The 72,089-nt window shown below is 38.1% G+C and overlaps 3 protein-coding genes across 4 annotated transcripts; 2 read left to right on the forward strand and 1 right to left on the reverse strand.

The window, feature by feature from the left end:
* Nucleotides 1-13,180: 13,180 nt before the first annotated feature.
* Nucleotides 13,181-16,368, forward strand: LOC107779395 (PRA1 family protein B1). Of its 2 annotated transcripts, none has more exons than XM_075252148.1 (2): nt 13,181-14,004; nt 16,015-16,368. In XM_075252148.1, the coding sequence occupies exon 1, from the start codon at nt 13,318-13,320 to the stop codon at nt 13,972-13,974; it is 657 nt and encodes a 218-aa protein (XP_075108249.1). In that variant the 5' UTR covers nt 13,181-13,317; the 3' UTR covers nt 13,975-14,004; nt 16,015-16,368. The 2 variants fall into 2 exon arrangements, with proteins under 2 accessions (XP_075108249.1, XP_016455316.1); XM_016599830.2 differs by lacking the exon at nt 16,015-16,368 and adding an exon at nt 15,121-15,593.
* An 18,170-nt stretch (nt 16,369-34,538) lies between these two features.
* On the forward strand, nt 34,539-37,388 carry LOC107779396 (putative leucine-rich repeat receptor-like protein kinase IMK3). Its single transcript, XM_016599831.2, is given in 3 exon segments — nt 34,539-36,503; nt 36,589-37,202; nt 37,204-37,388. Coding segments are annotated over 3 exon segments (2,460 nt in total). The 5' UTR covers nt 34,539-34,684; the 3' UTR covers nt 37,231-37,388.
* A 574-nt stretch (nt 37,389-37,962) lies between these two features.
* LOC107779398 (sorting nexin 2B) lies at nt 37,963-48,320 on the reverse strand. The gene is made up of 5 exons (XM_016599832.2): nt 46,995-48,320; nt 46,422-46,631; nt 45,941-46,201; nt 41,045-41,131; nt 37,963-38,266 (listed from the first exon to the last, which is right to left on the reverse strand). Exons 1-5 carry the CDS (start codon nt 47,985-47,987, stop codon nt 38,186-38,188), a joined length of 1,632 nt encoding a protein of 543 aa, XP_016455318.1. The 5' UTR covers nt 47,988-48,320; the 3' UTR covers nt 37,963-38,185.
* Nucleotides 48,321-72,089: the final 23,769 nt, after the last annotated feature.

Below are 72,089 nucleotides of genomic sequence, written 5' to 3' on the forward strand. Positions count from 1 at the left end.
CTAATTGAACGGCTTGAAATTTCTCTGTTTGAAAATGCAAGAAGGTTTGAAGCCTTGATTTGTAGGAAATTTTCGTCATCAACAAAGGACATGCATTTCCAGCATTTCTACTCTTACTCGGAAATAAAGAAGCGTAATTGCATCTTCAAACCCATAAGGACTTGGGATTGACCAATTATATATCATCAACAACGTACTTTATGTCTCAAAATGGTATTCTCTAAGGAAAATTGTCTCAATGGGATGAATCAAGGAGAAAGTGGCCAGCAAATCGGGTTCCACATTCTTTACTTTGAGAAAGTGGCCAGCAAATCGGTTTACATATTTTTAATTAATTTTGTCATTTATAAGATTCTATTTTCGATAAATTTTAATGCGTTTTATGTGATGAGATCAGAATATATTTTATTCGCATATTGTGATGGTTGGCAATATAGCTAAAGGTTAATTCTATTATATTACTTTTTCCGAATGATAAATCGTTTTGTTAGTATACAATTTGTTGCATGTATCAAATATGTGAAAAAGTTATCTTCAAGGTTGGAAGCTACGAATTATACTTATACTAATACTTGAATTTTTTTTGAAATATATATATATATATATAAGTTGAGTCAATAAAAATATACATATGTTTGTTTGATCCGAATAAACGATCAAATTTTGATATGTTTAAGGATTTCAAAATATTAGTTGAAAATTCATTAAAATTAAGTCAAAATCCTACAAAACGATCAAGGAGTTTTATACTTTTAATGAAAGAAAGCATATAAAAAAATTAAAATTTTCTAATTGGAAATTAAAGCAACCCAAATAATCCTACAAGGACGGTTGATAACGTAGTAACTCAAGGTGGATACTATATATGGTAATTGTGGACAAGAATACAATAACTTTGGACAACATATTGTATGAAATTTGATTCTTTTTTTAATACAAGAAAGGACACATAATCTCTTATGAAAAAAAGAACATAAATTTGGATTAATTCTTCTCACACAATGGTAAATTTGGCTCCTTTAGTCAAATATGCTGATTGCTGTGTATGGGAAAGTTTTACACGGTAACAAGTTTTCTTTTAACTTAAGTTAATCGTTTGGTTGTATTTGGCGTTTGTCTGGAATAAACTTTCAAAGACTATCATTTGTTAAATTTCATTTGAAAATTGGTTATTCTTTTCATAGTAGATTTATTATAGCATTCAATGTAAATATATTTTATGCTTTTATTTAATTTCTTCATGGCTTAATAAGATGAAGACATCACGTAGAATTGAGTGCATGCTTCTCTATATTTTTTCGGTAAAATTTATTTGTGTCCCTCTTTGATTTTTTGTTGGTCTAAACTAGAAACAATGTATAAATTTAAAGTTGTCTGTATTTCAATACAATCAATTTTTCAGTATGAAACCCCTTTTTATATTTTGACTTTTATTTTTGCAATACACTTAAGCTAAAATTTTAGTATATATGTAAAGGAAGGAAAGGAAGATTAATCCTGCTACATTTGCAATTAATAATCATTTATGCTCACAGTGGGTGTCAATGTTCTTTTCTCGGTAGAAATACAATGGACAAAAACCTTCTTTTTATGCAAATCTTCCTATTACACAAGCGATTTTGGGATAAAATTTGTGTACAATTATCTCGACCTCCCAACCCATGTCAATGCAATGGATCAGAAGAAAGTAATAAAATCAGGTTCTACCTTTTTTACTACTTATTTTAATTATACTTATGAACTCAAATATATATATATATGAATTTTCATAATCATCAAGTTTATTGAAAGAATAATGGCTGTTGAACTCTACATGAGTAATTTGTTACTGTTTTTCTTATGTTTGTTTCCTTTCTGGTTGAGTTGTGTACTTAAATATTAAATATGCTTAAGGGAAGTCTGTTCTGTTATCATTGTCATGCTTGGAGAAAACTCGTGAAACTTAGAAATATTATATGCATGTTTATTTTGTGGTAGTCCAATAAATCCAAAACAGTCATTAATTCAGAGGTATTGACACATATTTTGATTCATTTAGCTAACTTTATATAACACACATATTTTGCTGGAACATATTTTCTCAAAGTGCCCAAGTTGAAACTGTGGCCAATCCTTACTCTTAAACTTTAAAATTAATGGCAAATACGAACTATTTGGAAGATATGGTAACCTACTTAACTAACATGATGAGTTAGAATTTAAAATTTTATGATATTCGTTGATTGCCTTTGACAATATTTATGTTTGAAAAGAATACTCTTAGCGGATGATCTATTTATTAATGGACAATAATATAAAAACAAGAGTATATATTACCTTATTTGTTAGGAGTATTAATTTGTTAGGAGTATTAAGCTAGATTCATTCTTCGCCATAGGTTAGAAGAATGATCTAACTTTCTTGATACTTCTTATGTTTCAATTTATGTGTCTTATTTTGCTTTTAATTATTTAGAAAAGATTGCATCTATATTTAGTAACTCTTTAGCTCTAAGTCGACATTCTACACAACATATTTAATATCACAAGATTTAGGGAAATTTTGGTTCATAATACACATCTTTAATTTATGACCATAAGTTTTAAAATGTCTTCTTCACTTTTTTTTAAGCTCCGTGTCCGGTCAAACTAGGACTATAATTAAGTAGAATATTTATTGTTTAGTGTGATGAGATAGATGATGGATCATTTAGTGTGATGAGATAAAATATTTATTATTATTTTAAATAATTGTCTCCTTTAGTTAACAGCTAGCTTGTATATGAAGAGGTTTTACTCGGTAATTGTTATAAAATAAAGATTATAAAGTAAAGACAAGTATATAGAGAAACTTATATATTATTCAAACTTCAAACGTATGTACATAATGAACTGAATTCTCCTCTATTTATAGAAGAAAGGAAGTTGTTGTGTAAACTGCTACTGGAAGCTGGTGTGTAAGCTGCTTGTAAGCTGGTGTGTAAGCTGCTACTCTAAGTTGCTGTGTAAGCTGCTTGTAAGTTGCTAATGTACCAGATATAGATAATCTTCTACCATGGGTAATATTTATCCATAACGGAGTACCGAAAGGATAAGCTTCTTCAGGAGGCTTATTTCCAATGGAGTACTAAATAGATAAACATATTTACGGCGGAGTCTCATATGGATAAGCTTCTTCATGAAGCTTTTTTATAATGGAGTACTAAATGAACATCCATAATATAATATATTTATAACACCCTCCCCCCGGATATTTATTAAAAGATAATGTGCCTCATTAAAACCTTACTAGGAAAAAATCCCGTGGGAAAAAATTTTAGTGAAGGAAAAAGAGTATACATATTTAGTAATACGCACTGCTAGCTGTCTCATTAAAAACCTTATAAGAAAAACTCTGGGGGAAAAAACCTTAGTAAGAAAAAAAGAGTACATCACGTATTTTACTCCCCCTGATGAAAATCTTGTTTCAAATATTTGAGTCTCCGCATTCCAATCTTGTATACCATCTTCTCAAAAGTTGAAATTGGTAAAGATTTAGTGAATAAATCTGCCAGATTGTCACTTGAACGGATTTGTTGCACATCAATGTCACCATTTTTCTGAAGATCGTGTGTGTAGAATAATTTTGGTGAAATGTGCTTCGTTCTATCTCCTTTTATAAATCCTCCCTTCAATTGGGCTATGCATACAGCATTGTCTTCGTATAAAATTGTGGGTCTTTTCTCACATTCCAAACCACATTTTTCTCGAATAAAATGAATTATTGATCTCAACCATACGCATTCCCTACTTGTTTCATGAATAGCTATTATTTCAATATGATTTGAAGAAGTAGCAATAATAGATTGCTTTGTGGAGCGTCATGATATGATAGTACCTCCACATGTAAACACGTACCTGGTTTGAGATCTAGCTTTATGGGAATCAGATAAATAACCTGCATCTGTATAACCAACAAGATCTGCACTATCTTTGTTAGCATAAAACAAACCCATATCAAGAGTTCCCTTTAAATATTGCAATATATGCTTAATCCCGTTCCAATATCTCTGTGTAGGAGAAGAACTATATCTTGCTAGTAAATTAACAGAAAATGCTATGTCAGGCCTTGTAGCATTAGCAGGATACATTAGTGCACCAATTGCACTGAGATAGGGTACTTCGGGACCAAGGAGTTCCTCACCCTTTTCTGGAGGTCGGAACAAATCCTTATTCACTTCAAGTGATCGAACAACCATTGGTGTACTCAATGGGTGCGCTTTGTCCATGTAAAAGCGTTTTAAGACCCTTTCTGTATAGGTAGATTGATGGATAAAGATCTCATCTGCTAACTGTTCAATTTGCAGACCAAGACAAAGTTTTGTCTTTCCAAAATCTTTCATCTCAAATTCTTTCTTAAGATATTCAATTGCCTTTTGGAGCTCTTCTAAAATTCCAACAAGATTTATGTCATCAACATAAACAGCAAGTATAACAAATTCTGAAGTCATTTTCTTTATAAAAATACATGGACAAATAACATCATTTATGTAACCCTCTTTCAGCAAATATTCACTGAGGCGATTATATCACATGTGCCCAGATTGCTTTAAACGCTCAGATTACTTTAAACCGTACAAAGATCTTTGTAATCTGATTGAGTACATTTCCCGAGATTTTGAATATGCTTCAGGCATTTTAAATCCTTCGGGGATTTTCATGTAAATTTTATTATCAAGTGACCCGTACAGATAAGCTGTAACCACATCCATTAAGTGTATTTCAAGCCTTTCACGTAAGGCTAAACTGATGAGATATCGAAATATTATGCCATCCATCACCGGTGAATATGTTTCTTCATAATCGACTCCAGGTCGTTGTGAGAATCCTTGTGCAACAAGGCGAGCCTTGTATCTTTCAACTTCATTTTTATCATTACTTTTTCGCACAAAAAATCATTTATGACCAACTGGCTTTATACCAGTAGGTATTTGGACTACTGGTCCAAAGACCTCTCTTTTAGCAAGTGACTTCAATTCCGATTGAATTGACTCTTGCCATTTTGGCCAATCAGATCTTTGTCGACATTCTTCGACAGATCGGGGTTCAAGATTCTCACTATCTTGCATAATGTTAAGTGCAACATTATATGCAAAAATATTATCCACCACTATTTCAGATCGATTTAAATTAATCCCATCACCAGTAGAACTTATTAAAAGTTCCTCACTCACTTGAGTCTCGGTTCATTGATTTCTTCAGGAATCTCAGAACTAATCAGATCTTGGGTCTCTTCAGGAGATCTCTTCATAATATCATTTTGATCATTTTTCGATTTTCTTTTTCTAGGATTTCGATCCTTAGAACCCAAAGGTCTACCACGCTTCAAGCGTGCTTTAGGTTCACTAGCTCTCATGCTAATAGATGGTCCTGTTGGGACATCAATTCGGATAGGCACATTCTCTGTAGGGATATGCGACTTAGTTATCCTTTTCAAATCAGTAAATACGTCTGGCATTTGATTTGCTATATTCTGTAAATGGATTATCTTTCGGACCTCCTGATTACATATAGGGGTACGTGGATCAAAGTGAGATAATGATGAAACTTTTCATACAATTTCTCTTTTGATTTCCCTTTTCTCTCCCCCTAATTGTGGGAAATTTATTTCATCAAATTGACAATCTGCAAATCGAACAGTAAATAAATCTCCCGTCAATGATTCAAGATAGCGAATAATAGAGGGTGATTCAAATCCAATATATATTCCTAACCTTCTTTGGGAGCCCATCTTACTGCACTGTGGTGGTGCTACTGTCACATATACAACACATCCAAATATTCGTAGATGGACAATATTTGATTCATGACCAAAAACTAATTGTGACGGAGAATATTTATTATAATATGTTGGTCTGAGACGGATAAGTGATGATGCATTCAAGATAGCATCCCAAACAGTAGTGGGCAATTTTGTTTTCATATGTAGTGGTCTTGCTATCAATTGCAGACGTTTAATAAATGACTCTGCAAGGCCATTTTGAGTATGAACATAAGCTACAGGATGTTCAACTTTTATCCCAACTGATAGACAGTAATTATCAAAATCTTGAGATGAGAATTCTCCATCACTATCAAGGCGAATAGCCTTTATAGGATAATCTGGGAATTGTTCCCTTAATCGAATTATTTGGGCTAATAACTTTCCAAACACAAGGTTGCGAGATGATAGTAGGCACATATGAGGCCATCTTGAAGATGCATCAATTAGGACCATAAAATATCTAAACAACCCACTTGGTGGGTGAATAGGTCCACATATATCCCCGTGTATACGTTCTAAAAAGGCAGGGGACTCAATGCCAACCTTCATTGGTGATGGTCTAGTGATCATTTTGCCTTGATAACAAGCATCACAAGAAAATTCATCATTTGTAAAAATCTTCAGGTTCTTTAATGGATGCCCACTCGAATTTTCAGTAATTCGTCTCATCATTATTGATCCAGGATGGCCCAAACGGCCATGCCCTAGCACAAAAGTATTTGAATCAGTAAACTTTCGGTTTACGATAAAGTGTGCTTCAACTGTACTAATCTTTGAATAGTATAAGCCAGAAGATAAAGTTGGTAACTTTTCTACAATGCATTTCTGGCCAGAAATATTCTTTGTAATACAAAGATATTCCACGTTCATTTTATCTTTTGTCTCAACATGATACACATTTCGGCGAATATCTATAAAACTCAACAAGTTTCTTTGGGACTTGGAGGAGAACAATGCATTGTTGATAATAAGTTTTGTTCCCTTAGACAGAAATACAGTAGCTCTTCCGGAGCCTTCAATCAAACTTATATTACCAGAAATTGTAAAAATATTTGCTTTTTTTTTATGCAAATAAGAAAAGTATTTCTGATCTTTGAATATGGCATGAGTTGTTCCACTATCAATTACACAAATATTTTCATGATTGGTCTTTGATTCAATCATAATTTGAGGATTATCCATATTCTTCAAAATGACATAAAAAAATAAATATGATAGTAAACATCATTTTCAAAGCATAACTTTTATTTATGTACAACAATTACATAACCATACTATCTACTACAAACAATAAAAATTAAAATATTTACATTTCTACAAATTCACTACCGATCACATGACTTGTTTCTCCTTCTGGGAGTGCAAAATAATCAGCTACATCCAAATGCATGAAGTCTAAATTATCTTCAAAAATAAAATTTGCTTAAGCATTTTTCTCTGTCTTATTCGGGGAGGCTTGATACAACTCAACTAGGTGCTTTGGCATACGACATGTACGTGACCAGTGCCCTTTTCCTCCACATCTATAGCATGCATTTTCTGGCTTTGTTGTTTGCACCGCTTCATGATTTTGTTCCTTCCTTTTCCACTGTTGGTGGTAAGGAGGGCTCTTTGGTGCATTATTATTATCACGATTAGAGTTTCCTCCCCAACCACAGCCATGACCACGACTGGGGCCACGTCCTCTTTCACGCTTAGCTTGGTGGAAGTTCCTCTCATTTACTTCAGGGAATGGACAAGAACCAGTAGGTCGGCTTTCATGATTTTTCATTAATATCCCATTATGTTGCTCGACTACAAGAAGATGTGAGATAAGTTCAGAATAGTTTTTGAATCCTATCTCTCGATATTGTTGCTGCAGGAGCATATTCGAGGCATGAAAAGTGGTGAAAGTTTTCTCCAACATATCATGATCAGTAATATTATCACTACATAGTGTCAATTGGGAAATAATTCTGAACATAGCAGAATTATACTCACTGATAGATTTAAAATCTTGTAGCCTTAGATGAGTCCAATCATAACGTGCATGTGAAAGAACGACCTTCTTCAGGTGGTCATATATGTCTTTCAAATTATTCCACAGTATGACTGGATCTTTAATAGTAAGATATTCCATTTTCAGGCCTTCATCAAGGTGATGGCGTAGGAATATCATTGCTTTGGCACGGTCTTGATTTGATGCCTGATTTTTATCTTTGATGGTGTCTGCCAGACCCATCGTATCAAGATGGATTTCGGCATCAAACACCCAAGACATGTAGCTTTTGCCCGATATATCCAGGGCTACAAATTCAAGTTTAGAAAGATTTAAAATTATTTAGAAAAAGAAAGTTCGTACCTCTGATACTTTCAAAGTATTTTCTCGAGATGGTAGAGTCTCGTGCTGATAACGTGTTATAAAATAAAGACTGTAAAGTAAAGACAAGTATAGAGAGAAACTGATATATTATTCAAACTTCAAACTTATGTACATAATGAACTGAATTCTCCTTTATTTATAGAGGAAAGGAAGCTGCTATGTAAGCTGCTACTACAAGCTGGTGTGTAAGCTGCTTGTAAGCTGCTTGTAATCTGGTGTGTAAGCTGCTTGTAAGCTGGTGTCACGCCCCCAAAACCGAGGAGCGCGACCAGCGCTCAACCGAGTGAACCCGACTGAGCAAGCCTGTTAGATTCCTTCTACCCAAACTCATCCACGAATAGAGATAATACATATTTTTATTAATTAAACGAAAATGTGTTCATGTCTACAATACCAATTCATTTCCAATAGTTTTATCATTTTTAAAGTCTCAAATGGACAAGTAATACAACCACAACATAACATGGTTTGTCTTTCCCCAGCACCAATACACAACTCACACTATGTCTACGGAGCCTCTATAGATAAAGAAGAGTACAATGATAATGCCGGTAACAAGGCTCCGGCTATACCTCAAACAGAATACACAAAATACAAAAGATTCATGACCCCAGAATGAAATGGAGCTCACCAAGTCAGCTGGGAAGAAGGTGTACTGCTATCACTGATCAATATCTCCTGCTGTGGAACCACCTGTATCCATAGAAAGATGCAGCGCCCCCGGCAAAAGGGACGTTAGTACTGTCGAATAGCACTAGTATGTATAACTAAACACCCTCTCAATAGAATGACAAATAATATAAATAAGATTATCATAATATCAATGAAAGCCTTAATTAACATCAAACCTCAAATTAAGATCAAGACAGTATTCAAATTAATTTTCATATCTCACATTGGGAGATTTTTAGTATCGATATACCATTGTCCACAATACCGGTACCATTATTCACCATACCAATACCACTATTAACAATACCATTATTCACAAAACCAGTACCACCGCACTCTTAGCACGGAGTCCGATCACGACCCGGTCGGCTAGGCTATCTCAGTAGAGACATCAACCACAATTTCTCTCAATATCAATACCACCGTCTTTAACACGGAGTCCGATCACGACCCGATCGGCTAGGCTATCCATTAGGGACATCGATCACAATCACAATTTCAATTACAATTTTCAGCACAATCACCACCATGTGTGCGGCATAGTATCCGATCACGACCCAATCGGCTAGGCCGTCTTATTTGAGACATCAACCATTTTATATCAATCATCGCATTTCGTATTACTTTCACATCTTTTCATTCCATTGGCACTAATGGCCATAATTATAAGATCATTCTTGGTACATTGGCCATATTCAGTATTTCATGCTCACCTTATCAATTTTATCATCATCAACAATAAATACAATTCAAATCAAGGTGTGTAAAACACGTGTGAGCAATTTAGAGTCTAAGGCACATAGAGATATTTCACAAAATTTGGTATAATAGCCTTCATTTGAACTTGACTTAAAGTCGAAACATTATTAATGCCCAGCCCATATTTTAACACATTCTCAATTGGTAACATAACATGAATAGAGCATTTGTGATGCTTGTTGAACATATATTATTCGACCCAATCTTACTCGGAATAGCCAATTTCATAATGAATCACTCGGGACTTACATAATTTACATGAATATCGTGGGATTCAATTCTAAGAGAAGAGTTTAGCCAACATACCTCAATCGAGCTTCCTTAAACTCTAAAACATTCCGAAATTCTTAACAACTTCAATCTATTGTAGAAATATAACAAATTGAATCAAAATTTGGAAGATGATCATGGTTCTAGCTCACTTGAGCATTTTATCAAATACTAGGTATGCATAAGGTTTCAATGTCCTTTTTATGAAGGATTCCATCATCCCACAACCAAATCTTTACTATTTTTAGCTCAACAATCTTCCTACACCCTTTGATAACACATGCATGTAAAATAAACAACTCTCATGCCCAAAAATTATCTTGCTAGTTACCCATTTTTAGAAGATTTCGAAATTAGGGTTTAGGGTGTAGAATCTTACCTCTAGGATGAAGACCTAGTGAGCTTCCCTTCTTAATCTTCCAAAACTTGAGCAAGAATTGAAGAAAATTTATTGAAGAATCACCTTCTCACTCTAGGGCATCCTCTCTTACTCTAAAATATCAGATTATGTCTCAAAAATGACCCAAAGAGTGTATTTAACGAAATAGGGCCGGGTTTTAAAACCTCAAAAATGGAGCTCCGGAACAAGGTATGCGATCGCATAACCGATATGCGGACCGCATATCGGTCGCATATTTGGTTACAAAATAGCCAAAAGAACTGCATGTGTATACGGTCACTATGCGGTCGCATAGTCGACCGCATAGTTGCTTCCAACTAACCCAATCAACTGCCTCACTCTGCGGCCATTATGTGGTCCGCAGAGTGGTTCTGCGGTCGTATAATAGACCGCAGAAATGCACTTTTTCGCCAAAAATTTCTTTTACTTTCCGGTGCATTGTTCAACCCTCAAACACATAAGCCTATTCCGACACCATGAAACATTATTTCCTTTGCAAACTTTACCGGGATTTACACTTAAGTACTTCGAAATTTTTCGGGGTGTTACAGCTGGTGTGTAAGCTGTTACTCTAAGCTGCTGTGTAAGCTGCTACTATACCAGATATAGATAATCTTCTACCATGTGTAATATTTATCCATAATGGAGTACCGAAAGGATAAACTTCTTCACGAGGCTTATTTCCAATAAAGTACTAAATAGATAAATATATTTACGGCTGAGTCTCATATGGATAAGCTTCTTCAGGAAGCTTATTTACAACAGAGTACTAAATGAACATCCATAATAAAATATATTTATAACAGTAATGGAATTATGGTGTGGCTTTAAGTTAATGGTCAATGGGCAAAGTTTGGTGTTTGTTTGTAACAAACTTTCGGTCTCTTATGTTTAATTAAAATTTGATTGTTTATCTTTATAGGTAATTTTATACTTTATTTTAATATGTATAATTATTTTACTTAAAAAACCTTATTTTACGAATATTAACATTTTATTTTATGAACCGTAATACCACTTGACCCAGCATACACGTGCAACACACGTGCCAAGTAACTAGTCAATTAAAAAGAGGGTTGAATAATGAACTTTATAAAAACGGGTCAAATATGGATAAAAACCATATTATCCACTTAGAAAATAGATAATTAATGAGTTTAACTTTTATATTTGTGAAGACTCAAATTGGGGGTTCCTCAAGTTTAGAAAATTAGGAATTCTCCCAAAAGTGATCGTATTCAAGAAGCCATGGATATCCATATTTTTCGTCGGTTCATCATTTTTTTATCCGTATTAAATAAGAGTCGGGTCAGATAATTTATCCATTTTTACATTACCCGTTTTCGATCCGCTCATATCCGATCTAACCCGACCGTTACTACCAACAATAACAAACCTAGTGTGATCCCAGGATCACACTTGAGATCTGGGAGGGTAGTATGTACGTAGTCTTGCCCCTACCTTATGAAGACAGAAAGACTGTTTCCGATAGACCATCGGCTAAAGAAAAATATAATTACAACAAATTAAATTAAATCATAATCTCTTTTAGAATCTTTAGATTTTTACTGTTTTTTCAATGTGAGGAGGCACAACAGCACAAGGTTTTCTTTTTATTATCTTCTTTCCAAACACAACAGCACTATTGCAGGTTAGACATGTATTTATACAAAATTTTCTCACATAATCAATGATTAAATGACATTATTCTCATTTTAATTTGTGATTTTTTAACTTATATCGCTTGGTTTAATACAAATGCCTATTTTGAGTGATTAAGCTTTTTTAGCCAACCATTGTTGGAAGGGTGAGATTAACTTTTAGATTAAGGTTGAGATTGCATACTGTAGTTAGAATTTTACCTTTATCCTTTATAGTCTCTCCGACCGGAAAAAAGTTCTTTAAAGATGGGCTTCAATAATCCAGTCTTATGCTGGTGTCGTCTTAAAGCAAAACATTGCTATATTTTAACTTTATGAGTTCGAAATACCACTAAATTCATTAATTATTTGAGTTATTGGTTCGATTAATAATTATATTTTAATAATTTTTTAATATATATACAATGTTGAGCCCAAAAGATACTGGGTCAGGCTGTAGCTTATAGAGGAAAACTTTAGCTTCGACATTGAAAAGCTTCATAGAATCACAGGAAAAAGAATTATCAGTTGATTGGTCAACTTACGCCAAACAATTAACAAGCTATGGATTATAAAATAGAACACTAGAGGTTTTCTTTACAGCAAAAAGTAATTTTCGTACATTTTCTTTTCCGAAGAAAATGGGATTGATCTAGTTGTGAGCACCATCCACTTCTAACCAAAAGTTTGTGAGTTCGAATCATCCCAAGAGCAAGGTGGGGAGTCTCTTGTAGGGAGGGAGCCGAGGGTCTATCGGAAACAGCCTCTCTACCCTAGGGTAAGGGTAAGGTTTGCGTACATACTACCCTTTCCAGATTCTATTAGTGGTATTATACTGTTGTTGTTGTGTTGTTGTTTCTTTTCTGAAGAATAACAATAAGGTCAGTTCTATAGATTTCCCTATATATATATATGCTTGGAAACTCTGGGAAAAAAAGCAAAATGGAATTTTTCCCCCCTCTTCCTTGCGTGGTTTTGTAATAGAAAGAAGGAAGTGAATATCTTCTCACTTTTTTACTTTTCCTTTCCCTTCCCTAATTTCCTAGCAATGGGAAATAAGAACATTTATTACTCCTGGACACCATACACCATTAATTCTACATAACTTTCAAAATTTCAAAAAGTTGAATTTATGAACTTAAATTTAATTTAAATGTAACATTTTCTTGATAAAACTAATTTTTCAATAATTAAAATTTTAATCATTAATTTAATGTTTCTAAAAATGGTATCCAGATAAAATGATAAATTCAGCTATACAAAACGAGAATAAATAGGTGAATATATAAAAAAAAAGAAAGCCGAAGCCCTTGGAAGCGTTACCTATTATTATTCTTGTCCAAAATTTCCCCATTGCACTCTCCCTCTCTCTGCACCCTTCCCAATCAAATCAAATCAAACCAAACAAACGAGAGAAGGGAGAAGAATAACCAATGGCTTCTCCGGCGACACTTCCGATCTCAAGTCCTCAATCAACGGCGGCTTCCGGTGCCCAATCTCAGCCCCCTATTGCCACTCCCGCATTTCGCTCCTTCATCTCCCGCCTCTCATCTTCGATCCGTCAGGGTTTCGCTCAACGCCGCCCTTGGTATGAACTTCTCGATCGCACATCCTTCGCCCGCCCTGACTCCGTCGCTGAGGCTGCCTCGCGTGTCCGCAAGAACTTCTCCTACTTCCGCGTGAATTATATTTCCTTACTCGCAGGCGTACTCGCTCTTTCCCTTCTCTCTCATCCTTTCTCTCTCCTCGTCCTCCTCGCTCTCCTCGGTGGCTGGTTTTTCCTGTACCTGTTTAGACCCTCAGATCAGCCTGTTGTTATCCTTGGCCGCACTTTCTCTGACCGAGAAACGCTGGGGATCTTAGTAGTGTCCACTATTGTTGTGGTGTTCCTCACCAGTGTTGGATCGCTGCTCATATCTGCACTCCTTGTTGGACTGGCTATTGTTTGTGCTCATGGAGCTTTTAGGGTTCCGGAGGATTTGTTCCTTGATGATCAAGAGCCGGGCAACGTTGGATTCCTTTCGTTCCTCGGCGGTGCTGCCTCCTCTGCCGCGGCTGCCGCTGCTCCGGCTGTTGCTGCTCGTGTCTAGTCGGATCACGTTTGGTGACACGATTATGAGGTTGGTTTGTGGAGCTTCTAAATTTGATGTGAATCAGTTATTCAATTTAATTGAACTGTAATATTTCTTTGGTAGAAAAACTAGTTCGTGCGTTGGATTTTGCAGGGAATACTTAGAAATTTTGTATCTAGATTATAGATCTAGATTGGATCTGTAATTTCCAATTTTTAGATCTGTATTCAATTCCTTTACTTGTTTGTTACTACATTTTTATTCATGTTATCTGTAAGTTGGCGGATTAAAGGTTAAAATTTATGTAATAGATTTGCCTATTTGTTGATTTTCACGCTTGAAAATTGGTGTTGACCTTAATTTTGCCCGTGGGCCATCTATTTGTTGGACTTTGCTTCACATGCTCTTCTATTCTGTTGAAATACTGGCATCTATGATATACATGCCACCGGAGGAGGAGGTAAAATGTGAGATGTTTAACCTGATCCTTAGGTAAGGGAGAAACGTTATGTGAACACTGACCTTTCATGGAAGATTATGTTCATGGTAGCTCTAGCTTTCTGCATATGTGTTTGCAAATAGATAAGTTTTGTCTTTATGACCATTTGCATGATCCATTTTCATAATAGTTTTAAGTTTGTCTTTAGTTGTGGATAAATTGGCTGGAAAGGAGGGGTATGTATGTGTGTATCATAGAGAGAAATAGAGAGCGCTAGCTTTAGCGTTCTTTCTATTTTAGCTCTGTAGGGGGTAGATGGACAGGGTGCTTAGCCAGGGGGAGAGGAGGCACTATGTTGTCTTTGCCTCTGTTTAGCATGAATTTATTTCATGGTGAACCTCAGATTGATTTTGGTTCGATGACCAGCTTGCTACTATTTATGAGGAAACTGGATTTTATTGTTCTTGGGGCATGGTTGAGGAGCGCTTGTTTGATATTACTTTTTTAGTCTAGTGACATTGAGACTTGGGATAGCATGCAGTCTCTAGAGGGCAGCATATGTTGAGACGTTTGTTGGTGATGTTATTGGTATTTTACCTTTGGATTTTCCGTTCTATTTTATATGAACCACGTAATGTTTTTAAGAGTAGCCAAGAGATGATAGAATAAAGTACATTATTAGCATAAAATGCAATGTTTAGTTGATGATAACTGCTGAATCTCAGACGAAGGAGATGAGCGAGGAAATACTTGGACTTCGGGGTGCAGCATGATGCCAAAGCTTAATGGTTGAGAACCAAGAGCTGGATAGGGACTCCCTCCCTGTGGTTCAGTATAGGGGGCCAAAGCACCAAGGGTATTACCATGAACGCTCTGTAAGTGAGCTTCAATGTTCTAAATAACTACTAGTTTTTTCATACAAACACCTCCAAAACATGAGACATAGTCTGAACTTATATAAATGATGGATTCAACACTAGATAACATACTTTGTCTCTTGTAGTAACGTCTACTTTTAAATGGATCTGCTATGTGCTCCTTAGTAAAGCTATGCTATAGCTTGTCAGAATGGGGGAAAGAGAAAGAACAAGAGGTGCATTATGTGCCTATTGGGGCATCTAATTTGATAGGCTTGTACTTAGAATATGAATAACTTCATGTTGACATTCTTATATACATGGAAGACTTATTTTTGGTATACTTCTTGTATACGGGCATATTTTGCCCTTGTTTTAATGAAATTTATATTACTTTATCAAAAAAATATACATGGAAGACTTATGAACCATGAGTGGCCTTCTTGTTTGGAAATGCTTTCTATTTCTATTTCTATTATCTAAATGATGTTACGTTAAGTAATCACTTTACCGAGTGTCTCAAAATTATGACATTAAGTTTTCTTAGAATACTGATATTATGCTGATATTGCAGTTTCACCACTTCCTGTTCTCTTTCTCCTCTGAATATTGCCAGTGTTGACAACTTGTGAACTTTTAAGAACATCTAGGATTATGAAGCGACCTGGGTAGTATCAGTTATATTTTTCTTGAAAAATTGGAGTCGTCTGCCTCATGAATGTAAGGTCCATCAGTGAGGTTCTGACTGAACTTTTTTCTTAGAACCAGAAAAGAGAAGAAGCTGATTTAGATGACATATCACTGTAGCACGATTTATCTTGAATGTCCCATCTCCATGTAACGGCCATGCTAAAGAGTCTGGTTCCTCTGTTGGGTAAGGCAAGTTTTTCAACTGTTACAGTAACTGAGACATCGTCTCCAATTCCCAATAGGTGCAGTTCCTCTAGAAACCTACATCCCAACCTATTCGTTCTCTGCAAAGTGCAACATATATCTTGGTGTTCTAGCAAAATGTAACAGTACAGGGTACTGTAAGACTTCCCAAACCATGCATATATGTTCTAGAACAATTACTGATGTTCATATCGTATTAATGTGAATTCTTAGTAGCAACTTCAGATGTTCATATCTTGTGAGTTGTTGGTTTAGTAGCAACTTTAGAACATTACTGAAGCTGTGTTGATTTCTAATTGTAATTAGGTAGAATAAGACTCACTTGGATTGTAGCAAACACTTTGAAAGACATCAGGTGAAAGATAGCTGGATAAAAACTGAGAGCTTCTATAAATACAGCGCACTTAGAATTTGTTTGAGGTTTGATTGGACAAATTATCACATTAAATTCATATAAATGGGAAGGTTTTTACACAAGCAAAACAGTTTCCAAGTAGCTTTCCTCTCATTTAGAATTGATGAGGTTAATAATGCTGTAGATGCTATTCTTTTTAGTAGTCTGTTCTGGCATTTCAATTTAATGATGTTTCAAAATTCAGCCTCAAGAACTGAAGTTGTGAAGGGCCAAGCCTAACTTTAGACCCGAAGGTCTTGAAGTTCGAACTGTCATTCATAGGCTGTGACAGTTCAGTTCAGATTTAGGACGCGAAATTGAAAATTCGCTCTTGAACTCTGGGTTTGATTCTGAAGTGATTAAAATTTGAATATTTTGTAAATTTCGGGTATTCTTTAATTAGCGGTCCTAAAATGGCTATTTGTGCTATTTCCTCAATTCGGACACCCCTTGTTTTTTCTCTTCTTTTCTTTTATAATTACTATTATATCAGTGCAAAGTTAAAATAATTGGTATTTATTTTATTCATCAAATGTTTTCGTTGTGACATAACCTTTATAGGGATTTTGATAAACATGTTTTTTTATATAGTAATAAATGCTGTTAAATATTTGGGCGAAAAGAAGGCTTGTACGAATTTCATATCTATCATTCTAGAGCGCTAATCTTTTGTCTATATTTAAACAAGTGAAAGTATAAAGAGGAAAGATGCATAACTAGTATTCTAGGAATGTTCCTTCTGGTTAGCATTTTTCCATATCAGATCAAGTATGGTTCATATATCCAAGTCCGGCCTGGAGAGATTTTGCAGAAAGCAGAGTGGTGGCATAAAATTATTGAGCTAATACTCTAAAGCAGTTGTGTTTATTCATTTTGGTCTAACTTTTGATTGCAGTGGTATTTCATGTTTTCACGTGAACGATCGATGCTTGGTAATACAATAGTATCATGATATATGATCTTGACCTGTCTCATCGCTTGCGAGTTAGTGCAGATTCTGGTTTTTGTACAATTTGGAGTAGTTTGTTTTTAAGGGTGTGGAGCCACACACCTGAATCTTTTGTGGGACTCAATTAGTATTGTAAAGGCAGAATAGTGTAGCCACAAAGATGAGTAGGCTTAGAAGGATCAACAAATCGAGGAGGTTGCTGCATGTATACCTCTTAAAGGTGCTGGAACTCCTCATGAGAGAGAATCAATTCTTTCCACCTTCCTCAAGAAATGCATTTCATAATCCTTGTTAGGGCCGCATACCTCACCAGTATAGGCCTCATACGCCTTAATCACGTTTTGGATCCTTCCAGACCAATCTCTCAAACTTGAAAAAGTCTTTTACACCTTCGGGAAAGCGTACCGGAAGACCTAACTTTTGCTTAAAATCCCAGTTTGGATGAGCAGAAGTCATTCATTCTTTGGATAACTTGCAGTTGAAAGAGTTGGTAGGCAGTTCAAACCTCAGAGGGAGTTGAAGAGAGGCCTTTCAGTTCGTTGAAAGGCACTAGGTTCGAGCCGTCATTTACGACTTATCGGGACTGGTCGGATCGATTTCCAAAGATTCCAAATGAGTTTGTGCGAAACTAGTCAGTTAAGTGGTTAAGAAGAGTTCTGGGTGATCACGCGCTTCACGTGGTATTTATTAGGATTAGGACTGAGAAAAATTACCGCTTATTTCAGATAACCCGAACCATCGCTTTTATCGTCAACAGAGAGAGTCGCTCGATAAAGGAAGTCGGCTTTGGGAAAAAATTATTCATTTGCCGGGCGCTAGTCAAAGTAGTAAAAAAGGGCAAGGGATTTTAGGAAAGCGGATTATCTTCTCGGGGAAGCGACGCTCTCTTTCGCATAAGCCCTTTATTAAGTAAGGTGATAGTGCTCTTTATCTGCTGCTTTCCCTCCTGGCAAGTGACTTAAAGTAAATAGTCTCCGATTTCAAAGAAAAAGCTGAGGCGAGAGCTATACCTTCTAGAACCGGAGCAATAACTGCTATAAAGTAAGGAGATGCGCAGGAACGATCCCTAAAGCAAATACTCTGAATGCTCCACGACTAAGTATACCCATTCAGACTCTCTTTTGTTCAATTCACAGAATACCCTTATCAATCAAACTTTCTCTCTCTTACCGGAACTACCCTCTGCAGCTCCATCTTCAGCAGTTGCTCAATCTTTTATTTCTAAAATTAAACTTGGATGTCACGACTTTTGCAGGAGCTATGACGTCATTCCTTGCGGCAACCACTGGAATATTACAGAATAATCTAAAGAGGGTCATAGCTCATTCAACTTGCAGTCAATTAGGCTATATGATCTTTGCTTGCGACATCTCTAATTATTCTTTTCGATTGCCCGTTCGAGAACTACGATCTTAACTTTTGTTTAATTACCCCTTAAATTTTATGTGGTCTTTAACATCCCCCTAAACTTGGCAATTTCATAATCGTGACCCCCCTAGACGCTGATAATTCATGAGAGTGACACACGCGCTGCCACATGGATTTTTTTGTCTATGTGGCATCTATTTTATAATAAAATATATATTTTATCTTTTTAATTCCACCAACTATTTAAATTATTTTTTTCATGCTAAAATCTATTTTAAAAAAATAGTAAATTTCGACAAATATTTACGAATTTGACTTGTAAAAGAAAAATGTGTAGTTTAAATAAATAGTTGCATGAAAATAAATATATTCTTTTTGTAAAAAATATGCCATTTGAACTTCATTACTTTGGCTAAATCTTCTTTTTATTTGGTTAAAATAAATGGAGTTTCAACTAACTTTTATAGATTTGGACTGGAAAAAAAAGATAAAAAATACATAGTTGAAACATATATTCATTGTATCTAAAAATTAATCGAGATAAAATATACAATATATATTAAGGAGAAACAACGAGAAATACAATTGGAATAAATAAATTGTTATATTTGATTATGTGGCAATTAATATTTGAAAAATACCTCTCTTGAAAGCTGATTTTTCTATTTTTCTTCCCCACGCGCCTAAAAGAGAGTGTATTCACGTTCTTTGTCATATCAGCATCTAAGGGGGTCAAGACTATCGAATCTTCAAGTTCAGGGGTATTAAAGACCACGTGAAGTTTAAGGAAAAACTTAATAAAAGTTGCCACGTTTAAGGGAGTCATTAACATTTCTGCCTATTGTAAATTCACAGTCTCACAATGAATTGCCCTGATAAGACAATTGAATCAATCTTTTTCGAAAGAACTGTTTAAGGACCAAGTGCTCCCTTTCATTCATATATAACTGTTTAACTGAAAGCTTGATTAGTCATTTGTCATATATAGCTGAGAGAACATTGAGAAGCTGCAATGTTAGCTTACGTTGGGTGTATTCTACCTTTGGTAATTATGTGGAAGATTGTTTTTTAATTTCTTGCAATGGGTTAGTTCACTTCTGGTTTCTGATGATAGAGGAAAATGAAACAGATAAGTCAGCTTGACAACACTAAGCCCATCTCACCCACTTTTTTCTTTTCTTTTTTCCTCGAATTAGGCATTTGGAATTTACTAGCACGACTAATCATTTGTGTCAGAGTTTTTCTTGCCCATGAGGAGTTTTTCGCGTTAGCATCATTGTACGTACTGCTTTAAGGATTAGGTTGCCACGCAATAGGCCGGCCTATGAACGAAGTATTTCGTGTTCGCGCAGAGTATGGGCAAGGACTGCACCCCCAACGGGATGTGATGTAGGCAACCTACCCTAATACAAGTATCATTGGCTGATTTCACGACTCGAACCCATGACCTATAAGTTGTCACGCAATACACGTCTAAATTAAATCATGTAGTTTAAGGGGTTCGTGAAATCAAGATGAACTTTGATCCTAGCAGTCTTTCTCTTGCTAGCTTGTGCTATCAATATGCATTGAAGATATAATTAAGTACATAAAAGTTTGTTCTTCTAATAATTTAAGTTTTTAGATGAAATAATTATATACTTCACATGGTCTTAGAGTAGGCAGGAGTTTTGAGTTCGAGTCTCATCGCCTCTCATTACTTTTAAAAAAGAATTACTACGTACTTAGCCCATAAAAATAATCCGTGTTGAAAATATAATTAAGTAAATAAAAGTGTGTTCTCTCTAATGAATTAAGTTTTTACATGTCACACAAAAAAAAAGTTAAAATGGAATGGAATTAATTTGAGTGACTCAGGAGTTGTTGACTCAATAAAACTAGTTTAATTGACTATGGTTTTGGAGTGTGTGGTCCCGAATGGCTAGTTTAATAGAGTCAACATCCACGTATTGAAATTTAGAACTAGAAATGGTCCTCCTATATTTACATATTGATAGAGAGTCTTGTTTATTTCCTATGAACCTTATCTCATGTCTCAATCATAACAATATTAATGAATAGCCCCTTCTCCATATTTCATAATATACAGTACAGGTAAAAAAATGGCTCTCACAGGTTTTCTATAACCTATACAAACTCAGATGCCCATTTCTTTAATTACTGTTTAACATTCGAATCAAAAACCTCCTTCTAAGAGAACTAAAGCCAAAATCCATGATTGGAAAAAGTCATTTTTTTTAATCGTTCTTGTGTTTACAGAAAGGGTATAGTTTAAGTAACTTAGCATTAATTGGGTGAAAATTATTTACGCTCCTCAATTTTGCTTTAAAATTTTTAAATAAAAGTTGAAAGATTACTTGCGTAACAAAATCATAGGATTTGGTAATGAAAAAAATATCCGCACTCGATATTTTTATTGATCTAATATATGTGCAAAGACATATGTATTGTATATAAATATTTACAACTTATAATAATAATTAAATAAAACGTATTGTGCTTTAATTTATAACTCTTTAAATTAAATTATATTTGATTTGATATAAACACCACTGGAAGCACGAGTAGAATGTTTTATGTTCAACTGGCAGTCGGTCAATGTCTCTCCAAATATTTCCTCCCAAGGAGTTAATTATTGGTTAAATGGAACACAAATGTGTAGCTGCTTAACATCTTGATGTCCATGAGATATGTCGCAATTAATGTTTTATGTTTCACAATTCTCAAAAATTCACCGCTATTAGAATGCTCAATTTATCATTATATATCACCGTTTTAAAGTCGAAAAACCCATTACCTTTGTCTTTAGCAAGACATGTGAAAAAGGTAAGATTGTCTTGTATTTTTTATTCTTTAATTCATCGGGGGCTAATTTTTTTTTTTTTTTTTTTTTTTTGGTATCGTTTAATTTTAAATATGCACATTTCTATTAATTTTTAATGAAAAATCATATGTTCGCTGCATATCACCCCTTTATCAGTCCTTTTGGCTTAAACTTCTACCCCTAACTCTTATATGCATACATATTTAAGTATTCTGAATATGTATGTATTAGGAGTAATAATTACTCAATGAATTTCAATTTATATGTTTACTTTCCTCTTTATTTGTTTCAAAAAAATATTTCTTTCTATATTTAATAACTCTTTAATTCTAGCTTTTCACATGACAAATTTAAGACCACATAATTCAAGGGCATTTTGGTATATTATACATATCTTTAGTTTAAGTGGGCGTTTGGACATAAAAATTGGAAAAAGTGAAAAAAAAATTCAAATTGAAAATGATATTTGAAAATTAGAGTTGTAGTTGGACATGAATACAATTTGGAGCTATTTTTGAATTTTTGTGAGTGATTTGAAGTGAAAATTTTGAAAAATAACTTTTTGGAGTTTTTAAAATTCAACTTCAAGTGAAATTTAAAATTTTCATGGCCAAACACTGATTCCAAAAAAATTAAAAAAAATTAAAAAAAAATAAATCTTTTTTTATGGCCAAACGGGCCCTTAAGACCACAAGATTTAAAGGTCTTCATTACTTTCTTAAACTCCATGCCCAGTCAAATTAAGATACATAAATTGAAACGGAGGGAGTAGAACTTATCATATTTTTAGTAATATTTTAAAAAAGGTTTTTGTTATAACCATATAGAAGTAATTTTTATCGGAAATACTATTAAAAAGACAAGTATAGTATATTAGAAATGATAAAGAAATAATTTTAATCGTTAGTACTATTGTTAAAAGTAAAAATAATTAATTATTATAATTATATTAAAGGGAATTAAAGTTATGAATACAAAACTTATTAACTAATAATAGGTGGCATGCGCTAGACTACATAATTTACAAAATTACAATTATACTTTATTATGTATGCTTATGGTTTTACCTTATAATACAATTTAGTATGCCTAGTATAATGATTATACATTAGTTTACTGTCACATATAATTAATATAATAATAATAATAATAATAATAATAATAATAATAATAATAATAATAATAATAATAATAATAATCGGGATCAGCCAGATACTAATAGATATTTGGTAGATTTCTTTATACATATACAGAGTTTATAATAAAAGCTACCGGATTCACGTGAACACGTAAAATTTACTATAAATTCGTTACTATATATTACTCTATCTATTTCAAATTAGATGAGGTACTTTCCATTTTAGTCTGCTCCAAAATAAATGATATATTTTTAAATTTGAAAATAATTCAACTTTAAACTCTTCATTTTACCCTTAATAAGAAGCTTTTATAACCACACAAATATCATGACCCTACAAAGCTTTTACCCCTTAAGCTTTTAAGACCACAAGTTTCAAAAATATTCTTTTTTTTTCTTAAACTTCGTGCCGAGTCAAACTTCCTCATCTAAATTGAAACGGAGGGAGTATGTATTTATTGAGTTGGTATAAATATTATATGCGTAAAATTTGCCTAAAGTTTTGTGCATATTTAGATGGTTGGTCGTTGAGGTTGTCATTGCTAGAATTCAAGATTGTATGGGTCAAAATCCATCTTTAGTCAACATGGTATTAGTAAAACATTCTTGGGATGCCACGCGTCGAAGTAATCTAATTATGAGCGAAGGCCGCGATCGAAGAGTCGGCAAGACTGGAGTTGAGGGGCTGTCAGCGAGGCCGAGGTCGAGCACCCTTGGCAGAGCTATAACGGCTAGTTTCGAAATAGGACACAAAAGAGAATATTCTAGTAAATATTCTCTACACTTGTAGTGTTAGGGTTTTTAGGAACATGTTCTCTTTAAATGGGAAGAGGCACAATGATAAGGGACATGTGATATTCATTTGTAAAATATACTTTAATTTTAGAGAGAGAATCAGATCCTATTGCACGCATACAAACACAACCTTTTTACTAAGATTCTTATCTACACTTTCCCACCAGATCCGAGAATAACTCAGATATTCGAAGGATTATCCATCACTCATCATTGTCTGAAAGAACATTCACCGATTTCATCCTTTCTTGGGTGACTCGTTTATTCTATTACTTAAATACCATTTATTTCTATTCATCAATATTTAATGCTACATTGTTGTCTTTGACTTCTTAAATATTATTGTGTGCTGCCGCTGCTATTAAAATAGTACCTACATAGTATTTATTGCACTTTTGAGAACACCATCTTTGGAATATTATTGTTAACTAATATTTACCCTCATTTATATAAATTTAATTAGTTGAACCAAGATCTATATTTTTTGGTCAAACAATTTGGCCCCGTCTGTGGGGATTTCTTAGTTAAATTTTTAGTTTCCTCTAGGTCTACAATTAACTCCAATCACTAACGTTAAAAACCCTGAGATCTCCTTTCTTTGTGCACACAAAATCCTACATGGCAGGCAACCAAGGAGAAAGGACAAAAATAACAAGTGGCTTCCCAATCAACCTCATGAATGTTATCAACGAAAGCTTCTAAATAGTAGGCGAGGACGTGACGCCCAACGCGTCCCCTAGGCGAGAGAGGTCGCCTCCCCCACACTGCAGCATAGTAAAACCCAACGAAAAAAAGGCCTCCACGTTTGCAGAAGAAGGGATGCCCTCAGCTGTGAAAAAACTCCTCGAAGCATGGCTGACCGACACGCTAGCGAGCGTCCTCAACAAACCTGCTCCAGGAATGACTGCAGAAACCGCAAGAGCTTGCATGATACAACAAACAGACGAGTAGTGCAACCGACCAAACTCTCCAACGACAGGTATAAATCACAATACTACTAACAGTGTAGGTGACAGAGCCCTCGCTGCCATTCTAAAGAGGATGGAAGAAATGAAGAATGAAAACAAAGCACTCCGAGACCATATGAAAGAATACCAAGAATGAATTGACAAGATATCGGGTGCTCCTAAGTTGCTGCCAAAAAGAGACACCAGCAGGTTCGTAGAGCAGTCGTACATCGATGATGCAGCCCTGCATGCCATACCAAAGACCTTCAAAATGCTGCCCTACCTCAGGATATACGACGGAACAACCGATCCTGAGGATCATGCGACTCATTACGTCACCGCCGTGAAAGGAAACGACCTCGCCAAGGAACACATGTCCTCTATTTTGCTGAAGAAGTTTGGCGAAACCCTTACCAGAGGGGAATTAATATGGTATTCACAGCTACCAGCCCTCTCCATAGAAACTTTTGAGGAAATGACCGATAAGTTCGTAACCGCCCATGTTGGAGCCAAGAAGGCCGAAGCAAGAGTAAATGACATATTCCTTATTAAGCAGTCCTTGGGAGAGGGACTTCCTCGCCCGGTTAAATAGAGTAAGGATGACTCTGCCAAATGTATCCGAAGGGATGACAGTCGCAGCTTTCAAGAACGGGCTGAGTAGAGATGGTTCAAGAGCAAATAGAAACTGTTGAGCTGATTGATGAAGTATCCTCCAACCACTTGGGACAAAATCCATAATGCTTATTGTCCCTAGGTTCGAGAAGACGAGGCCAACCTCAACAGACCAACTCACTGGCTAACCTCGGTACAAGCCGAATCCAGAAAAGAATGAAGGGACAACACCAGAAGAGACCATCCAGTTTCGCGACCCAAAAGCGAACGACACCAACCATATTTTAGGACGGTCGCCGCACCTCGCATCCCCCCCGCTATGAAGAAGGTCCATCCCGGCCAAGGACGGGAACTCACCAGAACGAAAAAGGTATGCCCCCCTTGTTATCTGCTCATAATTTTTGTGTGTCACCTATAGAAATAGTCTACGATCTTGAGAAACTCGGAACAAAGGTGAAGTGGCCATCGAAGATGAGATCAGACCCAAACACCAGAAAATCCGACGCCCTCTGTGAGTTCCACCAGGATCGTTGGCACAAAATAAAAGATTGCATCGCCCTCAGACAAGAAGTCATAAACATATTGCGACAAGGGAACCTCAAAGAGCTATTGAGCGATAAGGGGAGAACTAACTTCGCTAGAGGACGTGAACATTAAGGCCCGCCAAAGCCGCCATCGCCAGCTCGTACTATCAACATGATCATCGACGGTAGCGATGACGCCTCTATCAACGACGTGAAGTTTACCACCACTCACAAGCTCAAGCAGTCTATCACCCCCGCAAACAGTATGACGGACTCAAAGAAAGTATCATCTTCGACGAGTCGAATGCCGATGGTTTGACTTTTTCTCATAATGATGCCATTGTTATTACTTTACGCATTTTAGATACCAATGTCAAATGCATCATGGTGGACGATGGAAGTGGAGCATGCATTATCCATCCCCGAGTCCTTACCTAAATGAGACTCGAGGATAAGATAGTGTCGTGCTGCATTACGCTAACCAATTTTAATAATGGAGTTCAACGGACATCCGGGGAAATTAAACTCCCCGTCTTGGCCGGCGGCGTGACTCTGGAGACGACATTCCACATCATGGACCAGGCCACTGCGTACAACGCCATAGTGAGACGACCATGGATACATCCCATGAGAGCCATCCCCTCCAGCCTATACCAAGTAATTAAATTCACAACACTATGGGGAATATTCAACATACGTGGGGAACAACGCACATTTTCTTAATGCAGATTTGTTTGCCTTCGGCCATGTAGATATTTCGGGCATTCCAAGGGAAATTTCCACGCATAAATTAAACATCGACCTATTCCACCCCCAGTGAGATAGGTCAGGCGCAAATTCAACTCCGCCATTAACGAGGCAGTTCGCGAAGAAGTGGAAAATTTATTAGAGAACGACTCCATCAGGGAGTCGAAGTACCCTAAGTGGATCGCCAATGTAGTGATGGTCAAAAAGAAAAATTGGAAATGGCGGATGTGAGTGGATTTCAAATATTTGAATAAAGCATGTCCGAAGGACTCATTCCCATTACCCCACATCGACCAACTCATCAACGCAACAACCGGGCACAAACTATTTAGTTTCTTGGACGCTTACTCAGGCTATAACCAAATTCTTAGGAGGAAGAAGACCAGGAAAAGACCACGTTCATCACCCACCAAGGAACATATTGCTATAGGGTCATGCCGCTTGGGCTGAAGAACGCGGGGGCTACATATCAAAGATTGGTAACAAAGATGTTCAAAGACCATCTTGGTAAGACCGTGGAGGTATATATAGACGACATGTTGGTCAAGTCCGAAAAGGTAGAGGATCACATCGACCATTTGAAAGAAACTTTTGACATACTAAGACGGTGCGGAATGAAGCTGAACCCGGAGAAATGCGCGTTTAGCGTAGCCTCGGGAGAATTCTTAGGTTTTTTGGTGTCGCAGTGAGGGATCGAGGTCAATCCAGACCAAATCAAAGCTATCGAGGGGATACCAAAACACTCAACCACCAAACAATAAGTCCAAAGGTTGATTGGTCGAATCGCCAGCCTATCGAGATTCATCTCGCGATCGTTGGATAGATGTCATAATATTTTGGCGTACTCGGAAAGGACAACAATCTCAAATAGACTCCCGAGTGCGTTCAGGCTCTACGAGAACTGAAGGCATACCTATCATCACTACCCCTGCTTTCAAAACCCGAACCTGGAGAGCAACTCCTTATCTATCTAGCCATATCTGAGGTATTGGTAAGCGCAGTCTTGATCCACAAAAATAAAGGTACGCAATCTACTATTTATTACATTAGCAAAACACTCGTCGACGCCGAGACGAGGTACCCACACTTCAAAAAATTGGCTCTAGTCTTGGTCGTAGCTTCACGAAAGCTTAGACCCTATTTCCAATGCCACCCCATCTCGGTCGTCACTACCTTCCCCCTGAGGAGCATTTTGCATAAAATCGAGCTATCGGGGAGGCTGGCCAAATGGGCCATTGAGCTAAGCGAGCACGATATCACATACTAGCCGCGAACGACGATAAAGTTGCAAGTGCTCGCCGATTTCGTCACCGACTTCAGTGCCAAAATACACCGATAGATCATCCAACGCATCAGGGTCCAGATTGGGACTCGTACTCGAGGTCCCTACAAGCGAAGTAAATCGTCAGTCCATAAGGTGCCCAGATATGACTAACAATGAGTCCAAGTATGAGGCCGTAATTGCAGGATTGAGACTAGCACTTAAGTATGGGGTAAAACGGTTGAAACTCCGCTGTGATTCCCAACTCGTAGTCAACCAAGTCACAGGGACTTTCCAAATCAAGGAACAAAGGTTACAAAAATACCAGACCAAAATCAGCAAGCTATTGCCTGAGTTCGATGAATGTCAGCTCGATCAGATCCCATGGGCACAGAAAGCCGAAGCAGATGGCCTCTCCAAACTAGCCGCAACTACCAAAAGCATCACGAACGGAGATAAAAGCGTAGTCCATCTCCTCAACTCATCACTATACCAAATCGAGGTAAAAACCATAAACTTAACTTGGGATTGGCGCAATCGTATTATCACATATTTGCAGGACGGCACACTCCCGGGCAACAAAAAAAAAGCCAAGAAACTGAGAATGCAGGCGGGCAGATACAATCTCCTTCATAGCGACCTGTACAAGAGGACTTACGGTGGCCCTCTAGTGAAATGTTTGGGCTCGAACCAAACCCATCGCGTCCTTGAAGAAGTCCATGAAGGCCATTGTGGTGCTCATTCCGGCAATCGAGCACTTGTCAGATGCCTCATACGGGCGGGATACTATCGACCCACCATGAAAAAAGATGTTGCAGACTTCATGAGGAAATGTGAACAATGCCAAAAGTACCCAATGATTCACCAAGTAGGCGAACACCTCTACTCAGTCACCTCCCCTTGGTCGTTCATCAAATGGGGAATGGACATCATGGGCCCATCCCAATAGGGTGAGGTAATGTACGATTCCTTTTGGTTTTAACTGACTATTTCTCTAAATGGATGGAAGTAGGACCATTCGCCCAAATACGGGAACAAGAGGTAATCACCTTTATATAGAGAAACATCATCTGCCGATTCGGCCTGCTCAAGAAAATCAGTTATGACAACAGACCCCAATTTACAGGAACGAAAACCGCCGACTTCTTCGAGAAATGGCATATCAAGAGGATAATCTCAACCTCATATCACCAAGCGGGTAACGAACAAGTAGAATCCTCCAATAAGTCCATACTAAACATCATGAAGAAAAAGCTCGAAGACGCCAAGGGACTATGGCCAGAAATACTACCGGAAGTATTATGGGCCTACCGAACAGCTCTGAAGACGAGCACATGAGAGACGCCCTACTCTTTGGTCTATGGGACCAAGGCAGTAATACCGGTCGAGGTCGGAGAACCCAGCCTAAGGTACTCCTACGAAAGCGACACGAGTAATGATGAGAGTAGAAGGCAGCAACTCGACGAACAAAAAGATATGGCATACATAAGAATGGTCGCCCAAAAACTACAAGTAGAACGCTATTACAATAAGAAAGCAAAGGTCTAGACACTTAAAGTCGGGGACTACGTACTGAAATCCAAAACTCAAGCGAGCAAAGACCCCTGGGAAGGCAAGTTGGGAACTAATTGGGATAGTCCATACAAAATCACAGCCAAAGCGAATAAGGGTTCATTCCAACTAGAGATAATGGAAGGAAAGCAACTACCAAACAACTGGAACATCAACCACCTCAAATACTTCAACTTCTGAGAGAAAAAGCATCTCCCAAGTCGTACTCTTTTTCTCTCACTTGAGTTTTGTCTCATTTGGGTTTTCTCAAGGAGGTTTTTAATGAGGCGGCGAAGGGAACACTTCGAGTCGAAGTACGCGAGGGTAGGACCGTTGTTACTATTTCATTGCTCGACTTCTTAATACTCTCCAAATCAAATAATAAAGGGACTAGGTAGACTGAGACTGGGACTGGAACACCAGCCAACACCCAAAATCTGTAATTTTCTCCAAGTATGTAACCAAAGCAACAATGTCAAAGCAATAAGAAACTTACATTTATCAGGACCCATTTTTCGTATTAAGGTTAAGTTTGACCTCGCTCGAACAACACCTATCGGCCCTCGGCCATGATTCAATGAAAGGTTATGTTCGATGAAGCTCAATCAAATACCTACCGGCCATCGACCGCGATTTAACGAAAGATTATGTTCGACTAAGCTCAAATAAACACCTACCGGCGCTCGGCCGCGACTTAATGAAAGGTTACGTTCGACCTCGCTCAAATAACACCTATCGGCCCTCGGCCGCAACTTAACGAAAGGATATGTTCGACCCCGCTCGAACAAACACCTAACGGTCCTCGGCGATCTCACTATTGAGGGCCTCTAACTGAAGTCGACACTCTTCTAACTGCCCCCGCAACTCGACCACTTGAGCTTGAAGGTCGCTGTATTGGGCTTCCACGCCCCTGCTGACCTCAAGCTCCTCTTCCTTACTCCTCAACGTCCCCTCGAGGACGCTACATTTCACGATAGCCTTCACCAACTTATCATCTTTCTCCTTCAACTCATTTTCAAAGGGCCTGCATATCATCACCTTTGCGTAATCGGCTGCGGAGATCTCGATACTTGATACGATACTCAAAATACTTATCTTTCAATTTCACAAAGATCTCTTTATGCCTCTTCTCCCTCCGGGTGCTCTCGATCTCCAAAATCACCGTCTGCAATCATAAAAAAGAAAGAGAAGAAAGAAGTCAGAACCAAAGACGCCCTAAAACAAAGAAGAGGTCGAAGCACAAACACCCACCCTAAGAGCAAGGCCAACAATGCTCCTCGATAAAGCACAATCATATATCTTTTTAAGGGTCTTAGCCTCTATCTCGGAATAGAGAGGGCCGAGGGCAGGGACTACGTCCTCGATGTTCTTCAACAGGTCACGATCCATGGGGATCGCGATAGTCCTCGTAGACCCCTCCAACCTTATCTTAAGTTGGGTAAGCCCTTCCTCCATCATCCTCAGGTCATCCGCATCAACGTTAGAACCTGACTCATCGCCCTCCTCAGCGATGCCTTTACCCTTCTCATTGGCCATCAAAAAGGTATCTGCGAAGTGTCAAGGACAACAACAGTCGTCCCTTCAGTCTCCATCACCACAGAAGAAAGAGACACATCCACATCGGCTCCCACCGACCTCGGAACTCGACTCAATATCATCTCTCACGAGAATGGTCACCGTCTTACGCAACAAAAAGTCACCTTCTGTCGCATCAACGGCCGAGGTGACTCCGTTACCAACATCCACAGACCTCTTCTTTTGAGGCAAGAGATCTTTATCACTAGGCAAAGGTTCATCGTCCTTGTCGATGAGAGAATATACAGAAGAAGCATAAGTCTCCACGGCTGAAGTGGAAACAAATTCGGAGCAACAACATAGGAAACTGGAACAAAGGTAGGATCAGTCGCGGTCGAAATAGGGGAAAAAACTGAGGACGCAGTAGCCTTTCTCTTCCGAAACGAGGGCGCGGGAGCTCTCAGCCTCATTGTAGACCCCTGGCCGAAGCTAAGAAAAAACAGGAAAAGGGAAAATCAGTGAAGGAAAACAAAAAATGAGTTTAGACATTGGTGGTAAAAAGGAAATTACCAGTCAAAGTGAGAGCGGACTCGAACTTCTTGAAAAAACTTAACCATTCATGAATCCCTACGATGTGAGGGAGGATCCGCTCGACCCAATCTGTAATATGAGCGTCCAAAAGAGGAGGCGAGGTCTTGGCTGTAAAAGAAGAAGGCGAGAAGTCAAAATTCAGGACCAAACACGAGAAAGAGACCAAAGTACTAACGAGTATAGTTCCAAGCCTCGGGAAAGACATCGACATTAGTCATAATATCCTCGGTCCTGACATAAAAGAAGTTGAACCAGAATTGATGACTGGCCTTGTTGTCCATCTTCACCACCAGGCATTTGCCCCCTCGGTGGCGAAGGTTCAACATCGTCCCCCTATAAAAGCTAGGAGCAAGCTGAGCAGGGCAAACGCCATAGTGACGACAGAATTCCTCCACCAACGGAAGGAGGGGGAAAGAATAGCTGACTTGGAAGGGGTAGGCGTAGAGGGCATAATACCCAAGACGGTGGACCTGTATCGTATCCCACCCGGTCGGGATCAACTCGATATGATTGGGAAGGCCGAATTTAGTCTTAAGATCCGCCAATTCCTTCACCGCTATCACTAACCGAAAGGCTCTAGGTTCGTCCTCTAGTGATTTGGTGAAGCGAATCTTGAATCAGTGTTGCGTGGGATTATTTCCTCCACCGACGGGAAGGTTCCATCCTCAATGGTGGCAGGAACACTCTCCTCATGGGAAGGGAACACCACTGCCAAGGGAGCAACACGACTCCCCTCGCCAGCCTCAGAAGGTGCGTTAGACATGATTCAATATAAAAAAGGAGAATAACAAACAAGAGAGAATGAGAAACGATGTGAGTTGCTGAAATATCGAGTAGAAAGGATTCTGCAGAGAAGACAAAGAAGAAGCTATTACTTAAAGAGAAGGAAGGGTTTGGAAAAAGTTTCAAAATCAATAAGTCTTCCCCTGTTTATAAGGTTTGAGAGGCACCAGAATCGAAATGGCGGGTCATGATTAGCATGGAAATTGAAACGACAGAGCCAATCAAGGGTCACACCGAAATCGAAGCAATGCGTCGAAAACGACATCATTATGACGCATGATGCCATGACGTCACTTATTCTCTTAGACTAGATGGCTTCAACAAACTTCCCGGGTAATTTAAAAAATTCAAAATATGCGGACCTCAGAAGGCCACATAGCCCTGTCTCCACGACCACGACCACGACCTCAGCCAACTCTATAGAATTGTATCATGAACAACATTATTCGCTCACTGACCTCGTCTGCGGGAACGACATCGATAAGCGGAGGGGCTAAATATATGGGTCAAAATCCATCTTTAGTCGAAATGGTATTAGTAAAACATTCATGGGATGTCACGTGTCGAAGTAATCTAATTATCAGTGAAGGCCGCGATCAAAGAGTCAGCAAGAGTGAAGTCGAGGAGCTGTCATTAAGGCCGAGGTCGAGCACCCTTGGCAGAGCTATAACGGCTAGTTTCGAGATAGGACACAACAGAGAATATTCTAGTTAATATTCTCTGCACTTGTATTGTTAGGGTTTATAGGAATATGCTCCCTATAAATAGAAAGAGACACAATGATAGGGGATATGTGATATTCATTTGTAAAATATACTTTGATTTTAGAGAGAGAATCAGATCCTATTGCAAGCATACAAACACAACCTTTTTACTAAGATTCTTGTCTACACTTTTCCACCAAATCCGAGAATAACTCAGATATTCGAAGGATTATCCATCACTCATCATTATCAGAAAGAACATTCACCGATTCCATCCTTTCTTGGGTGACTCGTTCATTTTATTTACTTAGATGTCATTTATTGCTATTAATCAATATTTAATGCTACATTGTTGTCTTTGACTTCTTAAATATTATTGTGTGTTGTCGCTGCCATTAAAATATACCTACGTAGTATTTATTGCACTTTTGAGAATTTCATCTTTGAAATATTATTGTTAGTTAAGATTAACCCTCATTTAGATATATTTAATTAGTTGAACCAAGATCTAAATTTTTTGGTCAAACAAAGATGACTAGAGTTGTTATGGACCCGTTTGGCCATAGATTTTGCCAAAATAAATTTGAGTTTTATTTGGCAAACACATATTTGGCCATAGATTTTGTCTACATGTTGGCAAAATCCCAAATCTCAAATCCCAAAACTAGCTCAATGGGCCAAAATATCACTATTATATTTTTTTAAAATTGCCTCAAATTTTTGTATTTTATAAAATAGTCCACCATTTATTATTTTGTAACAATGTTGCTTTGTCTTCTCGGTCACCTGATAGTGTATCATGTAGTTCATTATAGAAATGATAATTTTGTATCAAACTTATTTATGTTCAGGACTATGGTTTGCGATAATATAATGAATGTTATTAATAATGGTATTGTTTGTGATAGTTTTTAGAACTTGTGGGTATAAGTCATGTTTCATGTTTTTCCAAAATAAATTTGGGAAATATGTTTTGAAAACTGATGTCCAAACACATTTTCATCTTCAAACCAAACTTCACCCAAATCAGATTTTTCAGAACAAATTTGAAAATTTATGGTCAAACGCTAGCATTGTAAGTGGGAAAAGAAACAATAAATAAATTGTAAAACAAGTACTATAAGAAACGTCAAATCTAGTTAACCTCGGATGACCAAAGGGACCCCTCTTAGACTAGCGGTAGGATTAAGTCATAATCAAAATACAGTGGATGAACTGGTCATGGGCAAAATGGTAAATCAACCAAATAAGGACAATATGAAAGTATAAAGTTTTGGCCCACTCTAATCCAGTTAATTTTTGTAGAATTGGGACCCCACCTGAAAAAGATAGCCGTTAGAAAATAAAAACAGCCCAGTTCCCAAACCCTAGACATAACTCTTTCTTTTTTAGTAAGCTTTATCCTCAGAACCATAATAAGTTACCAATACAAAGGCCAATGCATTTTTAGTTTTATTATAAGCTTTTGGACAGACCAGGAAAACTAGCCGTTATAGGCTTTTTAGTTGTATGTAGTAAAGGGGAGGAGGAGCCTTCTGAATCTGGTGCCACACACACCTGACACATTTTCATGTCTCCCAATAAACTTTTCAAAGATTCCTTCATATTATCTCTATATGCTCCACTTCACGTGCTTCCCCCCAGCTCCCCTTACTACAAAATCTTCTTGTAGTGTGACCTCTACTGTTTAGTTTTAAATTAGGAAGAGAGGAAAGGGAACCAAGAGTTGGGGATAGAAAAAAGAAAATACTAAAGTTTCATTTTCATATTATCTTGTTCAATTCTTGAACCCTTAGTCTCTCAGATTGTGGCCCTGAGAAGTTAGGTAAGTGGTAATGGGAGCTAAAGATCGAATTTTTAGTAGTTTTGAACCACACCCATTTCGAGTTAACAAGTTTTTAACTCAAGAAGGAGCTTGGAGATGCATTATTTCTGATAAAAACAAGGAAAAATGGAAGATTGAAGCTGGTTTTTCTTGGTGTTCAAAAAGGTTCTTTCTATTTGCCCAAATTTTCTTGTTATTTCAGCTACTAATTTCTGGAATTCAGCCAGCTTTAGGTCAGGATTGGGATGGTATAATTATAACTCAAGCTGATTTTCAAGCACTTCAAGCATTTAAACAAGAGTTGGTTGATCCAAGAGGGTTTTTAAGGAGTTGGAATGACAGTGGATTTGGAGCTTGTTCTGGTGGTTGGCTTGGTATTAAATGTGCTCAAGGACAAGTCATTGTAATCCAGCTTCCTTGGAGAGGTTTAGGTGGTAGAATTACTGAAAAAATTGGCCAATTTCAAGCTCTTAGAAAGCTCAGTCTACATGATAATTTCATTGCTGGTTCAATTCCTTCTACTTTGGGGCTCTTACCCAATCTTAGAGGACTTCAACTCTTCAACAATAAGTTCTCTGGTTCTATTCCTTCTTCTCTTGGCTTTTGCCCTCTTCTTCAAACTCTTGATTTGAGCAATAATTCATTGTCTGATTCTATTCCTGCTAGTCTTTTTAATTCAACTAAGCTTTATAGGCTTAATGTTAGCTATAATTCTTTGTCTGGCTCAATCCCCACAAGTATCACACAATCTCCTTCCCTCATTTTCCTTGACCTCAAATATAACAATTTTTCAGGCTCTATTCCAAGTGATATTGGGAGGCTCTCTAGGCTTACAACACTTGATTTGTCTTTCAATGCCATTAATGGAAGCTTACCCAAAAGCTTCTCCAATCTATCTTCCCTTGTGGTCTTGAACTTGGAGAGTAACCAACTTGATAACCAAATCCCAACAGCCATAAACAAATTGCAAAAACTGTCAATTCTCAACTTGAGGAATAACCATTTTAGTAGTGATATTCCAGTCACTATTGGGAACATTTCTGATCTTAGACAACTAGATTTAGCTCATAACAATCTAAGTGGAGAAATCCCAACTTCTCTAGGTGATTTACCAAATCTTAGTTCCTTCAATGTCTCATATAACAATCTGTCTGGTCCTGTTCCATCTCATCTTGCTCAGAAATTCAACTCAAGTGCCTTTGTGGGTAATCTTCAGTTATGTGGGTACAGTTCTTCAACCCGATGTCTAATTACCCCAGCAGCTCCAGCCCCCGAAACACCAAGAAAACGAGGTCGTAAACTAAGTACTAAGGATATAATTCTCATAGCAGGAGGGGCTCTTCTCATAATCTTGGTTCTACTGTGTTGCATTCTCCTATGCTGCTTGATCAGGAAAAGAGCTGCAGCAAAGGATGGCGAAGCCACCGGTCGGGCAGCGGGTGCAGCAGCTAGAGGTGAAAAGGGTATTCCACCAACTGCTGGAGAAGTTGAAGCAGCAGGAGATACAGGAGGAAAGCTTGTCCATTTTGATGGACCTATTGTGTTCACAGCAGATGATCTTCTATGTGCTACCGCCGAAATAATGGGAAAGAGCACTTATGGTACAGTGTACAAGGCCACATTAGAGGATGGCAGTCAAGTTGCTGTGAAAAGATTGAGAGAGAAGATCACAAGAAGTCAAAGGGAATTTGAGAATGAAGTCAATATTCTTGGAAAGATTAGGCATCCAAATCTTCTGGCCCTTAGAGCATATTACATGGGTCCCAAAGGAGAGAAACTTCTTGTTTTTGACTACATGCCTAAAGGAAGTTTGGCTACATTTCTTCATGGCAAGCATAAAACAGTTTTCAATTTTTTACAATTTTTGCTCTTATTTGTGAAATTCAGATTATAAAAAATACTGTTCTTTTGCAGCTCGCGGCCCTGATACACCAATTGATTGGGCAACAAGGATGAGAATAGCAAAGGGTACAGCAAGGGGCTTGCTCTTCCTTCATACAAATGCCAACATCATTCATGGGAATCTTACATCAAGCAATGTTTTACTTGATGAAAACACAAATGCAAAGATTGCAGATTATGGTCTATCGCGCCTCATGACTGCTGCTGCAAATGCAAATGTGATTGCAACTGCTGGAGCACTTGGTTATCGGGCACCTGAACTTTCAAAGCTCAAAAAAGCTAACACGAAGACAGATGTATACAGCCTTGGTGTTATCATACTGGAACTTCTAACTGGGAAGTCACCAGGAGAGGCAATGAATGGTGTGGATTTGCCACAATGGGTTGCTTCAATTGTGAAAGAGGAATGGACCAATGAGGTGTTTGATCTAGAACTAATGAAGGACGCGTCTGTAATCGGTGATGAACTGCTAAATACTCTGAAATTGGCTTTGCACTGTGTTGATCCTTCACCATCAGCTCGACCAGAAGTTCAGCAAGTTCTCCAGCAACTGGAAGAAATTAGACCTGAAACAGCTACCAGTCCTGGCGATGACGGTGCTGCAGCTCCCTCAGCAAGTGATGATTAGAATACTAGATTTCTCATCTAAGTAATTTTTAGGAAGATGTTTAGGAGTTATATGCCACGATTCTTTCATTCTTGAATTGGGTTGGTCAAAAGAGTGATTTTGTTTACTCTCTGTAAATACCCAAGTGTATGCTATTTGTTTTTGTTATTTTGAGCGGCAATGGAATCCTCCTAATTTCCATAACTTTTGGTCCTAGAGAACGTTCAGTTTAGCAGTTAAACAAGACTGTCTTTTCTCCCCATTTCACTTGTGTTACCAAATTTACTGTAAAAACTAAATATGCCAAGTTACACTAGTGACAACCATAAAGCACCGTCATTTTTCAAACGCACAAGAGAGTGAACGGATTGTTAGTACCAGAGTTGCGAGTAATGTTGTTGGACTGGACTCTCGAGTACAATTATTAGATCCAACGTCCCTCTCACGTCAAGCTGAATATGATTACGTTCAAAGATATACAATCACTAAGAGACAGTCAATGCATCAGCCAAAGATTATTGCACGATGCAACAACGCAGCAAACGTAATGTAAGATTTGAAGAAAAATAAAGAAATAAGAAAAGTATTTCATAAAATTTGTTGGCCTATATAACAGGTTTGCGGACAAAGTGCAGCATACTATCCATTCTTAGGAGGAAACATAACATGATCACATTGAATGTAAAAATAAAAAAAATTGTTTGAAGGATTCAAAGGAAAAAGTCCCCCCACCACCTGTTTTCTATTCCTAGAGGCTTGAGACCTTGATGATGTGAACTTGCTAAAACCGAATGAATAAATAAATATGATAATTTATAGCACAGGCTATCAATTAGAACTCTACGAGAACAAAATGTTGGATCAAACATTTACATTTGAGATATGAACCTGTCTCTAAGCTAGTTTACAAATTAAATAGAATACACAAGAAGGGAAGGGATAGGCCGTTAAAGAAAAAAAAGAAAGGCAGAAGCTAAAAAGCCAATATGTACAGCAACTCTTCAGCTACCATGTTTTGCATATTCACTAGTTTCCTCTGCAACCGTCTCCCAAACATTTGCCATCTTTTCTGCATACCCTGCCTGGTAAAATCCAACATGTTATTTTCTCCTATTAATCTTTTCCAAGGGAATAGAAGAAGGAACAAGTAAAAGGGCTAACTCTTTTTAGAAAGGAAAATCACTTTGAAGAACACCAGTAATAGCAGAACGTTCAATCCAGTTCACAGGTGACATACCTTATCTAAGAAAAGTTTAGAGGAGACCTAAAGTTTCATGTATGCCCGACCAAAGATTCTACCTTGTCACAAGAAAGTTGAAGTGGCTTGCTAATATCACATTTTCAAGTCCCAGAAATAAATGGATGACAACAATTTTTAGTCCATTTATAATAATGATGGCTCGAACTGCAGCAAAAACAAGTAGGAAAGATAGAGGAAGGTAATAATTTGTTTGAGTTGAGTTGATAATGTATGTTAGCCTTCAGTTTAGCACAAATCCGGTTACCATGTTATCATTATTATAAGCATTCATTTTCAAGTTTTCCACGAAGATGGCTAAAACAGCTTAATCCCAAAATGTATAGCCTCTTTCTCACATTTAAATGCAGGACCAGATTAAGGGTTTAGTTTCTGCTATTGAATCCCGTGCAACGCGGAATGAATCAAGTCACCATCTAATTTAATCTGGCTTAACGAAGCAAGGACTTCAAGTAATTCAATGAAGCCGGCGAGAAAAATGAAGAAGAGCGGCTCGATCTCTGCAATGCCGTAACTTACTAAATACGGGAATGAACATCAGAATCAACTCCATTGATTTGAAGTAGAGTCCCAAATTTTAAAATGGACACAACTGCTACATGCATAGGATATCTCCAAGTTATTGCATGCACATGCTTGTATTCCAAGTCATATTAGTGAATTAGGACTCACAACAATGCAACCCAAAAACTAACCAATAGCCAATTATCTTATCCACAAGAGAGTAATTAGAAATGGCTACAAGAGCCCAGAAGAATAAAGATTGGAAATATGCTAGACTTTCCTAAGGATGACCATTTGACCTGATAGAAACAGTGCAATGCAGAGCAGCATTCCATCAACATTTAACATGATCTCAAGTACACAATTCCTGATATTCTCACAAAATATTCCGAGTCTCTAGTTCCTGTGTTCATAGCCTCTGAAACCCACTGACACAGACCCAAGATCCCACATCAGTACTTAATTGACTATCGATCTTCTACTTCCAGCCATGTAAACCAAAATGACCAGCACCATTTCAAGCAATTATCGCAACCTGTCAGTCTAAAGAGCTTAATTTGAAACAAATTCAGTTCATAAGTACTTTAGTTTTTACTCTTCTTGGGACATGATTACAGTGCAAAACCAACAGAAAACTTTTGCATTTGTGATGTGCCACTGATTCCTAATGGGCATAGGATGACACTCATCAGTTATGCATCACTAAACCTTGAGTTTAAAGGAGTTAACGCTAGGTAATATTCCTCAATGATGTCCACTGTGCACTGAGAAATGTGAAACGACAGGCTAGTGATGGACCTTGACTCAAACCGTGTATTGACCTGCCCGTTGAGACACGACAAGAGAGGAAAGGGACAAGAGGCACCCAAATATTTTTATTCCACAAGGCAATAAAGAAAAGGCTGAAGATTACAACCCATTCCAAAAACCTCTCTCTATATTTGTATCTATCTCCTTTATCAGATCTTTCTCTCATCATTTAACCATTCCACACAAATATTTTCTATACTGAGCAATAAACTTTAACAATCTCAGTTTGCACATGGCAATGAAATAGGATGGAGAAGGAAGACGGTTCTCCCTGAGTCTGCAAGTTGAGTAAGAGGTTAGGGAGGATGCGATAATAAAGGTCGTTTCTAAAGTAACAGAAACAAGGACCCTCCCTTCCACCCAAGAGATTCAGTTGTTCATGAAAAGCCTAAAAGAAGAAGAGCCAGATCTAAGAAAAGCAATAGTGAAGACCAAAACACAGCAGCTAGAATCCTATTTAAAAACCCAATTACGTTAACAAAAGTAACGTTAAAAAATACTCCTCGTGTTTTGTGACTGAAAAAACATACATGTTAGACAACTATTCTCGCAATACAGTTGGTACATTTTGATATCCTCCGCAGCATAGTTATTTTCCTATTACTCGTCTCTATAGGGGAAAAGTACGCCCTCCTTATCCTTCTTCCTTTTCTTTTTCTTTTTTGGCATAAGATATTCAGATGAAATTTACCATCTTTCATTCTAATAATTTCTTCGAGGAAACACAAAAGACATGCTGATATCTCGCATATTTATTTTTCTTGCACTTGCTAAATAAAACGAAACAAAACACTTAATATACTTGGAAAAATGGAGCTGCTTTTTGAAAAGTGGTTGGAGAAAGGACATTATCCTCGCTATATTAGATGGTAACAACTTACGAACACAAATAGATTAAGCATGCTTAACATGCTGCCATGTGACCAGGAGGTCACATATAGAAGGGGAGCCTTAGCGTAACTGGTAAAGTTGTTGCCATGTGACCAGGAGGTCACGGGTTCGAGCTGTGGAAACAACCTCTTATAGAAATGCAGGGTAACGCTGCATATAATAGACCCTTTGTGGTCCGGCCCTTTCCCGGACCTCGCGCATAGCGGGAGCTTAGTGCACCGGGTTGCCCTATGCTTAACATCAGATTCAAAGTGGTCTATAATATTAGTTGGACATATTGGAATAAATCAAATGCCCCATAAAAAGCATTTGACAAGGGAAAAAACAAAAGCATGCTCCTTGGAACAATGCTTTCAGAGTAGACATTTGATGCGGCGATACTAGAAGACAAAGATACCTGATTGACAATAAATCCTCTCAACATTCCCAAGAAATCATCATGCCTTTCCTTCTCAAATCTCTCAAGCTCATTCTTGTTGTTTTCCTGCATGTTTCACCATCAAGAAGCTATAGTGTTAATCTCAATGAAAATGATATAACAGATATATTATGCAAAATAGAAGAAAAGATAAATTAAATATCCTCTTTACAAAAATTAATACTTTTCCTGATGTGAGTGCAATTTAAAAATAATAATCAACCGTTGCCTTCTTACATGAACCATTACATCACATCAAACAAGTTGAACTGGTAATACATGCATGGTCACTCTAGTGAATGAAGCGGGAGCCTTGTTGGGAGGAGTTTTACATAAAATAACTTCAGCACCTTAAATTGTTAAAAAGAGACTAATGAAAAAACATTTAGTGGGGCACTGATTTAGCAAGCCTAGTAACTCATGAAAAAGAACATGGAAACCAAAGGCTAAATATCATTGACAGTAGTAGGTTGAATAAATAGAAAATTATAACTAGCTGTATATATAAGAAAAATGGCTCTAAGAAGCCACATTCAAATAAGATCTCAACTTCCTAGGGACAATGAAAATAAAATATCTACTTTATTGTAGCGTGATTGGTGATATTACTTGTCCCACCTTGGTTGAAGGAATAAGTTGTTGTCTTCTTACATGGTCTCGGGCAATTCTAGCCTCATGAGCTAGCTTTTTGAGAATAAGTTAGGCCAAGGTCTTTTTTTTTTTTTGACTAGGCTATGAGGTTGTTGGAGAAGTTGTTGGCTATAGGGGGCTTGGAGGAGTAGTGGGGACGCGAATGGTATGTGGACGATGATGGCGAACTGCATTAGGGAGGTTGTGAAAGAGGTGTTACGGATCTCGAAGAGTTACTCTGGCAGCCACAAAGGGGATTGGTGGTGGAATGAAAAGGTCGAAAGGAAAGTGAAAGCTAAGAAAGTAGTGTATTTGAAGCTAGTGGAGACCACAGACGAGGAAGTGATGAGGACAAACAGAGAAGGGTATAAAAAGGCTAAGAAGGAGGCGAAGTTAGTGGTCACGGAGTCTAAGACTGCAACGTTTGGTCGTTTGTACGAAGAACTGGGGGACAAAGGCGGGGACAAAAAGTTGTTCCGACTGGCCAAGGTAAGAAAAAGGAAGGCTCATGATCTGGACCAAGTGAGCCAGTGAGGTGCATCAAAGACGAGGAAGACAGAGTTTTAATAGAAGAGACACGGATCAAGCGAAGATAGCAGACTTACTTCCATAAACTCCTGAATGAAAAGGGGAACAGGAACATTATGCTTGGTGATTTGGAGCACTCCACGAGTCGTCGTGATTTTAGGTATTGTAGGCGCATTTATATTGAGGTCACGGGGGCTGTGCGTAAGACGAGCAGGGGCAGAGCGACCGGGCCAGATGAGATCCAGGTAGAATTTTGGAAGTATGCGAGTAGGGCAGGCTTGGAATGGCTGACTGGGTTGTTTAATGTCATTTTTAGGACGAAGAAGATACCCGGAGGATGGAGGTGGAGTTCGAAGATTCCGTTGTACAAGAACAAAGGTGATATCCAACATTGTAACAACTATATGGGTATCAAGTTGTTTAGTCATACTATGAAAGTTTGGGAGAGGGTGGTGGAAGTGAGGGTAAGGAGGACTGTGACTATATCCGAGAATCGATTCGGTTTCATGCCGAAACGTTCAACTATGGAAGCCATCCATATTGTTAGGAGGTTGGTGGAACAGTATCGTGAAAGGAAGAAGGATTTGTATATGGTATTTATTGACCTAGAGAAAGCATACGATAAGGTCCCTATGGAGGTTCTTTGGAGGCTAAAGGTGTTCTGGTAGCATACACTAGGGTGATTAAGGATATGTATGATGGAGCTGAGACTCAGGTGAGCACAGTAGGAACTAGGAAGAGACTCGGACCATTTTCCGATTGGGATGGGGTTACACCAAGGATCTACGCTCAGTCCGTTCTTATTTGCATTGGCAATGGACGCACTGACATATCATATTCAAGGGGATGTGCCATGGTGTATGTTATATAGTTCCGATTGATGAGACGCGAGGCGGCGTTAACGAGAGGTTGGAGGTTTGGAGACAGACCCTTGAGTCTAAAGGTTTCAAGTTGAGTAGGACTAAAACAGAATACTTGGAGTGCAAGTTCAGTGGCGTGACTCAGGTAGTGGAGGAAGGCGTGAGGCTTGATTCTCAAGTCGTCCCTACAAGAGAGGAAGTTTCAAGTATCTTGGGTCAGTTATCCAAGAAAATGAGGAGATTGACGAGAATATCACACACCATATAGGGGCGGGGTTGATGAAATGGAGGTTAGCATCCGACGTATTATGTGACAAGAATGTACTACCAAAACTTAAAGGTAAGTTCTACAAAGCGATTGTTAGACCGACTATGATGTATGGGGCAAAGTGCTAGCCACTCAAGAACTCCCATATCCAGAAGATGAACGTAGCTGAAATGAGAATGTTGAGATAGATGTGCGGGCATACTAGGTTGGATAAGATTAGGAATGAGGATATTCGGGTGAATGTGGGTGTGGCCTCCATGGAGGACAAGATGCGAGAAACAAGGCTTAGATGGTTCGGGCATGTGAAGAGGAGAAGCCTAGATGCCCCAGGTAGGAGGTGTGAACAGTTGGCTTTGGCGAGTATGAGAAAAGGCATAAGGCGACCTAAGAAGTATTGGTGAGAGGTGATCATGCAGGGCATGGTGCGACTTCAGCTTACTGAGGACATGGCCCTTGATAGGAGGGTGTGGATGTCGAGAATTAGGGTAGAACGGTAGTAGGTAGTGGCGTTTTTCTTATCTATACTGGGTTGTTTAGGGCTAGTCTGTTAGTATCTTGTCGTTGTTCTTAGATTGCTAGTATTATATCTATTTTCTTACTATCTTCCGCTTCGGTTTTCTAGTATCTTGTAGTGGTTACTGCTTGTTATTATTGTTATTGCTTTCTTCCATTTATTTTTTTGATCTTACATTGTTATCATTTTTCTGGCCTTTGTTGTTGATATTTGATTGTTTTCTATTCATCCTCTCAAGCCGAGGGTCTTTCGGAAACAGCCTCTCTACCTCCCTAGAATGAGGTTATTCGCGACAAGGTGGGTGTGGCCCCTATTGAGGACAAGATGCGGGAAGCTCGGCTTACTGGGTTTGGTCATGTGAGAAGGAGGAGCACAGACGCCTCGGTGAGGAGGTGTGAGAGGTTGACATTGGAGGGCCTACGGAGAGGCAGAGGTGGGCCAAAGAAGAGGTGGGCCAAAGAAGAGATTAGGCAACACATGGCGCAACTTCAGCTGACCGAGGACATGACTCTGGATAAGAAGGTACGTAGGTCGAGGATAAGGGTAGTAGAGTAGGTAGTCTAGAGTGTTCATAACAGTAGTATTGGCATGCAGTCTCGCTTTCTGTTGGTAGTAGGTTTTTATGACTATCCATTGTTTTCTTTCATTGTTGATCACATTACTATCTTGTTGTTTTTATTCTGCTTTTTATATGCCTTTTTGGTATTGTCCCTTCTTGTCTATATTTTCATTAATGTGGTGCTTATGCTTTCTTGAGCCGAGGGTCTATTGGAAACAGCCTCTCTATCCTCGCAAGGTAGGGGTAAGGTCTGCGTACACACTACCCTCCCCAGACCCCACGGTGTGGGATAATACTGGGTATGTTGTTGTAAAGATCATTCCGATTTAATTTTTAGAAATCAAAATTGAACTTTTCAAAGAAAAATATATTTTAAATTTTGAAGCTTTTAACACACACACACACACATATATGTATATATTGATTTTAGGACAACTTAGGCTCTAGAAATTATGAGGAAAAAACTATAATTATTGTCATTATCGTTAGATTTTGAATTTTTTGGAGTTTAAACTAAGACTGACACATTTGTCTATCCTACAATATGTAGCAAAGGAACAAATGTCCAAAAGCGAAAATCTATACAACATCAACAAAATATTTTGATCATAAATATATGGGATACTGTTACCTTTAAATAAAAATATGAACCCCAAGATTTATATTGATTATGTCCACTAGATGTCCACGTTAATCTTACCTCTAAATAAAAATAGAACCTCGCATTTTAAAGGTAGCAATCAGCAAACTAAGCCATGTGAGTTCAAACATAGGGGAATTAGATTTTCTTCTTTGTTGTGTTGATACGAGTTATAAGCAAATCTCTTAAATATGACACATGGTATATCAATTCGGGATTCACAAGGAATACAAGACTAAAAACGTGTTGGTGGATTTGAAATTTATCTTGGTTATAATTTGAGTACACTCGATTGTTTTTTATCATGAGAAATAAGATATTTGGTTAAAACTTAAAAACATAATGCAAATTGTTCTTTTTAATCATATGTATTACTTTTCGACCTTGAATTTGGGCCCGGGCTCAGCACGGGCTTACGGTGACTAGTATATATATATGCAGCTAGGAGGTGAGTGCCGATCAGTCACCCAGGTGAAGCATTTTTATTAACTTCCCATTGCAGTCTATTTATCACTTTTTTGCCCCCAATTACTGAATAATTGCTTCTGGCTCTTGTCAACATATCATAACTTGAGCACATGTAGCCTTGAACTGTGGAATTGAGTATAATTAATCCATTTTTTGTCAACTGACCAGCACCTAGAAAAAGTTACCCAAAAAGTATACATGACTTTTTCAACATTAACTGTATGATTTTCAGTCACTTTAAAGTTTAAACACAGCAAAGAGGATTCATCGTCTAAAGAAAAGAGACAATGATGCAGATGATATGATGATTAATGATATGGATTGCTCACTATGCAGTAAAGAAAAAGAAGATACAAAAATCAGAAAGCTTCTTTAGTTGCATCACTAACTATTAGAATTTGATGTTACCTTGATCCGCTCATACTCCCTCACAGCAGAACTTTTGGCATCTTCAGTAACTCTAAGAGTTTCTTTGAGCTCTTCTATTTTACGAATTCTAGCCCTGTCCCCACCAAATATCTTAGATGAAGCAGCTTCAAGTTTTTCAATCCTTGAATTCAGTGATGACAGCTCTGACAACAATGTCTGTACAGTCAAAAGAGCACTTGACCTATCCGAAAATGCATTGTTCACAGCTAACATCACTCCAAGGTATTCATGGAGCTTATCCTGCAACATTTCAACACTTGAACAGATAATAAGCAAATGCAAAGAAGTCTTCCAGTGCATATTTTTTTAACAATTAGTAAAAAGCACAAGCAGTTAGGATGTGTCCAAACAAGATAGTCTCAGATGAATGCCAGGTAAATCTTTGTCTGATCAAGTATATCAGGTGCATCTATATACGTCAGCATTCAATTTTAAAAAAGAGAAACTGATATGAACTCACCAAATGTTTGACAGTTTGTGCATTTAGCTCCCTATATAGCCTGCTCGCCTTAACAGCAGCAGTTGCGACATTCTTCATATCTGCAGCCCTTGTTCTTTGTGAATCATAAACTGCTTGCTCTGTCTCAAACTTTGTTAACTTGACGAAAGCTAGGCCCATTTGCCCCATGGTTTCTCCAATATCCTGCTGAGCTTTTACAAGTGCTTCAGCCTGAAGAATCATAAGAATAAGGTAATTGCTCGGTGCCAGTAATGGTCAAATAACTTTCCTAGCAAAAGACTACTGAATAGATCAGATAAAGATGTTCATGTTCAATCTAAGAAAATACTGCACACAGCACGGACAGTACTTTCATAATAAGTCTTATGACTATGCAGTAGCAGTACTAAAGTAACTAAATCTACCAAGTGAATTCACATTTATCCAAACTGAAATTCGTTTAGCATACCAGCAATGATGTGCATATTGAACATGAATATAAGACCAACTTTAAGGTACTGCTAAATAATCAATCAGATGTTGATATTCGTAATATTTACTGTATCCACATTCAAAAGAAGAGCAGATATTAACCTGCTGAGACACATTGCTGAGCTGCTGCTCAAAATCCTGCAATTTCTCCTTCTTTTCCAATAACTCCTTGTCCTCCTCTACTACAGGTGGCTTCACCCCACCCCAATCATAAGTCACAGATTGCTTCAACTCCTTAAAGATTCTCAATAAGTCCCTACCTCCTTTGGCAGGCTGAGCCACCTCATTCACATCCACCATTCCCCCTACTACTGTCTCGGTTCCAAACATCTGTTTCGGTAACTTCACTGCCCCATCCAACATCCTTGACGCCACATCCGTGGTCCTCACCAGCGGCAGCTTCCCGTTCGCCTCCAGAAACATCCTCAGCTCCTCGCTCCGCCGAATCACCGGATGCGCAGCTAATCTCCTCAGGTACTTCTCCAGTGCTGCTCTCCTCTGTTCCAAAAACTCCTGTTTCTGCATCACCTGACTCTCAACTACACTCTTGTCCGGCCTTAAAGGGATGAAAAAACCTCTGTACGACTCCGCCAACCGGTCCGATAAAGTCACCACGTCTCTAAATCTCCTCCGAACGCTGAATTCAGTTCCGTCGAATTCAGGTAAGTTCGTCCTCGTAATAATTAGGTAGGTAACATAATTCGACCCCCCCGGAACGAGCGAATTCGTCAGCTCTTGCTCTTTCAGTGGATCCGAAACGCTGATTCTCAGGAATTCCGAGGATGATGATGGAGATGAGGAAGGGGAAGCGATAGAGTGATCGTGACCGTTGATTTCAGTAGAAGAGTGATCGGCATCAAAGGATCTGAAAATAGCCTCAGCATAAGAAGGAGGTTCGAGGATGGAATTGAATGAATTAGGGGTTTGACTTTGCTCAGCGGGAATTTCAGCGAACGGCAGAGATGAGGAGGAAAGTGGATCGGAGAATGAATGAGCGCCGTTGGATGAGTCGTCGTTGAGTACTAGTGATTCCATCTCCTCTTTGGATGCATATAGATGAGACTCTTCGCAACTCTGATTCTCGTATCCCATCATCTTTATTGCAATCTCTTCGAAATAGTATAAATTAGAGAAATTCACCAAAATTTTAAAAAGAGTGGAACAGAAAAAGAGATTCTAGAACTGAAGATGCCGGAAAGTGGAGAGTGGCCTTCGCCGGCAAGAAGAAAGAGTGGTAACGGGGATTGCACGGCAAGGGAGAAACTGAGACAGACCTAAGCTAAGGGCGACGAAAGTCGACGGTAAGAACGAAGACTGCAGGATGGCAAGTGGAAGCACGTGAATAGCATGTGTCGTAAGAAGTCCCGTAACTGATACGAGTTGTAGTACATTTTAACTTCTTGATTGATGACCTGACATTTGGATTTTGGATTGAATTAGTTTTGGATTTGGCTTGATTTTCTTTGGAAATAAATGTATTTAATTTTGAATAAGAAATTAATTTTAAGAGATACTACTATAGTTGAATATCCATAAAGATAAAAATAAAGTAATCTAGAGTGGAAGCTAATGGACCAACGTACATTGAATTGTCGAAAAAATACTTTCAAAAAATATAACGTAATAATACTTGTATCGCACTCCAACTTGAAGGCATTTACCAAATTCCAACATTGGAGCCACTAAACTCTTTTAGGATTTCCAGCATAAAACCAAACATTATAAAGGCTTAACTTTGATATGAAATTATGACTAGTTGACTACATACTATGAATTACTAGTACAAATCAGAATTGCTAACAACATGTTTAGTTTTCTCTTTAAAACTGAGTACCTAATACATGCATATCTTATATTGAAATTTATATCTTATTTATATTATATGAAAAAATGTAAAAGAAGCGTACATATACTAGACAAAAATAAGCGTCCTTTTTTTTTAGCTTATATAAAGAAAATTTGTTTACAGCAAAATCAATCATGATAATATGATATAATAAGAGTTGAATTTTAATTTTTAAAATAATATTTTTATAAGTATACTAATTAGTAAGCTAATTCTTGAGTTATGTATCACAATGATCTTGACAATCATTATATTATTTCTTTACCAAAGTGGCGAAAGACAATTTCTTCCATTTGGTCATGACTTGAAGTTGGACACATCTAGGTGATGTTTAATTGTATTAGTAGTACTTTTTTATATATGCGTCTAAATTATTAGAAAAAATACGCTTCTAATTATCTAATTATATCTTCACTCTCGTTCTCATGAGACTTGATTTTTTAGACCAAATATGTGAAACTTTTTTCGGTAACAAACAGGGGTGGATTTATTAAAGTCCGAGAGAGTATCACGTCACCGCAACCTTCACATTCCTGTTTTGCTCAGAAAAAATCGTAGAAGAATGAACTAGCACCTACAGCTAGCAAACATCATGGTTCATATCAGAGTCTGCATGAACAACCAGTCAAGACTCATAATCAAGCTTCAAAAGACTTATAGATAAGAATCTTGTAACTCAGAGTTGATAGGCTTGTTTAGTTTCTTTCGATTTTGATGTAATAGCAGGACCACGGACTTGAGCCTCGACGGAACCTCACTCGACTCTCCAACTCAGCATTCCATCCTTTTTCTTTGAACTACATGTGACAAAATTTTCTCATAACCCGGGATATATAGGTTGTCCATAACGAAGACTCGGTCACACTCTTTTCTCTTGTCTCTTCCCTTTTGAATAATGGTATAGCCAAAAATTAGTCTTATCGCTCATCTTTTCTTTGCCTGAAAACTCTTCATGTTTCCAAACAAAGAGGGGCATGCTATGAGCACCTAATTTTTGACCGTGCTTGAATTTTCGCCCACTCATCTCACCAATACCACACTGTGTCCCCACTCCACTTTTCCTTATCCCCGCTTGTCCCCTATGCTTGTCCCCCACACTTTGTCCCCCACTCACAAACCTCATACCCTATTTTCAGCCATTAAAACACACACATAACACACAAAAAAAAAAGAGAGAGAAAAAAAGGACCAGCTGCCCACCCTCTTCTTCAACCCTAGCCGTTACCCACCTTTTCTCTATATATCTTAGCAGCCCCAATCTCTCACTCGGTGGAATCCGCTTACACTCCTCACACTCAGTTCTCTCAACTCACTCATATAGACACACAGACTCTAACACACTTGGCCATCATCTTTTGCACTGTTGGGGGAGGTACTAGCTTCTAGTTTCAAAGTGTCATTTGTTAGGTATTTTCTGGGCCATTTCGTGGGTTACAAGCTGTTGATTTGTTGCTGTTAGTGCTGAGGTTGTTAGTCGCTTTAAACAAAAGTTCTTCACTGTTGGTTAACTTTTGCATCTAGGTACTCTTCTAGTTCTCTTTCTTAATGCAATTTTATTCAGCTGTAGTAAAGTCATGAATGCATTAATCATATTTTAAAACTGCCTCGTCACATTTGTCGGATGTTTTGCTCATAAGTGTATGAATAGAGTGCTTGACTTCACGAATCAGTTTTCATTGTCATACTGAGTGTCATTAAGTTTCAGTTTCTTCTAAAGTTTAAAGCTGCTTTGATTGTTTAATTGCTAAAGGGCAAAGGAAGCAATATACTGATTTGTATCATGTCGTAAATGGATATATGAATGTTTTAAGCCTTACGGTGATATGATGTTGTTGAAACTTTTTCATTTCGAGTTCGTGTTTCGCCGTTTTGGTATACATAGTTGAACAAAAAATAATGATTTTTTATACTCTATATCGCTGCTTAAGCTAAGCTAGAATTTTCTTGTTATCTTTAAGTTAGTATTAAAATGCATTCATCCAAATGGGTCGAATACCTTAAAAGAAAGTTTCTGATTTTCATTTCCAATATCTAAAGTTGTAACAGAAACTTTTCTTTAAGTCACAAAGGCTAAGCTTCATCGAGTTATATTTATTTTCTTTCCTCCATGTAGTATTTTTAATTGGTTTCTTTAGTTGAGTGTTCTCTCACTCTTGTCATCATTTTTCTATAATTAGGTACCTTAAATATTTTATTGTATTAATTTATTTGTCTTATTTTGAATTGGATTCTTTATTAAAAGCATGACTTATTTTTGCTTGGTTCTTTCTGCCCAATGCCATTATAAATCCAATAAACAAAGATGGCCCAATTTTTTTTTAAATATAAGAATCTCATCAATTAATTTCAATGAATCATATTTTCTTTTAGTAGCCATGTAACTTAATCACCTTAATAATTATTTTAAACTACTAGGCAATTAGTAGGCACACTTTAAACCTTTTTTATTTACGAACTCGCTTGCGTAGCGTGATGTTTAACACTTAATAAATTAATTCAATTATCTCAATGGCTTAATTAGTTCTCAATTTAATTAATCTTTTTCTATAATCGCGAATTCGCTTGTGTAGCGCGATAGTGGCATTTAATAAATTCCTAAACTAATCTAATCAAACACAAATGTAGTAATTTCTCAAAAGTATTATAAATAATCGATTGTCATGATTCTGGATTTACTTGCGAGGCGCGATTATAATAAGTTAATTAATTTTATTTTAGGTCACGTATTCGCTTGCGTAGCGTGGTCATGAAGACGTAATATTGTCCAAGTCATTCTTTAGTAATTCTAATAATCAAGCAACAAATTAAAAGCGGACATAGGAAAAACAAAAAAAAATCATATAAATCACAGTTTGTCCAAAATTAATTCAAGCTAATTTTAGTCAATAAAAGTGATCGTGCTAGAACCACGGGACTCGGGGAATGCCTTACACCTTCTCCTCGGTCAACAGAATTCTGTACCTGGACTATGTTTTCGCAGACCAACATGAAAAGAGTCAATCATCCTTTGAATAGAGATTCAAATAAAAGGTGACTTGGAACACCCAAAAAATCAATTCCAAGTGGCGACTCTGTAAATAAAATAATTCCTATTCAAATTTGTCACTTTAATTGAAAAAACTCTTTAACCCACAATTCATATGATACACTTTATCTTTGTGGGGTAGGAAAGGGGTGTGACAGCTCTGGCGACTCTGCTAGGGACTTCAAGAATTCGAGCTCGTACATTGACTTTATTTGGCTTTATTAACTTTTGTATATATTGTGATTTATTTGGGCCTAATGTGTTACTTGTCGAGTTTTTACCGTTTTGATATTGTCAAAATGTACATATAAATTGTATCTTCTCTCACATCCCTCTGAGTCTTCTGATAATTAGTTATGTTGTGTATGCCTACCAGCATCACAAAATTTTTATCTTGAGATAAAACCAGTTAGCCTACCAGCTTCTGGTGAAGGATTTAGTCACACGTGTTTAGGCGGGAGAGCCGTTAGCTAGCCAGTACTGTTCTACTACTAGTGACGCTTGACGCTCCTCGGCTCGGGTTGTCCGCCCGGGTAAGCCAGGTCCAGATACCATCTCCTTTAGGATTTACAAACTTAGAAGAATAAGTCACAAGAATTGAATATCCCTAGTAGGCTACGCTTTATTTTCATCATGTGCATTTGACTTAGCAGCGCTCGACACAGAAGTCGAGTTCTGTTTTAGGACAGGCTTTGTTGAGACTATTATGTCATGTTACGTGCTACTTGTTGCATTATTTGGGAGGCTCGCATGTCGACTAGCTTTAGCATATATCAGTTGAACGAAGAGAGAAAAAATAATGTGGTTTAGTGCATATGGTTTTTAAAGATTAATTTTCATAAAAAAAAAAAGAACATAGTCGATTTTACCGAACTACGCAGGTCTGATTCTCACCAGGATGTGAGATACGTAGGCAAACCTCATCGGTTCCGGCCCCAATTTTCAAAAAAAAAAAATACTAAATCCAAAAATATTTTTTAGTCCCACAGTTTAGCTTTTATTTATTTATATATTTATATTCTTTTATAGAGTCAAAACTCGAGAAATCAGAATTTTTGTGTGTCAATAATATGTTTGATCAAAGCCTAACCCCGTGTCTGGGTAGACATGTATACCATGAGTGGGGAAAGAGGTAAGTCTAAAAAGAGGCCCAGATCAGAAGGGATACCAGATTTTTTGATTGTCGATCAGATACCACAATTGTTGTGGGATTGGTGGAGAGACTTTAAGGAATATGAGCGAAACCAGATAAAGAAATACTTGGGACATTTGGTTCACATGATTACTATAAAGCCCAGGAGGGATGTGATTGAAGCTTTGATTCCGCACTAGGATCCTGGAAACAATATGTTCCATTTTACCGACTGTGAAATGACTCCGACCTTGGAGGAAATTGCCCATTTCTAGGGGTGGGGCTGCAATCTTCGCCGCCAAAGGCCCATAGTACCAAAAAATGTGAACGAGGGTAGGTTTCTGAAGCTTTTGAACATAAATTACGGACAATATGAAGGTTTAGGAGGCAAATGGGTTAAGTTGGGCTTTTTGTTTCAGTTGTATGGCCTAGAATGCAATTTCGAAAGGAATGTGGGAAAATTAAAATCAAAGGAAGATAAGGAAACATGGAAGGTACATAGAAGGTTTGCATTTATGGTCACTTTTTTGGGGCGTGTAGTTTTCCCGGAAAGAGAGGGATGCATTGACATCCGCTTGGCAGGTGTAGTTGAGGCTCTGACCTCAGAAGGGGGTGATTATAATTTGGTCCCTATGATTCTTTCTTGCATTTTTCGTGCTTTAACTAGATGTAAAATGGGCGCGCGAAACTTTGATGGTTGCAACATTTTGTTACAGATATGGTTTTTGGAGCATTTCTATCGTCATCCTACGATCACTAATTTTAGTGAGCTATGGCCCAATCATACTTATGATCACCAGAAAAGAATTGACGAATGTGACTTACCAAAGGGGATTGGCGCCTGGAAAGAACTACTTCTTACTCTATCTGCCAAACTGATCACTTGGAACTACGATTGGTTCTCCTCTAAAGAGGTCATTTGTGAGTCTGCACACCATTCTTATTTGGTACTCATAGGATTGGATGGTGTTCAGTCTTATGCTCCACTTCGGGTAATGCGTCAATTTACACGACAACAGGAGGTGCCACCAACACGAGATATGAGCAAGTTTTGTTATGATTTTGGTAAAGATCAACCTCATTACGAAGAAGAAATTATGAAAATTTGGTATGCAAGTCAAGTCTCGGAGTTGAATGATATGGTAGAAGACCGAGATCATGGAGAGGTGATCCCTGAATATATTACCTGGTTTCATAACCCTTCGTCGCTTAGAGATAGGCTTGAAGGATCCAACAGGAGAAGAAATGATCAAAGAGTTATAGAAAGGTTAAAAGTGGAATTGGAGCGTTCCCAGATGACCATATCTAAACAACAAGCCCAAATGCAAGCCGGAGTCGCTCAGATTCATTTAAATATTGAGAAAGATTATCAATCGTCCTTACGGGGCATGGATGAAGATCTAAAGTATGCTAAAAATGAGGCGGCCCGCTTAGAAGAAGAATTGGCAAGCACTATTGGTTTAGTTAGAAGAGTTGAGGCAAATAAAAATGCTGAAATGCATAAGCTGCAAGAAGACTTGAGTATCATTGAAGAGGATGCGCACCAACAACAATTAGAGTTTGATCGGCAAAGAGAGCAGTTTGAAAGAGAAAGGGCCCATTGGATACGCTCAAAGGGTCAGTTTCTTGCACAATTGGAAGAAATAAAAAGGCATAAGGGAGGTCATCAACATGCAGATTTTGAGGTAGAGCGGCGTCAGTGGATGATTGAGAGAGCTGTGCTAAACCGCCGTATTGAAGAATACGAGGGACGCGAGACTGAGATGGGTAATACCCTCAACACTACCCAGATATGGTTGCAGAATTATCACGTGAATATGGGGCAAGCTAGAGAGCAAGCACTTCAATTGGCAGAGAAAGCAGCATATATTCATGACGATCATCGTCATCTAAACAATGAGGAAGTTGGTCAACAGGCACGTGCCCTCGTTCCACAATTGCCGGGAGTGTTTCAGAATTTGTACGAGATGTTGGGGGTAGAGTGGAGGCCAAGGGATGCAGACCATTGATGATATCAGTTTAAGAAAGAATGCCATTGAAGATTAAAGTTTTAGTGCAGTCAATTAGTTTTTAGTTTCATTTTTCATTTGTCGTATTTTTAATTTTATATTTTTCACATTTTCAGTCATTTTTCAAAATTGTTATTATTTTCCCCTGAACTACGTAATGATCTGATTCATGCGGCGACATGATACGTAGGCAACCCACAAAAGGTTCAATCAAAATATTTTTCAATGATTCTAAGATGAGGGATCAAAATGAGGCGTGAGGAAAAAAAAAACCTCATAAGCCGGAATGAAACATGAAGCCTCCAAAAACATGTTAGAAATAGTGACAATGATAGGATCACGGCACATTATGTGTGATTCATATCTATGAAATGCTTAACCCTAACACTTTTGTTGTCTCTTACGTAGTAAGCTTAAGGTGGTTGGTTTGTGGTGAAACTGGCAACATACCATTACTTTACTAGATCTAAGGGAGCAGTAGTAATGGCCAACGATGATGAGATCGAGCTGATCAGTGACGACCCCCAGGGTCAATAAGTTGAACAAGAGTCGGAGGAAATAAGAAAATTGAGACAGCAATTATCTGATGTATATCAAGCTTGGGTGTCTGGTCAGCCTCCACCCCGGGGTCCCTCAGAGGGAACTTCCACCGTACCCCTGGCTACTCAACCACCGCTCCATGCAACGAGCGACCACATTCTACCACCAGGGTATGTGCCAAACTATAGCCTCCACGTTGCTCCTGGTACCTCTAATGTGCGACCTTCAGCCGCACCGGTCAGGAACACTCCTCTAGTCGTGTCTGGTGCATCGACATACATAATCCAGCCTCCACCTCATATGACAAGGCCAATCAACGAGCCACCATCTCATGCTTATGATAGCCAATACTACTCTCCAAATATGGCTTTCGGGGTCTCGGCTCCATGTAATCAGACTCCTCAGTACGAGTCACCAGTGGAAAAGGAAAAGCCTGCCAAGACGGTTGAGCCGGATGAGATGGCCAGGAAAATGAAAAGTCTTGAACAGAACATAAAGAACATACAGGGACTAGGGGGTCACAAAAGTGTTTCGTTCAGTGATCTATGCATGTTCCCTCACATCCATTTGCCACCAGGTTTCAAGACCCTAAAATTCGAGAAGTATGATGGACACGGCGACCCTATCGCCCATTTGAAAAGGTACTGCAACCAGCTGAGGGGTGCAGGTGGAAAAGAAGAATTACTGATGGCTTATTTTGGAGAAAGTCTTGTGGAGGTAGCCTCCGAATGGTTCATTGACCAAGATATCTCTCACTGGCATGTCTGGGACGACATGGCCCAAGCCTTCGTCAAATAATTTCAATACAACATAGATATTGCGCCGGATCGCAATTCCCTGTCCAATATGAAGAAAAAGCCTACTGAAAGCTTTAGGGAGTATGCAATCAAGTGGAGGGAGCAAGCAGCTAGAGTTAAGCCACCCATGGATAACCATGAGTTGATCACTGTTTTTCTGAAGGCCCAAGAGCCTGATTACTTTCAGAACATGATGTCCGCAATGGGTAGACCTTTTGTGGAAGCGATCAAAATAGGAGAAATAGTCAAAAATGGCCTCAAGACTGGCAGAATTGTAAGTCAAACTGCTCTCAAAGCCACCACCCAAGCTATCCAAAATGGGTCGGGAAGTTTAGCAAATAGAAAGAAGAGAGATGAAGGGTCCATGATGACTTCGGGATCCAGGGAAGTTCAAAGAGGGGCATCACACCCTTATGTGCAAGTTCAGCAGGGGTAATCTAGCTACCCTCAACATTACTATCCCCCGCCAATTCCTCAGTACTCTGTGGGACCGCCACAATATACCGTGTTTAATGCTCAATCATATGCTCGTCCTTCCAATTAACAGGTACGGGCACCAGCTCCAAGATTCCCCCGACCTCAGCAGCAAAATTTTTGGGCACCCTACAATGCTCGTCCTAGGCAGGATTATGGTCGAGAGCAGAGGCCGGTAGAAAAATTTACTCCATTGGCTGAATCATACTCTAGTTTGTTCCAGAAGTTGAAGCAGATGGGCATGGTTGGACCCATCGCTCCCCACCATATGCATCCCGATTCATACAGATTTCAAGCAAATGCTAGATGTGAATATCATTCAGGTGCTCCGGGGCATAGCACCGATGACTGTTGGACCCTGAAAAGAGCCATAGAAAGACTCATTGTTGAAAAATTGATTGTAGTCACGAATGGCGAGGACCCTCCTAATGTGACCAATAACCCGTTGCCAGTACACAATGATGTTCATTTTGTGGGAATGATTGGCCGAGATCATGAATACAAGCCGGTTGGTCGAGCATAAATGACAGTGGTAACGATTCAAGAGGGAACCAAACTAGAAGTAAGTCCAAGCCTAGATGCACCATTGATTGTGAAAGGCGCCCAGAGCTCAGAGCTCAGAGAGGGCAACTTTATCTGTTCCAAAAATCTCGAGGTTGGAAGTTCGCTCCAATGTTCCAAACCCAAATTTATATGTCCTTGGAGGTCACCCCATCATAAAGCAGAATCAGGGCGATACGACGGGTATAATAGAACCGATCATAGTCAAGCCTGCCACGCAACCCCGTGTAACAAATATGAAAACCATCCCTTGGAACTACAACAAAACTGTAGTAACCTACAAAGGCAAGGAAATCATAGAAGAAGTGGGGGAAAGTGGAGGTTTGACTCGATCAGGGAGGTGTTACTCTCCAGAAGAGTTGAGGAAGGCTAAGCAAATCAGAGAAGGCCAAATGCCAATAAAGAAACCGGTCACTAAAGAAGAGGCGGAGGAGTTTTTGAAAAGATGAAAGTTCAGGATTACTCAATCATTGACCAATTGAGAAAGACTCATGCCTAAATCTCTCTATTATATCTGCTCATACACTCAGGAGAGCATGCCCGTGTACTAATCAAAATCCTGAACGAGGCACACGTCTCAGAGAATACCACCGTGAATCAGTTAGAGAAGATGGCCAATAGATTTTTTGAGGTGAACAAAATTTCCTTTACTGATGATGAACTTCCCGAGGAGGGATCCGGTCACAATAGTGCTTTGCACTTGATTGTCAAATGTGAGGGGCATTATGTGAAGCGAGTCATGGTTTATGGAGGCTCGAGTATAGATGTATGCCCCCTCTCTACCTTGCAAAGTATGAAGATCAATACAGACAGGATCCGACCCAGCAATGTTCGCATCCGGGCTTTTGATGGCTCAGCGAGAGATACCATTGGGGAGATCAACCTCACCATAACGATTGGGCCTGTTGATTTTGAAATTGTCTTCCAAGTAGTGGACATGGAAACTTCTTATAACTTTCTTCTTGGAAGGCCATGGATCCATACGGCCCGAGCTGTGCCATCCACCTTGCATCAGATGCTCAAATTCGAGCACGACAGGCAATAAATTATTGTTCACGGAGAAGACGAGTCATCCATTTATAAAGACCCGTTAATCCCATGTATTGAGGCCAAGGAAGGATGTGAGTCTATTGTCTATCAAGCTTTTGAAGTGGTTGTTGTGGACCATGTTGAGGAAGAAAAGTCCATTCTGCATCCTCGTCTCTCCGCCACATCTGTAATGATGGCTGCACTTATGATGAGACAAGGTTATGAGCCAGGAAAAGGCTTGGGGGCATCATTGCAAGGAATTTCAGAACCTATTTCTCCGTTCAGTAACATGGGTACTTTTGGCTTAGGCTTCAGGCCAACACAAGCGGATGAAGACAAAGCCAAGCACCGTAAAAAGTACGGATGGGTCTTGCAGCAACCTATCCCTTACATTTTTTGCACTTTTGTCAAGCCACGATTCAAACATGGTCAAAATTCCTCAGCGCATGCAAACATTGATGAAATTTTCCATGGCCTCAGCCAGATGTTTTCTGAAGTGAATATGATCCAGGCTGGTGAAGGCCCTAGTCGTGCCGATATGCAACTAATTGACCCAGACACCATGCTCAATAACTGGGAAGCAACTCCTCTCCCTACAAGGAAGGAGTCTTGGTAGTTGACTTTTGCAACTTCTTTCTTTTGTACTTTGGGTTACTTTCAGGGTTGTAATCCAAATATCTTAGTATGATTGTTTTATTTTGACATTAACCATTCTATCCTTTCAAATTCAATGAAATGCAATTCAATTTCGTATTAAATTTTGTATCTTTTCCTTTTCCTAATTCCTGCCATTTTATTTCCATTTCAGTTTTGTTAATGTCGGCTTTAATAACATGACATGCATGCGGAATTCACGCCCAGATCTCAAAAAGCTGTCTAATTTCAAAATAATGCATCAAGAGGTCGAATATGATGAAGATAAGGTTTTTGATGAAATAAAAAGAGAGTTGGAACAATTTGAAAATAAGCCTAGGCCCAACCTCAATGAAACTGAGCCAATTAATATCGGAGGTCATGAAGAAGTCAGAGAAACAAAGATAAGCATTCACACTGAACAAAAAACCAGAGATGCCTTGATTCAACTTTTATTTGAGTATAGAGATGTGTTTGCCTGGTCTTATAATGATATGCCTGGTTTAAGTGCCGATTTAGTGGTTCATAAGCTTCCCACGTATCCTGATTTTCCACCATTCCAACAAAAGTAGTGAAAATTTAAAACGGACATGAGTGATAAAATCAAAGAGAAAATAATGAAGCAATTGAGCGCCAATGTTGTCAGAGCCGTACGATACACCACCTGGGTGGCAAATGTTGTGCCCGTGCCAAAGAAAGATGGAAAAACTAGAGTCTGTGTTGACTATAGAGACCTGAACAAAGCAAGTCCGAAGGATAATTTTCCTTTGCCGAACATCCATATTCTTCTAGATAATTGCGCAAAGCATGAGATACAGTCATTCGTGGATTGCTATGCTGGGTACCACCAGATTCTAATGGATGAGGGTGATGCAAAAAAGACCGCTTTCACCACTCCGTGGGGTACTTATTGTTATAGGGTCATGCCATTCGGTTTAAAGAATGCAGGGGCAACTTACATAAGGGCCATGACCACCATTTTTCACGACATGATGCACAAAGAGATTGAAGTATATGTCGATGATGTCATCATAAAATCAAAGACACAAGCTGATCACGTGAATGATTTGAAAAAGTTCTTCGAACGGCTTCGAAGGTATGACCTTAAGCTCAATCCAGCCAAATGTGCATTTGGGGTTCCATCTGGGAAACTCCTCGATTTTATAGTCAGTCGGAGAGGCATCAAATTGGATCCATTTAAGATAAAGTCCATTCGAGATCTGCCACCCCCGAAGAACAAAAAGGAGGTCATGAGTTTGCTCGAAAGGTTGAACTACATCAGTAGGTTCATTGCTCAGCTCATAACCACATGCGAGCCCATCTTTAAGTTGCTGAAAAAGGATGCTGCAATCAAGTGGACGGACGATTGCCAAAATGCTTTTGACAGGATCAAGGATTATCTATCAAAAACCCCTGTACTTGTCCCACCCGAACCTGGTAGGCCTTTGTTTTTATATCTATCGGTGATGGATAATTCCTTTGGATGCGTTCTGGGGCAACATGATGCAACAGGCAAAAAAGAACAAGCAATATATTATTTGAGCAAGAAGTTCACCAATTATGAGGTTAAGTACACCCTTTTAGAAAGGACATGTTGTGCCTTGACTTGGGTCACTCAGAAGTTGAGACATTATCTTTTGGCCTATACTACTTACCTCATATCCAGAATGGATCCTCTGAAGTATATCTTCCAAAAGCCAATGCCCATTGGCAGGCTCGCAAAATGGCAAATCCTGCTCACAGAGTTCGACATCGTCTATGTCACTCGCACCATGATGAAAGCACAGGCTTTGGCCGATCATTTGGCAGAGAATCCAGTTGATGATGAGTACAAGCCACTTACCACATACTTCCCAAACAAAGAGGTCAACTCAATAGAGGAAGTAGTTTCAGACGACAACCCTCTATGGAAAATGTATTTTAATGGAGCTGTCAATATCAAAGGAGTTGGGATCGGGCCAATCCTCATCTCACCTATTGGACAGTATTACCCTACAACAGCCCGGCTTCGGTTCTTCTGTACCAATAATACGGCTGAATACGAAGCCTGTATCATGGGTTTGAAAATGGCCCTCGATCTGGATGTGCATGAACTATTGGTTATGGGAGATTCTGACTTGCTTATCCGGCAAGCCCAAGGTGAATGGGAGACTCGAGACATCAAGCTTAGTCCATACAGACAATGTGTATAAGATTTGAGCAAAAGATTCAAATCCATCGAGTTCAGGTACATTCCCAGGTTTCACAACTAGCTAGCCGATGCTTTGGCTACTTTAGCCTCGATGCTCTCTTATCCGGGAAACACCCATATCGATCCACTAGAAATCCAAGTTTGGAATCAACACGGTTACTGCAATACAATTGAGACAGAACCAGATGGTGAACCATGGTATCATGACATAAAATGATTCCTGAAAACGAGAGAATACCCAGAGCATGCCAAGGGAGATCAAAAAAGAACTATAAGGCGGCTCACCAGCGGTTTCTTCTTGAATGGGGAAATTTTGTACAAAAGGACCCAAGATTTGAACTTATTGAGATGCGTAGATGCCACAGAAGCTGAGCGGATCATGAGTGAAGTGCATTCGGGGGTATACGGACCTCATATGAATGGATATGTTTTGGCGAAGAAGATTCTGCGGGCAGGGTATTGTTGGCTTACAATGGAGCGAGATTGCTTCAGCTTTGTTCGCAAGTGTCACCAATGCCAGATTCATGGTGACCTGATTCACTCGCCACCTTCGGAGTTGCATCCCATGTCCTCTCCTTAGCCTTTCGTTGCTTGGGGAATGGGTGTTATTAGGCCAATTGAGCCAAAGGCTTCAAATGGGCATAGATTCATTTTGGTTGCAATTGATTACTTTACCAAGTGGGTGGAGGCCGTCACTTTCAAAGCAGTCACCAAGAAAGTAGTGGTAGACTTTGTTCATCCAACATCATCTGCCGCTTTGGTATCCTAAATACCATTATCACTGACAATGCAGCCAATCTTAATAGTCATTTGATGAAGGAGGTATGCGAGCAATTTAAAATTATGCATCGCCATTCTACCCCTTACCGGCCAAAAGCCAATGGAGCCGTTGAAGCGGCGAACAAGAACATCAATAAGATTCTTAGGAAAATGATCCAAAGTTCGAGACAATGGCATAAAAAGTTGCCTGTTGCTCTTTTGGGATACCGCACGACTGCTCGCACATCTGTTGGTACAACTCCTTATCTGTTGGTATATGGGACGGAAGCTGTAATACCGGCTGAAGTCGAAATTCCCTCTCTTCGGATCATTGTGGAGTCAGAGATTGAAGATGCAGAATGGGTAAAGACCCGATTAGAACAACTAATGTTGATTGATGAAAAACGGCTAGCAGCAGTGTGCTTTGGCCAGTTATACCAGCAAAGAATGGCACGCGCTTACAACAAGAAAGTGTGTCCAAGGCACTTTGAGGTAGGCCAACTCGTTCTGAAATGCGTTCTTCCACACCAAGTAGAAGCTAAAGGAAAGTTCGCCCCAAACTGGAAAGGACCCTACATCATCAAGAAAGTGTTACCAAAAGGGGCCTTGCACCTGGTAGATGAAGAAGGACGGGTACCAGACATATTATTAATGCAGATGCAGTCAAAAGATATTATGTCTGATATATACCCACTGTGGAACTTTCACGCATAATTTTCTTAGATCGAGATGACGAAGGCTACCATTGCTCGTTATTCCAAGCAAGTGTCACCCTTTTTTTTACCCCTTTTAAGTTGTATTTTTCTTCTTCCTTGTTTTCCACTTTTTGGAACATGTGTACTTACAAAATCAAACAACAAATTTTCTGAGTCATTGAATACGTCCGACCTGATTCCAAAAGGATATGTAGGCAGCCTTTCCCTGGGTTAGGTTCCATCGCAACAAAAATCCATATTCCCAATACTCCAAAACTGGGGTAGAAGTTTGTTTTTATCTTACGGTTTTCCCGTAGAAACAGTTCCAAAAGTTGTAATTCAGTTCAAGGTTCTTTTCGCCTTTTCTTGTTAAGAATTTCTGATCGATCTTTGAGAATACTTGAAGTCCCCATGCCAGGGGCATTGGCCAACCTTCCGCATGGAAAAAAAAAAGAAAAAGAAAAAGAAAAGAAGAAATGAGAGAGTCTTATCGGTAAAAACCCGTATGAGCACTGTAAGGCGACAGTGAGCAGAGAAATACAAGAGTCTTATTGGTGAAAATCAGATGGGCACCATAAGGCAACATTGATTAGAGAAATGAGATAGGTCAGTTAGCGAAAACCCGCAAAGGGCGCTACTAGCCGAATGAGGGTCTTTGATGCTCCGGCATGAGCATAACCAAGACAGTTTCAAGGTGAACATTTGTGACGTATTTTGAGAATTAGACAGCTCAGACAGATCATGCGTCCAGTCGAAAATGCATGTCATGATTCATTGAAATCGGCACATATTTCCAGATAAGTCTCCTTATTTATCTCCCCGAAAGGGACACCTTTTATTTAGACACAATTCCTTTTTCACTTCTAATTGCTCTTCTATTCTTTTCCATAATTTTTCTTAGATTCCCTTTCGGTCTAATCTTGTATCAAAAGCAAAGCAAAAATGGCTGCAAAACTGTCTACAGTTTTTTCGTAATACCGAGCACAATTTGGAGCATATACGGCATTGACGAAGGCAGGAATCCATCTATGATCTCTTTTGATAAGGCGGACAAAGTGTCTCAAAGAAACTGAAAAGGTCACCTAAGCAAGACTTGCTTCATGGGGGGACATTTTCTTATGTACCTCCGGAATGAGAGGATGCACAATTATTTTTAACAATTAATTAATTTATACATAAAAAGAGCACTACAGACACAAACTGGTTCTGAGTGCAAGACAACTAAGTTTGATTTTAAAGAAAAATTGCTTTGCCTTAGATACAAGGGTTAACTGTATCGTGGACATCCGGGTATGAAATAGCCAGGGGAGACGTCAGAAAGACAAAATCTCCAGAAAACGATACAAAGTATCCGAGCATCACGGTACCACTCTGATAGAATCAGTTTTTCGACAACGGGGTGTCCGTGAACTCAAATTCCTCAGTGCATCAAGGCCACAAACCGACCATCACTTTAAAAACTCACAAATTTTCTTTGTTTGAAGCAGGAACAAAGCAGTGCACAATGGCGGTTCTCAAAGGACGAATGTCACCAAATTTAAGCTCCTTAAAATCTTCAGCATGCATCACTACTGTCCATACCTCTCATTTTCATAGCTTAACCCAGACAAAACTTTTTTGCCTGGGGGATCCAGCTCATAGTTCCGGATAGAAGTACTTTTCGCCCAGGTTGTCTTTCGTAGCTTAACCCAGGTAAAATATTTTTGCCTAGGGGGATCCAGCTCATAGTTCCGGGTAGAAGTATTTTTCGCCTATGCTATTTTTCGTAGCTTAACCCAGGTAGAACTTTTTCGCCTAGGGGGATCCAGCTCATAGTTCCGGGTAGAAGTACTTTTCGCCCAAGCTGTCTTTCGTAGCTTAACCCAGGTAGAATATTTTCGCCTAGGGGGATCCAGCTCATAGTTCCGGGTAGAAGTACTCCTCGCCCAAGCTGTTTTACGTAGCTTAACCCAGGTAGAACATTTTCACCTAGGGGGATCCAGCTCATAATTCTGGGTAGAAGTACTCTTCGCCCAGGCTGTTTTACGTAGCTTAGCCCAGGTAGAACATTTTCACCTAGGGGGGTCCAGCTCATTGTTCCGGATAGAAGTACTCTTCGCCCAAGCTGTTTTACGTAGCTTAACCCAGGTAGAATATTTTCACCTAGGGGGATCCAGCTCATAGTTCCAAGTAGAAGTACTCTTCGCCCAGGCTGTTTTACGTAGCTTAACCCAGGTAGAACATTTTCACCTAGGGGGATCCAGCTCATAGTTCCGGGTAGAAGTACTCTTCGCTCAGGTTGTTTTACGTAGCTTAACCCAGGTAGAACCTTTTTCGCCTAAGGGGATCCAACTCATAGTTCCGAGTGGAAGTACTCTTCGCTCATGTTGTTTTACGTAGTTTAATCCGGGTAGAAACTTTTCGCCTAGGGGAATACAGCTCATATTCCGAGTAGAAGTACTCTTCGCCCAGGTTTATTTTTCGTAGTTTAACCCAGGTAGACCTTTTTCGCCCCGGGGATTCAACATTTTTTTCCAGTAATACAGGGCGCTAACCCCTGGTTATATTTCCTTTTCCAGTAATACAGGGTGCCAACCCCTGGTTACATTTCCTTTTCAGTAATACAGGGTGCTAACCTCTGGTTACATTTCCTTTTCAGTAATATAGGGCGCCAACTCCTGGTTACATTTTCTTTTCAGTAATACATGGTACCAACCTCTGGTTACATTTTCTTCTCAGTAATACAGGGTACACCAATCCCCTGATTATATATCCTTACCAGCATAGGGTACACCAATCCCTGATCTCTTTACCAGTATAGGGTACACCAATCCCTAGTTGTGTTCTCCAACATAGGGTACACCACTCCCTAGTTGATTTGATTTTAAGTGCAGAATACATCACTCCCTAATATCATTGCCAATATAGGGTATCACATTCCCTGGCCACATTTTTCCAACGTAAGGTACACCAATCCTTAGTTGAGACATTCTTTTGTGACAATTAAAAAAAATCATCATGACCTTTTTCAGGGTACACCATTCCCGTTTTTTTTATTGCTTTCAATAAAGAAGTAGTTTAGAATTTTATTACAATAACTCACGAAATTTTTCTAGTAAAAACTGGGGCAGAAAAATTTCGTTTGTTTGTTTGTTTTGATGTCTCAGCAGGTTTTACCTCGAGGCACATGGTTCGATATGAACAAAAGAAGAAGTCTCAATCCAGAATAAAGAAAAAAAGGGAAAAGAATTGAATCCAAATGCAGAAGCAGATGAAAATGATATGGACTGCTCAAGACATGACTAAAGTTACGAGCTTCACATTTCCTGTTTTGCTCAGAAGAAGTCATAGAAGAATGAACTAGCACCTACAGCTAGCAAACATCACGGTTTAGATCAGAGTCTGCATGAACAACCAGTCAAGACTCATGATCAAGCTTCAAAAGACTTATAGATAAGAATCTTGTAACTCAGAGTTGATAGGCTTGTTTAGTTTCTTTCGATTTTGATTTAATAGCAGGACCACGGACTTGAGCCTCGACGGAACCTCACTCGACTGTCCAACTCAGCATTCCATCCTTTTTCTTTGAACTACACGTGGCGAAATTTTCTCATAACCCGGGATATATAGGTTGTCCATAACGAAGACTCGTTCACACTCTTTTCTCTTGTCTCTTCCCTTTTGAATAATGGTATGGCCAAAAATTAGTCTTATCGCTTATCATTTCGTTGCCTGAAAACTCTTTATGTTTCCAAACAAAGAGGGGCATGCTATGAGCACTTAATTTTTGACCGTGCTTGAATTTTTGCCTACTCATCTCACCAATACCACACTTTTTCCCCACTCTACTTTTCCTTGTCCACCATGCTTGCCCCCCATGCTTGTCCCCCACACTTTGTCCTCCACACTTTGTCCCCCACTCACAAATCCCATACCCTATCTTCAGCCATTAAAACACACACATAACACACCAAAAAAAAAAAAGAGAAAAAAAGGACCAGCTGCCCATCCTCTTCTTCAACCCTAGCCGTAACCCACATTTTCTTTATATATCTTAGCAGCCCCAACCTCTCACTCGGTGGAATCCGCTTACACTCCTCACACTCGCCTCTCTCAACTCACTTATATAGACACACAGACTCTAACATACTTGGCCATCATCTTTTGCACTGTTGGTGGAGGTACTAGCTTGTAGTTTCAAGTGTCTTTTGCTGGGTATTTTTTGGGCCATTTCGTGGGTTACAAGCTGCTGATTTGTTGCTGTTAGTGCTGAGGTTGTTAGTCGCTTTAAAAAAAAGTTCTTCACTGTTGGTTAACTTCTGCCTCTAGGTACTCTTCTAGTTCTCTTTCTTAATGCAATTTTATTCAGCTGTAGTAAAGTCATGAATGCATTAATCATATTTTAAAACTGCCTCGTCACATTTGTCAGATGTTTTGCTCATAAGTGTATGAATAGAGTGCTTGACTTCACGAATCAGTTTTCATTATCGTACTGAGTGTCATTAAGTTTCTGTTTCTTCTAAAGTTTAAAGCTGCTTTGATTGTTTAATTGCTAAAGGGCAAAGGAAGTAATATACTGATTTGTATCATGTCGTAAATGGATATATGAATACTTTAAGCCTTACGGTGATATGATGTTGTTGAAACTTTTTCATTTCGAGTTCGTGTATCGCCGTTTTGGTATACATAATTGAACAAAAAATAATGATTTTGTATACTCCATATCGCTGCTTAAGCTAAGCTAGAATTTCCTTGTTATCTTTAAGTTAGTATTGAAATGCATTCATCCAAATGGGTCGAATACCTTAAAAGAAAGTTTCTGGTTTTCATTTCCAATATCTAAAGTTGTAACAGAAACTTTTCTTTAAGTCACAAAGGCTAAGCTTCATCGAGTTATATTTATTTCCTTTCCTCCATGTAGTATTTTTAATTGGTTTCTTTAGTTGGGTGTTCTCTCACTCTTGTCATCATTTTTCTATAATTAGGTATCTTAAATATTTTATTGTATTAATTTATTTGTCTTATTTTGAATTGGATTCTTTATTAAAAGCATGACTTATTTTTGCTTGGTTCTTTATGATTATATTTTAAGTTGGCCCATAAAGCTTCCCAATGCCATTATAAATCCAATAAACAAAGACGGCCCAATTCTTTTTTAAATATAAGAATCTCATCAATTAATTTAAATGAATCATATTTTTTTTTAGTAGCCATGTAACTTAATCACCTTAGTAATTATTTTAAACTACTAGGCAATTAATAGGCGCACTTTAACCCTTTTTTATTCACGAACTCGCTTGCATAGCGTGATGTTTAACACTTAATAAATTAATTCAATTATCTCAATGGCTTAATTAGTTCTCAATTTAATTAATCTTTTGCTATAATCGCGAATTCGCTTGTGTAGCGCGATAGTGGCATTTAATAAATTCCTAAACTAATCTCATCAAACACAAATGTAGTAATTTCTCAAAAGTATTATAAATAATCGATTGTCATGATTCTGGATTTGCTTGCGAGGCGCGATTATAATAAGTTAATTAATTTTATTTTAGATCACGTATTCGCTTGCGTAGCGTGGTCATGAAGACGTAATATTATCCAAGTCATTCTTTAGTAATTTTAATAATCTAGCAATAAAAGCGGACATAGGAAAAACAAAAAAATTTATATAAATCACAGTTTGTCCAAAATTAATTCAAGCCAATTTTAGTCAATAAAAGCGATCGTGCTAGAACCACGGGACTCGGGAAATGCCTTACACCTTCTCCTCGGTCAATAGAATTCTGTACCCGGGCTATGTTTTTGCAGACCAACATGAAAAGAGTCAATCATCCTTTGAATAGGGATTCAAATAAAAGGTGACTTGGAACACCCAAAAAATCAATTCCAAGTGGCGACTCTGTAAATAAAATAATTCCTATTCAAATTTGTCACTTTAATTGAAAAACTCTTTAACCCACAATCCATATGACACATATTATCTGTGTGGGGTAGGAAAGGGGTGTGACAATAAGTGTAAAATTTTAAAATTTATGTTTGATCCATAGAATAAAAGTGAAAACAAAAGTGTAAGTACAAAAATAATGATTGTCGATTCTATTTAGCCAACTCAACCAAGAAAAAACTCTACGTTAGAAGTAAATAGTCATTTCAGTTAAAATATTCAAAACTTAAATTTTGTTCAAATTTAATAATTTTATTACTCAATTTAAAAAAAATCATGTTTACTTTTTAGTTTTAGCAATAATGCATATCCATTTTATGATTTAAAAGTTTTTTGATTTAGTTTGGAGATCTATTTATTTTTTATTCTTAAATACGCAAATAGAGTCGGCTAACTAAGAGAAGTTGTTTTTTCCTCGAGGATAACAAAAAGTAAAATTTTCTATTTATTTAATCTATAGAAAATAATATAATAGATTGCTGATCAATTTAATTTTTAATTATATATCTCATAATTTTTTGTGATTTTCTTAATTAAGGATTATCGCATACTCCATTCTTAGATTCGGCCCAACGATAGACACGTTCTTGAATTTTATGCTCCCGCCGTCCAAATTTTATGCGAAGGTGCTTGGATTTCGATAATCAAACGAATTATTCTTTTGTTTAGATATTTTTAATTATTAATAATTATGGTTATACTATTTTTTTTACGTAGTTTTTATATATGTACATTTTATTTCGAAAAACTAAAACTTTTTAGGTCCAAATGCAATGGTCAAAATTAAGTAGTTTGAATCTCGAAAAATAAAAAGTATCACATAAATTGAAACAAAAGGATTAATTACTAAAATTCTGCTACGATAAAAATAATCTGACAGATATACTACATACTATCAAGGTGCTTGATTTTGTCGTCACTCTTTAAAATCATGAGAGTTATGTACATATTTGTTTTTAAATTTGTAACCTTTTTATTACTTTTTCTGGTTTTATATTTCCATTCCTCAATATATTTTATACCAAATTATTATTTAGGCCTCTCCTTCTTTCACGTGAACAAATGAATGGAAAAAAACTACACAAAAATCAACTCTTCTCTCTTTTTTAATCTCCAAAATAGACCAAAGGGAAGAAATTAAATCAGAAACTTATTATGGCACTAATATATGGATTTTAAACTGAAACAACATATGAAAGGAAAGAAAAGCCAAAATCATACTTCAGCAGGTACTAAGTAATGAAAATTCGCTTATTTGTCACTCATGAAATTAGTAGATAATGAAAAATAATACAATTTTATTGACATGCAAAAAAAAAAATATTTGGAATCCTTGTATCTTTGTCAGCCACAAACAACGTTAAAACTATCCAACAAATCAATAAATCACAACAAAAGTAGCACGCATTACGCATAAAAAATTAAACAAAGCCATGTCAAGGAGGAATTTTTTTTTAAAAAAAGTAAGTTTCATTTTCCCCATACTTACCAGGAGTCTTTTACACATATGGTTCATGTGTTGTTGCTAGAATGTTGATGTTACCGAAACAAATGTGTTACGTTGTTTTTGCTGGTACTTTGGTGTTATCAAATAAATAATTTTATGAACTTTGATAGAAAGGTAATATCAAAAGAATGAAAATTCACGATTTGAGAAGTTTATTTGGATTTGGGAGGTAGAAATTTATTTCTTCAGATTTGAGAAGTGATGATCTGTTACTTTTAGCTTTATTATTTGAATGGTTGTGATTGTTAATGAAGGGGTATGAAGTGGTTTGGGGTTGTTTGTAGCGTTAGTTATTTTCTTAATTTTATAAATAAATTATTTAGGTTATTTAGAAGGGCAATTTAGTAATTTAATTTTTAACTTTTGAATTTCTCACTTTTATAATAACTAGTTTCTGAATAAGTGTATAAAACTCTATAAAATAATATTAATAAAGTTTCTCCTCATCTTAAAGTTGCAATCATTGAGTTTGCAAACTCAATTACAACAACACCAACAAAACTCGGTGTAGTATCACAATTAGGGTCAGGCAAGAGAAAAATGTACTTATACTTTACCTTTTGCCTTTAAAAAGGTAGAAAAATTATTTTCAGTAGACCTTCGACTTAGGGAGAAAAAAGAAAAGGGGCAATAACAAGCAAATCGATCTGACAACCAAAGCAAAAATACAAAACTAAAACTAAGTAATGCAATCAGAAAATCGAAACAAGGCACCAACAAGTAATAACAACAATCTAGGGATAAAAGGCAGTACCCGAAGGACATTAAGAGATGTAACAAAGCTACTGTGACAAACAAGGACAACACTCGGCTACCTAACCTTCTCCCTTTATTCTCAACCTCCACACCTTCCTATTTATGGTCATGTCCTCAGTCAGCTGGAGCAACGGCATATCTCGCCTAATCACCTCACCCCAATACTTTTCAGCCTGCCTCTACCTCATCGTTAGCCCTCCAACGCCAACCTCTCACACCTCCTCACCGGAGCATTATCGCCTCTCCTCTTAACATGCCCGAATCATCTAAGTCTCGCATCCCGCATCTTATCTTCCACAGGGGCCACGCCAAACTTGTCCCAGATAACTTTATTTCTAATTCTATCTAATCTGGTATTTCCGTACATCCATCTCAACATCCTTATTTCAGCCACCTTCATCTTCTGTACATGGGAGTTTTTGACTAGCCAACACTCCGCCCCATATAGCATAGTCGGTCTAATCACCGCTCTATAGAACTTAATTTTATGTTTCGATGGCACATTCTTATCATACTGAACACCGGAAGTAAGCCTCCATTTCATCCATCCCACCCCAATACGATGTGTGACATCCTCGTCGATCTTCCCATTTCCCTTGTATAACAGACCCAAGGTACTTGAAACGTTCTCTCCTAGGAATGACTTGTGAATCAAGTCGCACGTCTTCGTCCACTACCTGAGTCACGCTACTGAACTTGCACTCCAAGTATTCTGTTTTGGTCCTGCTCAACTTGAAACCTTTAGACTACACGGTCAGTCTCCAAACCTCTAACCTCTAGTTAACACCACTTTACGTCCCATCAATCAGTACAATGTGAGTTTGCAAACTCAATTATAGAGTTCAAATTCTACTTGTTTTGAATTTTTTTTGAAATTTAAAAAAAAAAAAAAGTTAACTTGTTTTGAAGATTTTCAAACTCAGATTTATCAAAAATTTCAAACAAATTAGCGCCTTAGTCCTTCAGTTCTTATATTTTGGTTTCTTATTAATCAGTGGAACCCGATCAGAATTAACAAAAATCGTCGATATTGTCTAATATAACAATTAATAGGTGAAAAAATTAATACTAACAATTAATAGTATGCAAGTGTCAACGAAGAAGTTTTGTTTCCATGTACGAACACATATTCTATGTTAAAAAATTTCATGCAAGGCAATTTTAATTTCTTTTAAAATTATTTTTGGCTGAATAACTTGCCCTAATTTTTACCTCTGACAGAGTGCAATCTACTCTTGACTGCCTCTAGACAGCCCTGTCATGACATGCTTGCCGCCAAGTTGTCATTAGCATTAATAAAAAATAATATCAGAATAA

The sequence above is a fragment of the Nicotiana tabacum genome, chromosome 4 (genome assembly GCF_000715075.1).
Source record: "Nicotiana tabacum cultivar K326 chromosome 4, ASM71507v2, whole genome shotgun sequence".
NCBI lineage: Eukaryota > Viridiplantae > Streptophyta > Magnoliopsida > Solanales > Solanaceae > Nicotiana > Nicotiana tabacum.

Bases quoted from the DNA above. Each gene is read 5' to 3' on its own strand.
- LOC107779395 (XM_075252148.1), top strand. From the start codon at position 13,318: ATGGCTTCTCCGGCGACACTTCCGATCTCAAGTCCTCAATCAACGGCG.
- LOC107779398 (XM_016599832.2), bottom strand. From the start codon at position 47,987: ATGATGGGATACGAGAATCAGAGTTGCGAAGAGTCTCATCTATATGCA. The intron at 46,632-46,994 runs GTTAATATCTGC...ATGATTCTTCAG, and splicing joins TCAGCAATGTGTCTCAGCAG to GCTGAAGCACTTGTAAAAGC. The intron at 38,267-41,044 runs GTATCTTTGTCT...GGATTTTACCAG, and splicing joins GAGGATTTATTGTCAATCAG to GCAGGGTATGCAGAAAAGAT.